The following is a 72,089-nucleotide window of genomic DNA, read 5'->3' as shown; positions in this document are numbered from 1 at the left end:
GCATTAATAGTTAAGCCAATGCTAAAGGCTCTCCTGACCCTATACCTCAGGTTGCAGGGTATTTTAAGTTACAAGCCTGATGATATATAGCAGTTTCTTGGATTCAATTAACTGGCAGTTTATCTGCATGTCACACATGGGTGCAGGAACATAAACATAATTAAAATACAAATACAATGTCATAGAAATAAATTAATAAATGCTTGTTAATTACATCTGGTCCCATGTCACATTGCTAGTAAATCTTGACAGGTTCAAGAGGAGCCACTTTGGCTGTCTCTTTTCTCTGGAGGCAGGTGTCTCTTCCAATACATCTTCTATGGTGAACCCTGAGCCATTAATTTTCTGGGACTTTATCTTATTATTTTCCATTTTTGCAGATTTATAGTGCTCAATTTCACTTTAACAACAAAGTGATCCAGTTGTACATGTATATACATACTCTTTTTTTTTTGTCACTGTGTCCTCCATTTTTTCCTCCATTGTTGACTAGGTATAATTCCCTGTGCTGTAGAGCAGGATTTCATTGCTAACATATACCAAGCACAGGAGTTTGAATCTATAACCCCCCAAGTCCCAGTCCTTCCCACATCTTCCATGAGTTTCTTTTATGTAGAAAGTTTCATTGGTTCCATTTGTTAGATTCCAGATAGAAGGAATATCCCTTGGTTTTGTCTTTCATGTTCTGACTTATTTCACTTAGTATGACAGTTTCTATTTCCATTTATGTGGCTGAGAATGACTTTTTTTGCTCTTTTTTATGTCTGAGTAGCATTCCATTGCCTATATGTACACTCATTTCCAATCCAATCATCTGTTGATGGACGTCGAGTTTGTTTCCATGTCTTTCTATTGTGAATAATGTTGCATGAACATGGCAGGGGTTTTTAATTTTTAAAAGAACATTTTCCAAAAGTATGACCAAGAGTGGGATTCCTGGGTCATAATGTCATTCTATATTTACTTTTTGGATTACCGCTATCCTGTGGTCCATAGCAGTTGTACCAATTTACAAAATCACCAATACTGTAGGAGGGCACCTTCTTCTCCACACCCATTTAGGGGTTTTTTACTTGTAGACTTACTAATTATGGCCATTTGGAGACTGGTGAGTAGGTAATTCAGTGATGTTTTGATTTGCATTTCTCTCCTAATGAGTGATAGTGATCATTTTTTCCCATGCTAATTGCCCTCTGTACATCTGCTTAGGGAACTGTCTATTCATGTCTTTTGTCCATTTTCAATTGGGTTGTTCGTTTTGATTTACTGTTGGGTGGTATCAGTTGTTGAGCTGATAATTTTGACCCCAAGCCTGACCTAGGCTTTGGGATCTGGATTATGTGCCTGCAGGTTGTGCATGGAAGGTGGTAAAATGGTGAAATTTTGGTGAGCAGATGTGTTAATCCCTATGCATTTTTTCTCATGAGGTTTTGTGAAACTCTGTCCTTTTTTTGGGAACCTCTTCAGTTCTCTCTATACATCTGGTATGAAAACCTGACCTAAAGTCAGGTCAGGTGAATTAAGGCTGGTAGATTGATTGATATAAAAATAGTTCTCACTGAGAATCCCCCAAGTTCCCTGGGTGAAAAATCTGTCTTTCTTCCTGTGGTGGGATTGCTCACCTCTGTGGTTTGAAAAACATTGATGTGTAGACAACTCATCCAAGCTAAGTTGGGGTCAATAAATTAAGAAGAATGAGGGAAAGAGAGAAAAAAAGGGAAATAAATAAATGAAGCAAGATTTTACTGTAGGAATGAAGGGGTCACACCCGGAAAATTATGAAATAGAAATCTTTACATACTCACCTATCTTCATAAATACATAATTGCAGGGATATATAAAAAGGAGAAGGCTGTCATGACACAATGTGTCAGGAGCTGAATATTTGAATGGTGTGGCAAGGTGTAGGTTGTCCTCAAGGCTTTGAAAGTCTTTGAGAGAGAAATACTCACTTGGATTGGAACTTCTTGGTATTTCAAGAAAGGGGAGGAAGGAAATCCCAGGAGAATATTGTTCACAGTCAATGTAGCCCTGAGGCTGCTGAGCCAGGGAGAGGAGGAAAACCTGAGAGTGGCTGTTAGAGCAGATGTCCACAAGAGGGCGGTAGAGTAACTTCTGTACCCTGGTGCAGCTCCAAGGCCGCAGGTGTAGGCTCACTGTTGGGGTTGATGTTGAGTTGAGTGGAATCTACAGCAAGCACCCAGAGGTTTTCTGTTTATTTCCTGGGCACCTGAGATTATCTGGTCTAATATGCCTCATGTCAGGCAGAGGACCCAGGTGTCCCTTCATCTGAGGTGGATTTGCATCCTGGTTGGTTGCGAGTGTGCTTACAATGCTTGAAGGATTCACAGGGTTTTGGTATGCCTTGTATTCATCCAGAGGCAGGAGCCAAGACTGACAGAGCATATGTTCTGTGTCATGAGCTGGCCATTTTCCAGTGCCTGAAAAATGTCATGTGTTTAGGTACATGGACATAAAGGCTGGTGCTGATGAAAGTGTGGGGGACCTTGGTGGCATTAGGTTGGGCAAGTGTGCTAATTCCTGTGCTTTTTTCCCTCATGAGACTTAGTGAAATTTCCTACTTGTCTTTCTAGATTAGCCTCACTTTTCAGTATGGCACCAGGGTATGGATGCCTGATTGAAACCAGGTCTGATGAATAAAGCAGGGTTGATTGGTATCATCAAGAAATCTCTCCGATTGTACCCTCCTGGCTTCCTGGCTTAAGAGTCTTTCTCTGTTGCTGCTGTGGGTGTGGTAATAGGTGCATTGAGAACACAAACTCTGGGCAGACAGCATCCCAATATCACAGTTGGCACCCAAATAATTTGATGAATATAAAAATATATTGAAAATAATGGGCTTAATTGATAAATATGTCAATGAATACTTACACATATTATTATACAGTAGCTAAGGGTGTTGATAGATAAGGCAATCCTAAAGGCTCTCCTGACCCAATACTTGGGTGTCAGTGTTTTAAGTATGAGCCTGTGGATGTAGATAAGTGTCTTGGATTCAATTCCTGGACAGCGTGTATCTGCATTCCACACATGGGTGCAGAAACTTAAATAGGTAAGTAAAAATAAATAAAATATTATTATAGAAATAATTTCATACAAGCTAGTTCAGTATATCTCATTAGATGTCACATTGATAGGAAATCTTGATAGGTTCAACGGAGACAGTTTGCTAGTGACCTTTCTCTAAAGGCAGGCATCTCAACACAGACTTATTCTCTGCTGAAACCTGAGCCAATGATTAGTGGGTTTTTTATCATTAATATTTTCAGTTATCACTTATGCATGGTGGTCAATTTCACTTTTTACAGCAAATTAATCTAATCATACATGTACATACTACACTTTTTCTACAGTGTCCTCCATTATGTTCCAAAAATGTGACTAGATATAGTTCCCTGCGCTATACAGTAGGATCAGAGTGCTTGCCCAATCCAAGGCCAAGTTTTTCAATTTATTACTCACAAAATCCTGGCCCTTCCCACACCCTCCCCTTCCAATCTGGCAACAAAATCTGTTTTGGATTCCATGAGTTTCTTTTCTGTAGAGAGTTGCATTTGTGCCTCTTGTTAGGTTCTGCATGGAGGGGGTATCCCACATTATTTGTCTTTCTCTTTTGAACATATGTCACTTACTATGATAATTTCTCTTTTCATCTCTGTGGCTGCAAATGGCATTTTTGTTCTATTGTATAGCTGAGTAGTTTTCCACTGTGTATATTTACATCCTCTTCCTAATACAATAATGTGTTGATGGACATTAAGGTTATTTCCATATCTTGCTATTGTGAATAGTGCTGCATGAACATAGCAGGGCTTTCAACTTTTGAAATTATACTTTCTGGATATATGGGCAAGAATGTGATTGCTGGTTTATATGGTCTTCTATGTTTGTTTTTCATATTACTTCGATCCTGTGGTCCATAGTTGTTGTATCTATTTACATAACCACCCACACTGTATGAGGGCACCTTCTTCTCCAAACCCTCTCCTGGGTTTGTTACTTGTAGACATACTAATGATGGCCATTTGTAGAAGGGTGAGGTGTTACCTCAGCATCATTTTTATTTGTATTTCTCTCCTAATTATTGATGGTGAACATTATTTCCTGTGCTTCTTGCCCTCTGTATATCTGGTTTAGGAAAATATATTTTTAAGTTTTTTCCCATTTTTCAATTTGGTTGTTAGTTTTATTTAGCTTTTGGGAGGTATCTTCTGTTGAGCTGGTAATTTTGAAACCCCAACATGACCTGGGCTTTGGGATCCAGATTATGTGCCTGTGGGTTGTGCATGGAAAGTTGTAAAAGGCTGATATTTTGGTGAGCAGTTGTGCAAATCCCTTTGATTTTTCTCTCAAGATGTCTCCTGAAACTCTGTCCTTCTATTTCCATGTGAGACTCTTCTGTTCTCTCTATACACCTTGTATGAAAACCCAACCTAAATACAAGTCAGGTGAATTAAGGCTGGTAGATCAGTTGATATCAAGAAAGCTCTCACCAAGATCCCTCCTAGCCCCTGGGTAAAATTTCTGTCTTTGTCACTGTGGTGGGTATGGTAACCGCTGTGGCTTGAAAAAAAATCAATGGGCAGACAACTCATTAATGTTTCAGGTGGGTCAATAAAGTTAGAATGATAGAGGAAAAAAGAGAATGAAAAAAGATAGAAAAGTGGCAAGACTTTATGAATTAAGGAATTACATTTGGAAAATTATGAAAAAATCAATCATTACATAGCTACACACCTATCTTCATAAATACATAAGTGCATGATTATATAAAAAGGAAGAATGGTGTCACAATACAATTCAATGGGTCGGGAACTGAAAGTCCAAACAGCGTGGCATAGTGTAGATTGGCTTCAAGGCTCTGAAAGCCTTTGAGAGAGAAATAGCCCACTTAGAAGGGCACTTCTTGGTATTTCAAGAAAATGGAGGAAGGACATCCAATGAGCATTTTATCCTAGGCAATGCATACCTGGGGACGGCTGAGCCAGCGAGGAGGAAAACCTGAGTGGCTGTTGGAGCAGATGTCCACATGAGGGTGCCAGAGTACCTTCTGGGCCCAGATGCAAGCTGCAAGTCTGCAGGTGCATGCGCAGGTGTGGGGTTGATGGAGTGTTGATAGGAACCTCAGCAAGCACCCAGAGGTTTTTAGGTTGTTTCCTGGGAAACTGTGACACTCTACTCCAAGATGCCTTTTTTTAAAGAACATTTCTAAGTGTTTTAAAATAATGTATTTCAGATATATACACAAGAGTGGGATTGCTGGGTCATAGGGTCTTTCCATATTTACTTTTGGATTACCTCAATCTTGGTGTCCATTGAATTTGTACCAATTTATCTGACCACCCACAACATAGGAGGGCATATTCTTATCCACACTCCCTCCAGGGTTTGTTGCTTGTAGACTCTAAATAATGGAAAAAGATATTTGAATATGGTACCACAGAATCATTTTGATTTGCATTTATCTCCTAATAAGTGATGGTGATCAATTTTTCCCATGATTGTTGACCTCTGTATTTCTGATTTAGAGAAATACCTATTCAGACCTTTTGCCTATTTTTCAATTGTGCATGGAATTTGATGGGCTTTTGGGTGGTATCAGTTGTTGAGCTGGTAATTTTGAAACCCAAGCCTGACCTGGGCTTCAGGATCTGTATAAAGTGCCTATGGGTTGTGCATGGAAGGTGGAAAAATGGTGATATTTTGCTTAGAAGCTGTGCCAATCCCTGTGATTTTTTTCTCAAGATGTTTCCTGAAACTCCATCCTTTTCTTTCTATGTGATCCTTTTCACAACTTTCTATACACCTGGTAGGAAAACCTGAGCTAAATCCAGATCTGGTGATTTAAGGCCCCTAGATTGAGATATAGAAAAAATTTCTCACCGAGATCTCTCCTGAAGGCCCTTGGTAAAACATATCTTTCCCACTGTGGTGGGAAACTCTGTGTCTTGAAAATCTTTGTGAAAATCTTTGATTATCAGATAGCTCATTCATTCTTCATGTGTGGTAAATAAAGGTAGAAAGAAAGAGGGAAAGAGAGAAAGAAAGAGAAAAAATAAGGAAGAAGCAATATTTTACTCTATGAATGAAGGAATCATTTCATACCTACATACCTATCTTCATCAATACATAAGTGCAGGGATATGTAAAAAAGGAAGACTACTTTCATGACATAATGGGATGGGGCTGAGTGTTTGAATGGAAAGGCATGGTGTAGGTTGGCCTCAGGGATCTGAGAGACTTTGAGAGGGAATTAGCCCACTGGGAAGAGCATATTTTAGTACTTCAAGAAATTAGAGGAAGAGAATCCAATGAGCATATTGCATACAGCCAATGCAGACTCTGGCACTGCTGAGCCAGAGAAAGGAGGAAAGCCTGAGAGTGTCATTAGAGCAGACGTCCACATAAGGGCACCGGAGTAGCTTCTGGTCCTATGTGCAGCTGCAAGGCTGCAGGTGCAGGCTTAGAGGAGGGTCGATGGTGTGTTGATGGGAACCCACAGCAAGCAAGTCCTTTTGGTTGTTTTCTGGGCACCAGGGACTCTCTGCTCAAAGATGTCTCATGTTAGGCAGAGGACACATGTGTCCCTTCAGAATCTTGAGCTGGATTTGCATCCTGGTTGGTTGAGAGGGTGCTTAAAATGCTTGAAGTATTCACTGGGCTTCAGAATGCCTTGTGTTCCTCCAGATGCAGGAGCTGAGGCCCTCATGGCATCTGTGTTGTATAGTCCCTGGCCATTTTGAAGCCTCTGACTATCAGTTGTTTAGGTAGGTGGAGAATGAGGCTGGTGTTGATGAATGAATATGGGACTTTCGTGGCATTATTTTGGGCAGCTGTGCTAATCCCTGTTGTTTTTCACTCAAAAGACTTAGTGAGATTTCCTTCTTGACTTTTGTGATTAGCCTCTCTTTTCAATACAGAGCCAGGGTATGGAGACCTGACTGAAACCAGGCCTGTTGAATTAAGCCAAGTTGATAGGTCTCATCAAGAAAACTCTCAGGGAGTTCTCTCTTGTCTGCCTGACTTAAGACTTTCCCTGTATCCCTGCTAAGACTGTGGTAAGAGCTGCATCAGGAGATTAAATTCTGGCCAGACAACATCCCAGTGTTGAAGGAGGCATCAAAATAAATTTATAATTAAAATAGATATTGAAAACAATGACCTTAATTGATAAAGAAGTCAATGAATATATATATATATTCCAACAGAGTAGCTAAGGGAATTGATAATTAAGGCAAACCTAAAGGCTCTCCTTACCCTATACCTCAAGTGGCAGAGTGTTGCAAGTATGAGCCTGGGGTTTTTACAGCAGTGGTGTGGATTCATTTCCTGGGCAGAGTGTATCTGCATGCCACACATGGGTGCAGGAACACAGATAAGTAAATAAAAAATGTATAATTTATTATAGAAATAAATTCATACACACTTGGCAATTAGGTCTGGTCAGATGTCACTTTGCTAGGAAATCTTGACAGGTTCAATGGAGTCTGTTTGCCTGTCTTTTTTCTCAGGAGACAATTGTCTTGACACAGACAAGATCTCTGGTGAGCACTGATAAGGTAATTTGGTGGGTTTTATTTATCATTCATTATTTTCCATTATTGCTGATTTATGCTGCTTAATTTCACTTTAACAACAAAGTGATCCAGTTGTACATGTATATACATATTCTTTTTCTCACATGATCATCCATTTTGTTCCAAAAATTGCCTAGTTACATTTTCCTGTGTTTTACAGCAGGTTCTCATTGCTTACCCACTCCAATGGCATGATTTTCAATCTTTTACCTCCCAAATCCCAGTCCTTCCCACACAGTACATCTCCAATCTGTCAGGCACAAATCTGTTTGCTAGTCCATGAATTTATCTTCTGTAGAAAGTTTCATTGGTGCCATTCATTAGATTCCAAATAGAATTGGTATCCCATGGTATATGTCTTTCTCTTTTGGATGTATTTCCCTTACTATGAGAGTTTCTCTTTCCATCTATGTGGTTGTGAATGACTTTTTTTTTGCTCTATTTTATGGCTGAGTAGATTTTCATTGCATATATGTAAATCCTCTTCCTAATCGAATATTCTGTCCATGGTCATAGAGTTGTTTCAAGGTCTTGCTATCGTGAATAGTGCTCCATGAACATAGCAGGGCATTTAACTTGTTCAAGAGTTGGATTTATGTGTCTTATTGTCTTCATATATTGATTTTTCAGATTACCATGATTACCATTGTGGTTATACCAATTTACATAATCACCCACACTGTATGAAGGCACCTTCGTCACCACATCTCTAGGTTTTTGTTTGTAGACTTACTAATTATGGTCATTTGGGAGGGGTAACCTAGTACCTCAGCGTCATTTTGATTTGCATATCTCTCCGAATAAATGATGGTGATCTTTTTTTTTTTTTTTCAGGTGCTTGTTGCCCTCTGTATATCTGGCTTAGGGAAATATCTATTCAGGTCTTTTGCCCAATTTCAATTGGGATCTTGGTGTTTTTTTGTTGTTGTTGGGTGGCACGAGTTGTTGAGCTGGTAATTTTGAAACCCCAGCCTGACCTGTGCTTTGGCATCTGGATAAAGCACCTGCAGGTTGTGCATGGAAGGTGATAATATGGTGATATTTTGCTTAGCTGCTAATTCCTGTGTTTTTTCTCTCAAGTGGTCTCATGAAACTTTATCCTTTTCTTTCTATGTGAGGCTCTTCTGTACTCTCTATTCACCTGGCATGAAGACCTGACCTAAAACCAGGTAAGGTTAATTAAGGCCTGTAGATTCAATGATATAAATAAATCTCTCACCAAGATCCCTCTAGGATCCCTGGGTAAAAGGTAAGTCTTTGTCTCTGTGGTGGGTTTGGTAACCTCTTTGGCTTGAAAAATATCAATGTGCATAAAACTCACGTATGCTTAAGGTGGAGTCAATAAAGTTAGAAAGATGGAAAGAGAGAAAAAGAAAGAAAACAAGACTTTGCTATAAGAATGAAGGACTCCTAGTTGTACAATTAAGAACAAAATCAATTGTTACATACCTATAACCTATCTTCATAAATACATATGTGCAGGGATCTATAACAAAGGAAGAAGGCTGTCATGACATGATGGGTCTAGAGCTAAGTGCTTGAAGTTAGTGGCATCTTCTAGGTTTGCTACAGGGCTCTGAATGCCTTTGAGAGAGAAATGGCCCAATTTGAATATCACTCCTTGGTTTTTCATAAAGCAGAGGAAGGAAATCCAAGAAGCATATTGTTCATGGCTAATGAAGCTACTTGGGCTGTTGAGCCTGATAGGGGAGGAAAACCTGAGAGCTGCTGTTAGAGCAGATGTCTACCATATGGCCTCAGAGTAAGTTCTGGACATAGGTGCAGCTCAGATTTGGAGTTGATGATGTGTTGAGTGGAATCCACATCAAGCGCCTTGATTTTGGGGTTTGCTTTCTAGATACCTGTGACTCTCTGGTCTAATATGCCTCATGTCAGGCAATGTCCTTTCAGCATTTTTAGGTGGATTGGCAGCCTGGTGAGGTGCCAGTGTTTTTAGAATACTTGAAGAATTCACTGGGTTTTGGAGTGCTTCTGTTCCTCCAGAAGCAAGTGCTAAGACACACACATGGTTTGTGTTGAATTGACCTGGCCATTTTCAAGCTCCTGATGGTTGGAGGTTTAAGTAAGTGAAGATAGCAGCTAGTGCTGATGAATGAATTATGTCTTCTGGGGCATTAGGAGGGGCAGCTGTGCTAATCCCTGTGCTTTTCTTTTCAGGAGGCCTAGGGAAATTTTCTTCTTGCCTTTGGAGTTGAGCATCTCTTTTCAGTACAGCACCAGGTTAAGGAGGCATGACTGAAACACTTTCTGATTAACTATGCAGGGTTGATTGGCATCATCAAAAAAACTCTCAGCATATTCCCATATGGCTGCCTCACTTAAGAGTCTCTCTCTTTCACTGATGTGGCTGTGGTCAAACCTTTGATGCATGATCAAATTCTGACCAGACAACATCCCAATATCACAGGTGGCACCCAAATATATGTACAAATAATACATATATTGAAAGGAATGTGCTCAATTTATAAAGTCAAAGAAAACATATATACATTCCTACAGTGTAGCTTAAGGGAATTTGTAGATAAGGCAATCCTAACAGCTCTCCCCTCACTATACCTTGGGTGGCAGATTTTTTTAAGTATGAGCCTGGGGTTGTACTGCAGTGGTGTGGTTTCAGTTCCTGGGCAGACTGTATATGTATGCTACAAAAGGGTGCAGAACCATAAATAGGTATAAATAGAAATAAATAAATAAAATGTTAATATAGAAAATCATAAACCTATGAAATTATTCCTTTTGGATGTCACATTGCTAAGAAATCTTGATAGGTTCAATAGAGACTGCCTGTTTTTATTTTATTTTATTTTATTATTTTTCTTGAGGGGTATTATTCTGGACTCAGACATCCTCTCTGGTGAATGCTGAGCCAGAAATTTTTGTGGGCTTTTTTAAATCATTTTTTTCTATTTCTATTAGAGCTGATTTATGGTTCTCAATATCTTTTTAGCAGCAAGTTGGTCAATTCATACCTGTATATACACATTCTTTTTTTTAAATTGTAGTGATTTTTTTTCCCACTATAGCTGGTTTACAGCGTTCTGTCAATTTTCTACTGTACAGCAAAATTATCCATTCACACATGCAAATATGCATTATTTTTTCTCGCATTATCATGCTCCATCATAAGTGACCATATATAATTCCCAGCTATACAGCAGGTTCTCATTGATTATCCATTCCAAAGGCAAAATTGCATCTATTAACCCCAAATTCCCAGCCCATCCCACTCCCACCCCCTCCTCCTTGGCAACCACAATTCCTTTCTCCAAGTCCATGATTTCCTTTGATGTGGAAATGTTCATTTGTGCTATATATCAGATTACAGATATAAATTATATCATATGGTATTTGTTTGTCTCTTTCTGACTTACTTCACTCAGTATGAGAGTCTCTAGTTGCATCCATATTGCTGCAAATGGCATTATTTTTGTTTTTCTATGGCTGAGTAGTATTCCATTGTGTATATATAGCATATTTTCTTAATCCATTTATCTGTCAATGGACATTAAAGTTGTTTCCATGTCTTGGCTAATGTGAACAGTGCTGTAGTGAACATACAGGTGCATGTGTATTTTTCAAGGGAAGTTTTGCCCAGATATATGAACTAGAGTGGGATGGCTTGGTCATATGATAGTTCTACATAGTTTTCTAAGGTACCTCCATTCTGTTTTCCATAGTGGTTGTACCAATTTATATTCCCACCAACAGAGCAGGAGGGTTTCCTTTACTTCACACCTTCTCCAGCATTTATTCTTTGTGGATTTATTAATGATGGCCATTTTGACTGGTTTGAGGTGGTATCTCATGGTAGTTCTGATGTGCATTTCTCTCATAATCAGTGATGTTGAGCATTTTTTTCATGTGCTTGATGGCCATCTGTATATCTTATTTGGAGAAATGTCTATTCAGGTCTTTTGCCCATTTTTCAATTGGGTTGTTGGCTTTTTTTGCTGTTGAGTTGTATAAGTTGTTTGTGTACTTTAGAGATTAAACCCTTGTCAGTTGTGTCATTTCAAAATGCTTGCTCCCATTGTGTAAGTTGTCTTTTTGATGTTTTTGGGTTTTTTTTATGGTTAAAGGCTTGTCAGTTTGTTTAAGTCCCATTGCTTTATTTTTGCTTTTATTTCTGTTGCCTTGGGAGACTGACATGAGAAAACATTTGTAAGGTTGATGTCAAAGATATTCATATTCCTTATCCTCCATCTTGTTTGAAAAAAGTGACTAGATATAGTTTCCAGTGATATACAGCAGGATCTCATTGCTCACCCACTCTAAGTGCAAGAGTTTTTACATATTACCCCAAAAATCCAAGTTCTTCCCTCACCCTCAGCCTCCAATTTGGCAACTAAAAATCTGTTTCCACTCTAAGAGTCTATTTTCTGTAGAAAGAGTCATTGGTGTCATAAGTTAGGTTCTGGATAGAAGGGGTACACTCTGGTATTTGTCTTTCCTTTTTGGAAACATTTCACTTAGTATGTGAGTTTCTAGTTCCATTTATGTGGGTAAAAACACCATTTTTTTGCTCTTTTTAAATTCTGAGTAGTATTCCATTGTGTATATATACATAAAACTCCTAATACTATAATGTGTTGATAGACACATTCAACTTGTTTCCATGTATTGCTATTGTGAATATTGATTCATAAACGTAGCTGGACATTTAAATTTTTTAAAGAATAATATCTGTTTATATGCCCAATAGTGGGATTGCTGGCTCATACAGTCTATCTATATTTATTATTTGGATTTGCCTCTATACTGTGGTCCACAGTTGTTGTACAAATTTACATACACACCCACACTGTAGGAGGGCACCATCTTCCTGACATCCTCTCCAGGATTTTTTATTGGTATATTTACAAATAATAGCCCTTCCAAGAGGGGTGTGGTGGTACATCAACATCATTTTTATTTGTATTTCTCTCCTACTCTGTGATGGTGATCATTTTCTCCTGTGGTCATTTCCCTCTGTATATTTGGTTTAGGGAAATATCTATTCAGGGCTTTTGTCCATTTTTCTATTTGTTTATGGGGTTTTTTTGCTGCTGGGTGGTATCAGTCATTGAGATGGTAATTTTGCAATTCCAGCCTGACCTAGGCTTTGAGAATGGGATAAAGTGCCTGCAGGTTATGCATGCAAGGTGGTAAAACTGTGATACTTTGGTGAGCAGCTTCACTAATCCCTGTGAAAATTCTCTCAAGAGTTCTCCTGAAACACTAATATTTTCATTCCATAAGAGTCTATTTTGTTCTCTTTATACACCTGGTATGAACACCGTATCAAAAGCTAGGTCGGGTGAATTAAGGCAAGTATATTAATTGATAAAAGAAAACTCTCACCAATATCACCCCAGCTTCTGGGGTAAAAGATTTGTCTCTGTCACTCTTGTGGGGTTGATAACCCCTGTGGCCTGAAAACAATTTGATGGTCAGGCAAATCACACATGCTTCATGTGGGGTCAATAAAGTAAGAAAAAAAGTGGGAAAGAGAGAATGAGAAAAAAATGAGAAAGGAAATAAGACTTTAATGTACAAATGAAGAAATAAGAGTTGGAACATAAAGAAAAATGAATCATTACATACATGCACACCTATCTTCATAAATAAAAAGTGCAGGGATATATAACAAAGAAAGAAGGCTGTCCTGACACAATGGGTGACACAATGCTTGAAAGAAGTGGCATGTGATAATTTGGACTCAGGCCTCTGTAAAATTTTGAGAGAGAAATAGCCCACCTGGAAAGGCACTTCTTGGTATTTCAAGGAAACATAGGAAACAAATCCAATGAGCATATTGCCCATGGCTGGTGCAGTCCAGGGGACTGCTGAGCCACAGAGAGGAGGAAAACCTAAGAATTGCAGTTAGAGCAGGTATCAACAACTGGGCTCCAGAGTACCTTCTGGATCCAGGTGCAGCTGCAAGGCTGCAGTTGCAGGCACAGAGCTGGGATTGATGGTTTGTTGAGGGGAACCCTCAGCAAGCACTCAGACATTTATGGTTGTTTTCTGTGCAACTAGGACACTCTGCTCCAAGATGCCTCATTTCAGGCAGAGGAATCAGGTGTCCCTTCAGCTTTTTTAAGGAGGATGGTAGCCTAGTTTGGTGGTAGTGTGTTTAGAATTCTTAAGGTATTCCCTGGTTTTGGGGTGCCTTGGGTTTCTTCAGAAGTAGGAGCCAAGACCCACACAGTTCATGTGTTGAATCACGAGATGGCTATTTCAGACAGTGGCTGCTGATGAATGAATGGGGACTTTGGTGGCATTATGTGTGGCAACTGTGGTAATCCCAGTGATATTTTCTTTCAAGAGATCTAGTGAAATTTCTTTCTTGCCATTTGAGATGAGCCTAACATTTCAGTAGTGCCAGGGTATAGAGGCCTGACTAAACCAGATTTGATAATTAAGCAGGGTTTATTGCTATCATCAAGAAAGCTCTTAGTGTTTTGTGTTTGTGGCTGCCTGGCTTAAGAATATCTATCACTGCTGTGGCTGTGGTAAGGGCTGTGTTGGGAGATCAGTCTCTGGCCAGACCACATCCCATTTTCACAGCAGAATCAAAATTCATTTGTAAGTAAAAATAGATATGGAAAAGAATGAGCTTAATTGATAAAGGAGTCAATGAATATATATGTATACTCCTAGAGTAGATAAGAAAATTGAATAAAATAAAAGAAAAGAAAAAGAAAATTGATAGATAAGGTGATGCTAAAGGCTCTCCTGACTCAATACCTTTGGTGGCAGAGGGATTTGTGTATGAGTCTGGGGGTGTACAACAGTGGTGTGTATTCAGATGGGATTAAGATGGTGGAATAGAAGGACTGGAGCTCAACTTCTCTCCTAAAAACAACAAAACTCACAACTAAAGCCTGAGCATTCTTTACCCAAATGGACCAGAAACCTTAAAAAAGGTATCCTACTCCAGAAGAAAAAGAGGAGGACACATCAAGAGGTAGGAGGGGTGATTTCACAATATAAATAACCCCATACCTCCTGGGTGGGAAGCCCCACAGACTGGAAACTAACTGGTCACAGAGACTCACCTACAGGAGTGAGAGTTCTGAGCCCCACATCAAATTCTCAGGTGTGAGGATCTGGGACTGGAAGATAGAGCCCCTGAAGGATCTGGCATTGAAGGCCAGTGGGCCTTGTGCACAGGAGCTCCACAGGACTGGGGAAAACAGAGACTCCATTCTTGAAAAGGTACATGCAGATTTTCACATGCACTGGGTCCCAGGGCAAAACAAAGTCTCCATAGGAATCTGGGTCAAACATGAATGCAGTTCTTGGTGTATCTTCTAGTAAAACAGCGGGTAAATGTGGCTATTTGTGGGGGAAGGGCAATGGAAGCAAAGCTCTCAGGAATATTCATGAGTGTGCATTTCTCTGGAGGTGGCCATTTTGGGAAAATATGGCACCGCCCATCAGTCAGGGCTGAGAAGCCCCAGGGCAAACAACAACACAGGAGGGATCACAGCCCTGCCTCTCAGTAAACAGCCTGCCAAAATAAGCTCCAGGCAAAAAGCTGCCTTTGATCTCACCCAGAGTCAAAGCCTCAACCAAAAGAAGCATAGGAATCAGCCCCACATACCAGGGGCAGGCACCAGTCCCTCCCATCAGGAAGCCAACAGCAAGCCCCCATACCCACTTCAGCCACATGGGGGGCATACACCAGAAGTAAGAGAGGCTACAACTCTATTATCTGTAAAAAGGTCACCACACCAAAAACCTATAAAAATGAAAAGACAGAGAACTATACCTCAGATGAGGGAGAGAGAAAGGAAAAACCCCAGAAAATCAGCTAAGTGATCAGGAGATTCTCAGCCTCCAGGAAAAAGACTTTAGCCTGTTGATGCTGAAGATGATGCAAAACATTGGAAATAAACTGGAGGCAAAGATGGATAATTTACAGGGAACACTGAGCAAAGAAATACAAGACATAAAGCTTAAGCAAGAAGAGATGCAAAATACAATAACTGAAATAAAAAATTCACTAGAAGCAGCTAACAGCAGAAAACCGGAGGCAGAAGAATGAGTAAGTGAGGTGGAGGACAGCTTAGTGGAAATTATGGGTGCAGAACAGAATATAGATGAAAGATTGAAAAGAAGTGACGAGAGTCTCAGAGAACTCTGGGACAATGTTAAATGCACCAACATCCATATTATAGGGGTGCCAGAAGGAGAAGAGAGAGAGAGAAAGGGACAGAAAAAATATTCCAAGAGATAATAGCCGAAAACTTCCCTGACATGGGAAAGGAACCACTCACTCAAATCCAGGAAGCACAACAAGTACCATCTACAATAAACCCAAGGAGGAATACACTGAGACACATATGAATCAAACTAACCAAAATTAAAGACAAAGATAAAATATTGAAAGCAGTTTCTAGGGAAAAAAGAAAAAAAAAACAAATAACATACAAGGGAACCCTGATAAGGTTATTGGCAGATTTTTCAGTAGAAACTCGGCAGGCCAGAAGGGCATGGCATGATATACTTAACGTGATGAAAGGAAAAAACCTTCAACAGAGATTATTTTACCCAGCAAGGCTCTCATTCAGATGTGAAGGAGAAATCTTTGTTTCTATTACATTGATTTCTGCTCTGATCTTTAAGATTTCTTTCCTTCTACCAACTTTAGGTCTTGTCTGTCCTTCTCTCTCTAGCTACTTAAGGTGTAAAGTTAGCTTCTTTATTTGAGCTTTTTCTTATTTCCTGAGGTGAGCTTGTATTGCTATATACTTTCCTCTTAGAATGGCTTTTGCTTCATCCCATAGGTTTTGGAGTGTTATATCTTTGTTGTCATTTGCTTCTAGGTATTTTTTAATTTCCTCTTTGATTTCTTCAGTGATCCATTGGTTGCTTAGTATCATGTTGTTTAGTCTCCAACTGTTTGTGTTTTCTGCAGTTTTTTTTTTCCTTGTTGTTGATTTCCAGTTGTAGAGCATTGTGGTTGGAAAATATATGACTTCAATTTTCTTAAAGTTACCAAGATTGGATTTGTAGCCCAGGATGTGATCAATCTTAGAGAATGGTCCATGTGCACTTGAGCAGAACGTGTATTCTGTTGCTTTTGGATGGAATGTCCTATAAATATCTATTAAGTCCATCTGGTTTAATGCTTCATTCAGGGCCTGTGTTCCCTTATTGATTTTCTGTCTGGTTGATCTGTCCATTGCTGTAAGTGGGATGTTAAAGTCCCCCACTATTATTGTGTTATTGTCAACTTCTCCTTTTAAGGTTGCTAGCAGTAGCCTTATTGTGGTGATCCTATGTTGGGTGCATAAATATTTAAACTTTTTATATTTTCCTCTTGGATTGATCTTTTAATCATTATATATTGTCCTTCCTTGTCTCTTGAAATATTCTTCATTTGAAGGTCATTTTTTCTGATATGAGTATTGCTACTCCAGCTTTATTTTGATTCCCATTTGCATGGAATATTTTCTTCCATCCTCTCACTTTCAATTTGTATGTGTCCCTAGAATTGAAGTGGGTCTCTTGAAGACAGCATATATATGGAGCTTGTTTTTGTATACATTCAGCCAGTCAATGTCTTTTGGTTGGGGCGTTTAGTCCATTCACATTTAAGGTAATTATTGATATGTATATTCTTATTGCCATTTTATTAAATGCTTTGGATTTGTTTTTGTTGCTCTTTTCTCGTCCCTTCTTCTCTTGTTCTCTGCTCTTGTGGTTTGATGACTATCTTTAGTGTTGTATTTTAGTTGATTTTTCTTTGTTTGTGTATCAATTGTAGATTTTTGTATTGCAGTTATTCTGAAGTTTTGATATGAGACTATATGTATATGAGATTGTTTTAAGTTGCTTTCTTGATGGCAAATTCATCTTCAGTGTCCTGCTTTTGTACCACCTCTTCTCATGATTTCTGATTTTGGTTGTATAATTGTGCATGGATGATTTCATATCTTTACTGTATAAAAGCGTTTACCACTGAACCTTGTCATTTGTGGAATTTTTGTTTCCTGTTGCTGTCTTTTCTTTTCTTCCTGGAGAAGTTCCATTAGTATTTGTTGTAAGGGTGGTTTACTGTGGTTGAATTCTCTTAGCTTTTGCTTATCTGTAAATCTTTTGATTTCTCCTTCACATCTGAATGAGAGACTTGCTAGGTAAAATAATCTCTGTTGAAGGTTTTCTCCTTTCATCACGTTAAGTATATCATGCCATGCCCTTCTGGCCTGCCGAGTTTCTACTGAAAAATCTGCCAATAACCTTATCAGGGTTCCCTTGTATGTTATTTCTTTTTCTACTTTTTTCCCTAGAAATTGCTTTCAATATTTTATCTTTGTCTTTAATTTTGGTTAGTTTGATCATATGTGTCTCAGTGTATTCCTCCTTGGGTTTATTTTATTTTATTTTATTTTATTTTTTTAATATTTTTTTTTCTTTTCCCACTGTACAGCAAGGGGGTCAGGTTATCCTTACATGTATACATTACAATTACATTTTCCCCCCACCCTTTCTTCTGTTGCAACATGATTATCTAGACAAAGTTCTCAATGCTACTCAGCAGGATCTCCTTGTAAATCTATTCTAGGTTGTGTCTGATAAGCCCAAGCTCCCGATCCCTCCCACTCCCTCCCCCTCCCATCAGGCAGCCACAAGTCTCTTCTCCAAGTCCATGATTTTCTTTTCTGAGGAGATGTTCATTTGTGCTGGATATTAGATTCCAGTTATAAGTGATATCATATGGTATTTGTCTTTGTCTTTCTGGCTCATTTCACTCAGGATGAGAGTCTCTAGTTCCATCCATGTTGCTGCAAATGGCATTATGTCATTCTTTTTTATGGCTGAGTAGGATTCCATTGTGGATATATATATATACCACCTCTTCCGAATCCAATCATCTGTCAATGGACATTTGGGTTGTTTCCATGTCCTGGCTATTGTGAATAGGGCAGCAATGAACATGCGGGTATATGTGTTCTTTTAAGTAGAGTTTTGTCCGGATAGATGCCCAAGAGTGGGATTGTGGGTCATATGGAAGTTCTATGTATAGATTTCTAAGGTATCTCCAAACTGTTCTCCATAGTGGCTGTACCAGTTTACATTCCCACCAACAGGGCAGGAGGGTTCCCTTTTCTCCACAGCCCCTCCAGCACTTGTTATTTGTGGACTTATTAATGATGGCCATTCTGACTGGTGTGAGGTGGTATCTCATGGTAGTTTTGATTTGCATTTCTCTTATAATCAGCGATGTTGAGCATTTTTTCATGTGTTTGTTGGCCATCTGTATATCTTCTTTGGAGAACAGTCTATTCAGGTCTTTTGCCCATTTTTCCATTGATTGGTGATTTTGCTGTTGGGTTATGTAAGTTGTTTATATATTCTAGAGATTAAGCCCTTGTCGGATGTGTCATTTGAAACTATTTTTTCCCATTCTGAAAGTTGTCTTTTTGTTTACTTTTGGGTTTCCTTTGCTGTGCAAAAGCTTTTCAGTTTGATGAGGTCCCATGGGTTTATTTTTGCTCTAATTTCGATTGCATTGGGAGACTGACCTGAGAAAATATTCATGATGTTGATGTCAGAGAGTGTTTTGCCTGTGTGTTCTTCTAGGAGTTTGATGGTGTCCTGTCGTATATTTAAGTCTTTCAGCCATTTGGAGTTTATTTTTGTGCATGGTGTGAGGGTGTGTTCTAGTTTCATTGTTTTGCATGCAGCTGTCCAGGTTTCTCAGAAATGCTTGCTGAATAGACTTTCTTTTTCCCATTTTATGTTCTTGCCTCCCTTGTCAAAGATTAACTGAGCATAGGTGTCAGGGTTTATTTCCAGATTCTCTATTCTGTTCCATTGGTCTGTCTGTCTGTTTTGGTACCAGTACCACACTGTTTTGATGACTGTGACTTTGTAGTATTTCTTGAAGTCTGGGAGAGTTATGCCTCCTGCTTGGTTTTTGTTCCTCAGGATTGCTTTGGCGATTCTGGGTCTTTTGTGGTTCCATATAAATGTTTGGATTGTTTGTTCTAGTTCTGTGAAAAATGTCCTGGGTAATTTGATAGGGATTGCATTGAATCTGTAGATTGCTTTGGGTAGTATGGCCATTTTTACAATATTGATTTTCCCAATCCAGGAACATGGAATATCTTTCCATGTCTTTACATCTTCTTTGATTTCTTTGATTAAAGTTTTATAGTTCTTGGCATATAGGTCCTTTACCTCCTTGGTCAGGTGTATTCCGAGGTATTTGTTTTTGTGAGGTACAATTTTAAAAGGTATTGTATTTTTGTAATCCTTTTCTAATGTTTCATTGCTGGTATACAGAAGTGCAACTGACTTCTGAATGTTAATCTTATATCCTGCTACTTTGCTGAATTTATTAATCAGTTCAAGTAGTTTTGGGATTGAGTCCTTAGGGTTTTCTAGGTATAGTATCATGTCATCTGCATACAGTGACAGTTTTATCTCTTCTCTTCCCATGTGGATGCCATTTATTTCTTTTGTTTGTCGAATTGCTGTGGCTAGGACTTCCAAAACTATGTTGAAGAGCAGTGGTGAGAGTGGGCATCCCTATCTTGTTCCAGATTTGAGTGAGAAGACTTTCAGTTTTTCCCCATGGAGTATTATATTTGCTGTGGGTTTATCATAAAGGGCTTTGATTATATTCAGGAATGTTCCCTCTATACCCACTTTGGCGAGGGTCTTGATCATGAATGGATGTTGGACTTTGTCAAATGCTTTTTCTGCGTCTATGGAGATGATCATATGATTTTTGACTTTTCTTTTGTTAACGTGGTGTATGATGATTGATCTGCGTATGTTGAACCACCCGTATGAACCTGGGATGAACCCAACCTGGTCATGGTGTATAATTTTTTTGGTATGTTGTTGGATTCGGTTGGCTAAGATTTTGTTGAGAATTTTTGCATCTATATTCATCAATGATATTGGGCGATAGTTTTCTTTCTTGGTGGTATCTCTGTCTGGTTTTGGAATGAGGGTGATGGTGGCCTCATAGAATGTCTTTGGGAGTATTCCTTCTTCTTCAACCGTTTGAAAGAGTTTAAGGAGGATGGGCACCAGTTCCTCTTTATATGTTTGATAGAATTCACTTGTGAAGCCATCTGGTCCTGGACTTTTATTTGTAGGGAGTGATTTTATGACCTCTTCAATTTCATTTCTAGTGATGGTCTGTTCAGTTGGTCTGTTTCTTCTTGATTCACTTTCAAGCAGGCTGTAAGATTCTAGAAAATTGTCCATTTCTTCCAGATTGTCAAACTTGTTGCCGTATAGTTGTTCATAGTGTTCTCTTATGGTTTTTTCTATTTCTGCTGTATCCGTTGTGATTGCTCCTTTTTCATTTATAATTTTGGTTATTTGGGTTCTTTCTCTCCTCTTTTTAGTGAGTCTGGCCAGGGGTTTGTCAATTTTGTTCACCTTTTCAAAGAACCAGCTCTTGGTTTTATTAATTTTCTCTATTGTTTTTTGAGTCTCTATTTTATTGATTTCTTCTTTGATCTTTATAATTTCCTTCCTCCTGCTGACTTTAGGACTTTTTTGTTCTTCTTTTTCTAATTCATTTAGGTGGAGGGTTAAGTTGTCAATTTGGGATCTTTCTTCTTTTTTGAGAAAGGCCTGTATTGCTATAAATTTCCCTCTGAGCACTGCTTTCGCAGCATCCCATAGATTGTGAGAGGTTGTGTCTTCATTATCATTTGTTTCAAGGTAGTTTTTAATTTCCTTCTTGATTTCCTCATTGACCCATTGGTTTTTTAGTAGCATGTTGTTTAGTCTCCATGGAGTAGGTTTTTTCTCTTTCCTTTTCCCATGGTTGATTTCTAATTTCATGGCATTGTGGTCAGAGAAGACACTTGAGATAATTTCTATGCTCCTAAATTTATTGAGGTTAGCTTTGTGTCCCAATATGTGGTCGATTCTTGAGAAGGTTCCATGAGCATTTGAGAAGAATGTGTATTCTGCTTTTTTTGGATGTAGTGTCCTGAAGATATCAGTTAAGTCTAACTTTTCTATTGTTTCCTTTAGGATCTCTGTTGCTTTATTGGTTTTCTGTCCAGAGGATCTGTCCATTGATGTGAGGGGAGTATTAAGGTCTCCTACTATGATTGTATTCTCATCAATATCTCCCTTTATGTCTGTTAATATTTGTTGTATGTATCTGGGTGCTCCTATATTTGGGGCATATATGTTGATGATAGTAACATCCTCTCCTTGGATGGATCCCTTAATCATTAGATAGTGTCCTTCTTTGTCTTTCTTTATGTCTTTTGTTTTAAAGTCTATTTTGTCTGATATGAGCGTTGCGACTCCTGCTTTTCTGTCATGTCTATTGGCGTGAAATATTTTTCCCCACCCTTTCACTTTCAATCTATATGTATCTTTTGTCCTAAGGTGAGTTTCTCGTAGGGAGCATATTGAAGGTTTTTGCCTTTTTATCCACTCAGCCACTCTGTGTCTTTTGATTGGAGCATTCAGTCCATTGACATTTAAGGTGATAATTGATAGATGATTATTTATTGCCATTTGAACCTCGTGTTCCAGTTGATTCTATGGTTCTCCATTCTTCCTTTCTTTTTTTTTTTTTTTTTTTTTGGTTGGATGGTCTCCTGTTATTTTCTGCTTGAGTGTTTTTTTTTTCTTTTTTTTTGCAAATGCAATATTTGGTTTTGGCTTGTGGTTGCCCTGTTTTTTAAGTATGCTAACCCCTTCCCATAATTGTGTGTTTTAGCCTGATGGTCCTGTAAGTTCAAACACTTCATTACTATATTAAAGTTAAAAAGAGAAACATACAAAAAGGGAGAAGCAAACAAAAAGGGTTATTTACTTCCTAACATCCCTTGCCCACATTTTATGGTTTTGATGACTCTTTTTTATTTTTTTTCTTTTAAATTTTATTTTGTTTGAAGCATGTTCATGATTAAATCTGTATGCTGGCTTATTTGAGTGACTGCTTTCTGATTGCGGTTTCCTCAGTCCTAGTTCTTCCTCTTCTTCTTCTTTTTTTTTTTTTCTTTTTTCTTCCCTTTCCTTCCTTTCTTTTTGGTTTAGAGAATCCCTTTCAATATTTCCTTTAACCTGGGCTTTGTGTTGCTGTATTCTTTAAGTTTTTGTTTGTTGGAAAAAATTTTTATTTCCCCTTCTATTTTAAATGATATTCTTGCTGGATAGAGTATTCTAGGTTGCATATTTTTTTTCCTTTTAGCACTTTAAATATCTCTTGCCATTCCCTCCTGGCCTGTAGTGTTTCTGTAGAGAAATCAGCTGATATTCTTATGGGGGTTCCCTTGTAGGTAACATTCTGTTTTTCTCTTGCTGCCTTTAGGATCCTCTCTTTATCACTAACTTTTGCCATTTTTATTATGATGTGTCTTGGTGTGGGTCTGTTTGGGTTCAGTTTGTTTGGGGCCCTCTGTGCTTCTTGTATCTTGAACCCAGTATCCTTTAGATTTGGGAAGTTTCCATCGATAATTTCTTCAAATATATTTTCCATCCCCTTATCTTTTTCTATTCCTTCTGGAATTCCTATTATGCGTAGATTGGCCCGTTTTATATTATCCCATAGGTCTCTTATATTGCTTTCCAGTTTTTTGATTCGGTTTTCTGTCTGTTGACTGGATTGAGTGATTTCCATTATTCTATCTTCCATATCACTGATTCATTCTTCTGCATTATTCATTCTGGTTTTTACTGCCCCTAGTTCAGTTTGCATCTCTGCAAATGAACTAGTTTTTCTTGGCTCCTCCTTATATTTTCTAGCTCCTTTCTGAGGGTATCTGCATTACTGTTCAAATCTTCTCTTAATTCCTTCAGTATTTTCTCTATTTCTCTTTTGAACTCCAGGTCTGTCAGACTGCAGAGATCTGTTTCATTGTTGACTGTTTTAGGTGAGTTCTCCTGTTGGTTTGACTGGGGGTGGTTTCTCAGCTTCTTCATCTTGCTTGTTTTCTTTCTCCTGAGGGAGTTGTACTCTCCATGATCAGGCAGTGTTAGCCTTGTGACTGCCGTGGAATATTTCCTGAGGGCTGGCATTGCTGGTCAATCTTTTTTGAGGCAGTGTGGCTTTTCTGGAGTGTTGATGGGGCTAACAGTGTTTCTTTGAAGCAAAGGAGGGCTTCCTGAGGGCAGACAGGACTGGGAGGTCCACACCACAATGGTAGCAGATTTCACTTGGTCATGCAGAGCTTGCTCTGATGTTTTTAGGCTGTGGGGTTCTTGCAGGGGGTTGGCGGTGTTGGGCAGCTGTTCCTCAGGAGTGCAGCACCCCCTGGGGGCTGGAGCAGCTATCTGGGTCACTGAGAACCTAAGAGGCTCTTCCCTAGGGCAGCCCAACTCAGAAGGATGGCCTGAGAATGTAGGCGGATCTTTTCAGTCTGGCCGAGCTTGTTGCAGCTTTTCTGGGCTGCAGGGGCTCTTCCAGGGGGCTGGTGGTGCTGAGCAGCTATTCCACAGGAGTGGGGCACCCCCTGGGGGCTTGGGCGTGTAGCAGGGCCATTGGAAATCCAAGAGGCTCCTCCCCAGGGCAGCCTGACTCAGAAAAACCATCTGAGATCTTTTCCTGACTCGGCCAGGCTTGTTGCAGCTTTTCTGAGCTGCAGGGAGTCCTGCCTGGAGCTGGCAGTCCTATGCAGCTGATCCACTAGGGCACCCCCTGGGGGCTTGGGTGGGTAGCAGGGCCGTTGGAGATCCAAGAGGCTCCTCCCCGGGGCAGCCCGATTCAGAAAAACCGCCGAGAATTAGGCTGATCTATTCACAGCCTGGCTAGTCTTGTTCTAGCTTTTCTGGGCTGCAGACCTTTTCTCGGGGGCTGGTGGTGTTTGGTGCTGCTCTGCGGAAGTGTTGCCCCTCCAAAGGGCAAGCAGGCCTGTGCAGGGACAGCCCCTGTGGTGGTAGGCTTCAGGCAATTGTTGAGGCCAGCCCTCCTGGATGGCAGGCAGCCCCAGGTCTGGTGAGAGCATAGGGGGTGGTGGGGGTGGGGGGAGGGGATGCACTGGGAAGCACAGCTTTCTGCTAGCTAGCAAGCCTGTAAGCTTGCTATGGCGTTGGGGGTATTCTATGGGGACCCACCCCTTCTTCTCTCCCCTCCCCAGCACGGGCGCAGACCAGGCTCTTCTCCCAGGTTCCCTCTGATGTGGCTTTCCACTTCCCCGCCCCTAGAGTATTGTTCCCTTCCTCTGTGACAGCTTTGTTTTCTAGTCTCCCAGGCAGTCTCTGCCCCGTCAAATGGTTTCTAGACCTCCCAAGCAGTTTCTGCTCTGCCCCGCCCCCCCCAGCCCATTCTCAGGGTCTAACCTCTGGAGCCAAGATCTCGGTGTCCAGCCCCCATCCAGGCATCCCTCGTCCCTTTCCTGGGGACTAACCTCTGGAGCCAAGGTCTCGGTGCCCAGCCCCCACCCAGGCGTTGCCTGGCCCTTTCTTGGGGACTAACCTTTGGAGGCGAGGTCTCGGTGCCCAGCCCCTACCCAGGCATCCCCCAGCCCTTTCTCGGGGACTAACCTTCAGAGGCGAGGTCTCGGTGCCCAGCCCCCACCCAGGTGTCTCAATTTTTGGTGACTGTGCTGGTACTTCAGCTGGTCCGTTCGGTTCTTGATAGGCTTTTCCATACTCCAACTTACTGCTACACTCTTTTCTGCATCTGGAGATTCCTCTGGTTTGTTTGATCTTTCCCCCGGTAGGTGACTTTCCAGGGTGCGGGATCCCTTTCTCCTCAGCAGTTCCCTTTTGGGAGCACCCGTCCCACTCGGATTCACCTTCTCTCACTCTCCTCTTTTCTCCCGTTCTGCCCAGTAATGTCACGAACTTCTTGCCGTTATTGGAGTTTAGGTTCCTCTGCCAGCGATTGGTTGCTGTTCTGTGCGAGTCATTTATTCTGTAGATGTGCTTTTTTTGTTGTGTTTGTGGGAGAGGGCGAGCGTGTCCCCCTACTCCTCCGCCATCTTGTCCTCCCTTGGGTTTATTGTAGATGGTACTTGTTGTGCTTCCTGGATTTGAGTGAGTGGTTCCTTTCCCATGTCAGGGAAGTTTTCGGCTATTATCTCTTGGAATATTTTTTCTGTCCCTTTCTCTCTCTCTCTTCTCCTTCTGGCACCCCTATAATATGGATGTTGGTGCATTTAACATTGTCCCAGAGTTCTCTGAGACTCTCGTCACTTCTTTTCAATCTTTCATCTATATTCTGTTCTGCACCCATAATTTCCACTAAGCTGTCCTCCACCTCACTTACTCATTCTTCTGCCTCCGGTTTTCTGCTGTTAGCTGCTTCTAGTGAATTTTTTATTTCAGTTATTGTATTTTGCATCTCTTCTTGCTTAAGCTTTATGTCTTGTATTTCTTTGCTCAGTGTTCCCTGTAAATTATCCATCTTTGCCTCCAGTTTATTTCCAATGTTTTGCATCATCTTCAGCATCAACAGGCTAAAGTCTTTTTCCTGGAGGCTGAGAATCTCCTGATCACTTAGCTGATTTTCTGGGGTTTTTCCTTTCTCTCTCCCTCATCTGAGGTATAGTTCTCTGTCTTTTCATTTTTATAGGTTTTTGGTGTGGTGACCTTTTTACAGATAATAGAGTTGTAGCCTCTCTTACTTCTGGTGTATGCCCCCCATGTGGCTGAAGTGGGTATGGGGGCTTGCTGTTGGCTTCCTGATGGGAGGGACTGGTGCCTGCCCCTGGTATATGGGGCTGATTCCTATGCTTCTTTTGGTTGAGGCTTTGACTCTGGGTGAGATCAAAGGCAGCTTTTTGCCTGGAGCTTATTTTGGCAGGCTGTTTACTGAGAGGCAGGGCTGTGATCCCTCCTGTGTTGTTGTTTGCCCTGGGGCTTCTCAGCCCTGACTGATGGGCGGTGCCATATTTTCCCAAAATGGCCACCTCCAGAGAAATGCACACTCATGAATATTCCTGAGAGCTTTGCTTCCAATGCCCTTCCCCCACAAATAGCCACATTTACCTGCTGTTTTACTAGAAGATACACCAAGAACTGCATTCATGTCTGACCCAGATTCCTATGGAGATTTTGCTTTGCCCAGTGCACATGAAAGTCTGTTTTCCCCAGACCTGTGGAGCTCCTGCACAAAAGCCCCACTAGCTTTCAATGCCAGATTTTCCGGGGGCTCTTTCTCCCATTGCTAGATCCCCACAGATCTCTCACTCCTGTAGGTGAGTCTCTGTGATACAGTTAATTTCCAGTCCAGGGGTCTTCCCAACTGGGATGTATGGGGTTGCTTAAATTGCCTAATTGCCCCTCCTCCCTCTTTATGTGGCCTCCTATTTGTCTTCTGGAGTAGGATGTCTTTGTGAAAGTCTCCAGACCATGAATGTCACACAGCATTTGGTTGTAATTTTTTTTTTATTTTCATCAGAGAAGTGAGCTCCAGTCCTTCTATTCCTCCATCTTAATCCTATCTTGAGCTGGTAATTTTGGATCCCCATCCTTTTGGATCAGGATAAAGTGACTGTGAATTGTGCATGGAAGGTGGTCAAATGGTGGTATTTTGGTGAGCAGATGCACTGTTCCTGTGATTTTTCTCTCAAGAGGTCTCCTGAAAACTCTGTCCTTTTCTTTCCATGTGAGACTATTTTGTCCCTCTACACCTGCTATGAATACCTGATCTAAAGAAAGATTGGTTAATTAAGGCTGGTAGATTGATCAATATTGAGAAAGCTCTCACTTAGATTCATCCTGGCACCCTCAGTAAACAATATGTCTTTGTTGCTGTGGTGTATTAGGTAAACTCTGTGGCTTGAAACCAACTATGGGCACACAACTCTTGCACACTTCATGTGGGATCGCTAAGTTAAGAAACAAATAGGTAAAGAGAGAAAGAAAAAGCAAGATTTTAATGTATGAATGAAGGAATAACATTTGGAACATTAAGAAAAAATCAGTCATTACATACATACACACTTATCTTCATAAATACAGAAGTGCAGGGATAGATAAAAAAGGAAGAAGGCTGTCTTGACATGACACTTTTCTGTCTGAGTAGTACTGCATTCTGCATATGTACATCCTCTTCCTAATCCAATTATATGTCAATGGACATTGAATATGTTTCCATGTCTTGTTCTTGTGAATAGTCCTGCATGAACATAGTGGGACATTTAAATTTTTAAAAGAACACTTTCCAGTTATATGCCCAGGAGTGGGATTGCTGGGTCATATGGTCATTCTATAATTATTTTTTTGTATTACTTCAATCCTCTGTTCCATAGTGGTTGTACCAATTTACGTAATCACCCAAAATTAAAGAGGGCAACTTCTCCACACCTTCTTAGGGTTTTTTATTTGTAGACTATTGATGATGGCCATTTGGAGAGGGGTGAGGTGATACCTCAGCATCATTTTGATTTGCATTTATCTCCTAATGAGTGATGGTGATCATTATTTTTGGTGCTAGTTGCCCTCTGTTTATCTGGTTTTGGGAAAATAATGTTCAGGTCTTCTGCCAGTTTTTCAAATGTGTTTTGTTTTTGTTTTGCTCTTGGGTGGTATCAGATATTGTACTGGTAAATTTGAAACTGCATACTAACCTGGGGATGTGGATAAGTTCCTGCATGTTGTGCATGGAAGGTGGTAAAACTGTCATATTTTGGTGAGCAGCTGTGCTGATCCCTGTGCTTTTTCTCTCAAGAGGTCTACTGAAACTCCATCATTTTCTTTCCATATAAATCTGTTCTTTCTATACACCTTGTATGAAGACCTGACCTAATGCCAGGTCAGGTGAATTAAGGCTGGTAAAATTTTGATATAAGGAATGCTTGTGCTGAGATCACTACTGGTTCTCTGGGTAAAATATTTGTCTTTGTCTGGACTTTACTGTACAAATGAAGGAATAACATTTGGAACATCAAGAAAAAATCAATCACTTTATACCTCCACACCGACCTTCTTAAATATATATGTGCACAGATATATAAAAAAGGAAGAATGCTATCATGACATGATGGGTAGGGAACTGATGGTTTAAACAGAGTGACATCTGTTAAGTTGGTCTCAGGTATCTGAAAGACTTTGATTTAGAAACAGCCCACTTGGAATGGCATTTCTCGGTATTTATACAAAGTGGAGGAAACAAATCCAGCCAGCATAATGCCCACAGCCAATGCAGCCATGATGGGCTGCTGAACCACAAAGAGGAGGAAAAACTGAGCATTGGTGTTACAAAAGATGTCCACATGATGGCGCCAGAGTACCTTCTGGACCCAGGTATAGGTCCAAGTCTGCAGGTTCAGTCTCAAATTTTGGGATGATGGTGTCATAGGTGGAACCCAGACCAAGCACCCAGAGGTTAGGGTTACTTTCACAGCATCTAGGACTCTCTGCTCAAAGATGCCTCATGTCAGGCAAAGGACACAGGTGTCCCTTCAGCATTTTTAGGTGAATGTTTAGACTATTGTTGGAGCAGCATTTTTTAAAGACTTGAGGGATTCACTGGGTTTCAGAATGCCTTGTGTTCCTCCCTGGGCTGGAGCCAAGATGCAAAACATCATATGTTTTGAATCTTGAGATGTCCATTTATAAGCCCCAGACTCTTGGGTGATTCAGTATGTGGAAAAAGAGTGTGTTGCTGAGGAATTAGTAGGGGACTTCAGTGTCATTATGGTGGGTAGCTGTGCTAATTGCTATATATTTTTCACTCAAGGGACCTAGTGAAATTTCTTTCTTGCCTTTTGAGATGGGCTTCTCTTTCCAGTACAGCAGCAGGGTATAGAGGCCTGACTGAAATCTGGTCTGATAAATTAAGCAGGGTTGATTGGTATCATCAAAAAATTCTCAGGGAGTTCCCTCATGCAACCTGAAACCAAATTAATTTATAAATAAAAACAGTTATTGAAAAGAATGAGCTCAATTGATAAGAAGTCTCTCTCTCCTCTCTCTACATATATATATATATGATAGATAGATATAGGTATATATCTATATAGAGAGATAGATATAGATATTACTTTTCCTACTGGCTGATATCAACTTCCAAAAGACACTGTGAATAAGCTGTGAAAAGGAGACAAACTTTCAGGATTTCAGAACTTCTATTTCAATTTCTTTATGTATTAATCCCAACATTTTCTTTTGGCAAAATAGAGTTAAGGGTTTATGGCTTCTCCCACTCTAGAATGATTACAAAATAAAATGTCTAGTCAGGGTATGAATGTATAAATTTCATATCTGGATTTAACATACAGTAAAATAATATAAGCATTTTGGCACAGAGCTAATAGTTTTTGAATAAATACAGATTAAGAGCATATTGAACAACTTGGGAACAACTAATTATCAGTACAATTCCTTCTGGGATAATCATATCCTTAAATTACCTCTGATTTTGTATTTACTTGTCTCACCACCACAAGTTGAAAAACACCAAAATGAAGTCTAGCAGAATAGTGAGAACTCATATATTTGAGACACTGCCCAAATTCTAAATGTCAGTTATAAGTTGACCTATCTAAGGAGCTAGTTATACAAATGAATCAAAGCCATAAAACAGAACTTCAAAGGAAATCAAATATTCATTTCTTAGGACATGTTGAGAAATAGGTTCAGAAATGAACATTACTGTTGTAATATAAAAAAGAATTACAAATAGAATTTCACTCACTTTTTTTTTTTTTTTGTTCTACCCAGTTATGTCAAGTGTTTCCTACCATTTTTGGATGTTTTAAATTCCACTGCCAGCATTCAGTTGATTTTCATGCCAGTTGTTTTACATGTAGATGTGTTTTTTTTTTTTTATTTGTTTGTGGGAGAATGTGAGCTCAACCTCTTATTCCTCTGCCATCTTGCTTCCAATTTAGTATTTCAGACTTTCTTTTATGACTTTAATTAGGTGTTATTCAAAGTAACAAATACTTTCATAAACACTAAAGCCTATAATATCAAATCAGTAGCAATGAATAGTTCCTTTCATAGTCTCTCTATAAATAATCAATGAACCAAGTGTGTTTTCCATATTCTGAAAAGCCAAAGAGTCAATGTAATTGATTTCAAATTTAGAATTAAAAAAAATTCAGGAATTCCCATCATGGCTTAGTGGAAATGTATCTGACCAGTAACCAGGAACAAGTAGTTTCTATCCCTGGTCTCACTCAGTGAGTTAAAGATCTGGGGTTGCCATGAGGTGTGGTGTAAGTCAAAGATATGGCTCAAATCTGACCTTTCTGTGGCTGTGGTGTAGGCTGGCAACTGTAGCTCAGATTTGACCCCTAGTCTTGGAACCTCCATGTGCCTTGGGTGTGGACCTAAAAAGAAAACAAAAATTCACTCAAGTAAATACAAAGTAATTTTAATGCCTTTGGAAACTTATAGGAATATAAAAGGATAATTTTAAACCCTTGCACATTTTACTATTTAGGCAGTTCTAAGACATTAAAGAGTTTTTTTTTTAACTCAGGAAAGAATAATTATGTACAGAAAAATATGACACTATCTTGTTATGCAAGGAAATAATTATATTTCAGCCTGGAATTGCTTTGGAATTGATGTTATTTTTCCTCTAAAGAGAAACACAGGAAGAGAATCCTGTGGAACTAGTAAACCATTGTGCTTTCAGACAATTCCTTTTCATACAGGAACTTCTAAGCAATCACACTAGTATGTGGGTGGGTATTTCTTCCTTCGCTCTTTTTCTTTTGGCAGATCTGGTGAAGTTGGATAGAGATATGTCTTTGAAAGCAAAGGACAAAGAAACATGGAAGAAATGCTATCCAGCAGAACAATTTACTCATACTTCATTTCTTCTTATAGCCAATTATGAAAATGTTCAGGGTTTTTCAGTTGAAAGCAACTTTATATGTTTCTACATTTCAATATAAACACAGGAAGTGTATTTCCTTAGAAGTCTGAATTAATGCTCCTAAAGAGTTTTGTTTTGTCTTTATGGATGTACTTGTGGCATATGGAAGTTCGCAGGCCAGGGTTTAAATCCAAGCTGCAGCTGTGACTGACCCCACAGCTGAGGCAATGCCAGATCCTTTATCCCACTGCACCTGGCAGTAGATCAAACCTGCAACTCTGCAGTGACTTGAGCTGCTGCAGTCAGATACTTAACCCACTGAACCACAGCAGGAACTCCTAAAAAGATTTTTATATTAAATTAGTATGAATAAGGATTTGAATGAATAAGGATTTTAATGACAAAGAAAAATTTAAGAAATTTATTACAGATAACTTGCTGTAATAGATACAAAAATATAAATGTTGTAATGCATTCTTTAGAATAAAATAAAACCTTCTTTATAAATGAAGGAACATGAAAGTTATATGCAAAGAATCATATACTTATAGAATAAATGTTTGAAATTAAATATACCATGATTCACAACACTTGAGGGAAATAGATTTTTTTTTTCTTTTTTAGGACACATCTTCAATGTATGGAAGTTCCTGGGCTAAGGGTTGAATCAGAACTGCATCTTCTGGCTTAAGCCACAGCAATATAGATTCAAGCCACATGTGTGAGTTAAACTACAGCTTGTGTCAGTGCCAGATCCTTAACCCAATGAGTGAGGCCAGGGAACAAATCCACATCCTCAGGGACACTGTATCGGGTACTTTTTCTTTTTAGGGCCACACCCCAGGCATAAAGATTTACTCAGAAATGTGCACAGCCTTTCATAGGACCCAAAAGCAGTGGCAGTTCCTGTTGTGGCTCACAGGAAATGAATCTGACCAGTATCCATGAGGACTCGGGTTCAATCCCTGGCTCGCTCAGTGGGCTAAAGATTCATCATTGACCTACACCATAGCTCACCGACCCGGCTCAGATCCCGTGTTGCTGTGGCTGTGGTGTAGGCCAGCAGCTACAGCTCTAATTCCAAACTTAGACTAGGAACCTCCATATGCCTGGGCACAGCCCTAAAAAATCCCCCCAAAAAGAACAGCCAGTAGATACAGGTTCTCATAGGTCAAGACCAGGATTCTGGCTCTCCATGTGGATGTGAGAGATAATCCTCAGTGGTGAAGGCAGACACAGGGAGGACAAAGGAACACAAGATTTAGGCAGCAGATGTCACTCTAAGACAGTGACAGAAATAAGCCCATGTTTCTCAAAAATCAGTGCCAATGAAGCAGATCTTCCCAAAGCATATTGTAAGGTTCCTGTGTCATCTGCTTTATCCATGCACACATACCTGGGTGTATGGCTACTGTCTCCATTCCCTTCACATCCCAAGGATCTTTTTTTGCTCCAACAAGGGAACCAGGTCTGGCTTAGAGATAACATATTCTGTTCATGTGAAAGGAAAACAGAAGCTTTCCTGTTCATCTGAAAGGAAAACAGAAGCTTTCCTGGAGATTCACCAATATCCAATCTAGGATTGGACTCAGGTGAAAGAGATGGCATTTGGGAATGTTAGAACATTCTAGGTATTAATTTCCCCAAACATTGTCTTTTGAAAGCACATTTAAGACCCTAAGTGATAGGTAAAATCAGTTCCTCTGTTCCCCATCTAAGTACTAGTGAGTCAAAAGTAAAGGGTACAAATATGACTTTAAGATACAGGCAGCACTCTTTTATATATATGAACTTGCAGAATTATAAATACTCTAAGGTTAAGGAAGCAGATTTCCTCAGGTAGGAGTTCAGTTAGAATGACGATGCATCATTATGAAGCCTTTGTAACTGTACCCACAAACTCTCAATTATTCCTAAAATGTTGGGGTCTGAAAATCTATTGTATCAAGAAGACTGCAGGAGACATTCTGCAAATGGAAGAACCAACACCCAATGAGGAGAAAAGGAATTCAGGAAGGAAAGTGTTCTCACCCAAGGAAACCAGATACCTACAGATCTCTAACATCACATCTCTGTACAATTCCCATTGACTGAGGTCCAAACATTTGCACTCCTCTGAAGAGAAATCAATGGCCGCATTCTCGATTGTCAGAAGTCCCTGAAATGGAAAGGGCACATGCTATCTGCCAAAGCTGAGTTCATTATGTGACTCAAGATGAAAACAGCAAGTCAAAAGAAAAGTTTTATTTTTTTAATGTCTTGCAACATTCAGTAATATATATATGAAACAGTAGTATTCTCTACCATGTTTCTAACTCACTGAAAGGGTCTGACACGGGATCTATAACACTGCTATAACAAAGTGAACTTCCATAGAATAGTAATTAGAAAATGATGATATCTGCACAGACACAAGCTTTTTTGAGTGTCTATACTAGACAAAGTGTGTGTATTTCTCAGAGGGAAAATCCACAGTGAGTAGATATAGAACTTTTAATTACCAGGGAGTAAGTACACCGGAGATACTGTCAAAACTAATTCTCATTCAGGCATTCTGGGATGGGGCTTATAGTTCTACTTTTTAACAAGCTCATGTTTAGCTAATGATGCTAGTCTCTGATTAAGAGCCACAACTTGAATACCACAGAGACAGGAAGAAAAGGTAAGAATTCATGGTTAACTTGGAAATGAAATTGTTTATGGATCTGACACATTTAATAAAATAATAGGCATAACAGTACCAATCATTTTATCTATTTACTATGTACCGTATATTTAACATTTTTTAAAAAGTAGTGAACACATCACAAAAATAATTAAGAAAAATATTACTATTCCACTTGTTTGAGATATTTTGCAAAATTGTCATTAAATATTAGAGTTTGTGTTTGACTCAAACTAAAATTCATCTAAAGAGAACATTGAAAAACACATAAAAACAACCTTCATTGGGAGTTCCCATAGGGGCTCAGTGGTTAACGAATCTGACTAGGAACCATGACATTGCAGGTTTGATCCCTGGCCTCACTCAGTGGGTTAAGGATCCGGCATTGCTGTGAGCTGTGGTGTAGGTCCCAGACATGGCTCGGATCCCATGTAGCTGTGGCTGTGGTGCAGGTCCAAGGCTACAGTTCCCATTGGACCTGTAGCCTGGGAACCCCCATATGCCACATATGCCACATATACCACATATGCCACATAGGCCCTAGAAAAATACAAAAAATAAAAAGACAACCCTCATTAATGCTTACAGCACTTTCTTTAACTAGGAAGAATAATGTAATCAAGAAAATGTGGATCAAATATTGTTGACATTTCACGCACACAGACATATATTCAATGGGCACTTAGTACATATTAAAAGAGATCCAGAGGAAAATACTCATGTCAGTGTCATCAAGATCATATGTGAGTAAATTGATAAATTGATTTTCTAAATGATATCTAATAATACCCTAGGTTGAGAACATAAACAATGATATGTAATAGTATTATTGATTTTGAATCATTTATTTCTTTAAAAATCTTTATCATTTGTGCTGAGCTATGTGTTAGGAATTGAACACCGCTGAATATGCCTTACTAGTAGGATTCTTTGGAGCAAAACAAGTGATGAAGATTCCATCTGTAATGTGTGTGTGTGAAGTATAATGACAACTATCAGGACCTAGGCTTGACTGATGAAAACCTCCACTTATACAAGGCAAATCTCTACTCAACACAGTTGAGAGTTCATAGTTCAAAACCAGCAACAAGAAAAGAGAAACAAAAAAGATAAGGCATTTCCACATTGACTGAGATGGCTTCTCCATATCACTTAATAAATATTTCCAAGACCCTTTTGAAGTGGAAAATTATATGAAAATTTTAGTGCTGGAATCTCAAAGAAACCACCCAAAGGAATAAAGATCAGGTATTAATAGGATAAATACATAGCACACAAAAAAAGGACATATTATCATTGCTTGGGCACTTTTGGTAAAAAGAAGGAAATCATAATCTGAGCCTATCATGAAAAATGTTAGTTTTATACAAATTTCAATCTATAAACTTCCCATATTCTGTAAACCTCCCACAATCTGTATTCCTGCTACTTCATTTAAGAGTCAGCCTTTCTTAACATGGAGAACAGTCTCATCTACTTTTTTGGGGGGGGGATCTTATGAGGGATTCAAGCCTACTAAGGTCATCCAGTTTATTTGTGCATTTTCTTAATTCTATTCTAAATAGAATAAGTTGCATCCAGATGTAAACTAATCACTACATTTGCACTGGCCTCCCTCAAACCCCAACATGGAACACATTCCAATGGGAATCTTGGCTACCAATGCCTTCCCATGTTGATGTCTCACAAAGGGAATAGTTTAAATACTTGAAAGTTCATGATTCATGGTGACAATTCATGCTCCACAGGGAGCCTGGATGCAGACAATGGTGAAAAGGCTCTGGGGCAGAGTGAGAGTATTTTTAACAGCCGATCATGACTATCCTGAGTGTACAAGAAAAAGGTATTTGAGAACAACCTCACTAGGCAAGAATATCAGGAGAGAATTAATGATTCCTACATTCTCAATTCATGGCATTTCAAGAGGAAAATAGAAACAGACTCTGATGATAGGATGTTTACCTGAGAAGCTGTCATTTCCCCCACTTCTTCCTCCAGCTCTGGGTCACTTTCTCATCAATACTGTGTTGAGGAATCACATCAGCATCTTGAGAATACACCATCAAAGGTAAAAGCTCTTTCCCCTGTGCCCACACCCACAAGCTATGCATCCAAGGCCAACTTTGGAATGCTGAAAAGGCCAAACTCTCCAGACTTTGTGTCATAAAAGATTCAGGAACAATCACTTGCTACATGGAGAACAAAGTGAGTTTGTTCCTGGTTGGCTACATGTGTTCATCCCCATACAGATGTCCCAACATTCTACTCACAAAGGATATGGGGGCCCCCACTGACTTTTCCTTTCCAAACCCCTGTGGAGCAGACTCTGTTGCCTCTCTTTGGGCTAAAGTTTGGTCTGAATTCCCAGAAACACATGCAGGAGCTCACGTGCTCACATCCTTGGCTTTAGCTTAGAATCATATGGAGCTCTTAATAAAACAACACTGACGCTCCCTTTGGACCAAGAGATAGAGTATCTGGGAACACACATGTGATGCTATTTCTTAACACTGGTCATGGGAGGGCATCAGAGTTGTATGAGGTTTTGCTCTAAGAATTCTTCCAAAATGACCCTGAGTCCTTAGGTCTTTTCATCCCCTTCCTTCCCAGGGCCACAGGAATCCACACAATTATTTGCTGCATGACTGACCACCTGTTTGCAGGTAAGGGAGCCTTCATCTTCAGAGACCAGGAGCTTGAAGCTGTTTCCATCATAAAGCAAATCTTTCCATTCTTTGTGTGGAACCCAAAAGAGCCAAAGGGATCCTCAGAGAGGAGAATAGGCTAGATGCATCTCACAACCTGACTTCACACTATATTGTGAAGCTTCAGTCACCAACACAAGGTGGCACTGGCAGAAAAACAAGTGCCCAGACCAGAGGAACACCAGAGAGCCAGAACTAAACCCTCATGGTGGGGGTCAGTTAACTTGAGACAAGGGGACAAGGTCACACCATGGGGGAAGGACAGTCTCCACTGGAAACTGTGCTGGGAAACCTGGCCTCCACCTACCACATGCTGTCTCTACCACACACAAATCCAACCAAAAACCCAGTTTTCCACATGGAGCTCATCTTGTGTCCTCTGAAGACAGACACCCTCAGCAGTCAGCCCCACCCAGGAAGCTTCTCCCCACATTTCCTCAGTTCTCCTGATGTCCTCCCAGGGTCACCTCAGTCATCATGAAACTCAGCTCCTATTTGTGCAGACACAGCCCCCTGATGTCCTGAAGCCAAAACCCCCATGAATCCAAAGATGACAGAGCTTTGATAGCAGAGAGGGGGCCCTCCAGTCCCAGCTGAAGTCCAGGGGGTGCCAAAGTAGACACAACCCCTCCCAGCTGCATGCAGAGCCATGCCTGTCAGGCCCCTGCAGCCACCCTGAGTCACACAAGGTGGATTGCCCCCTCCCCACCCCCGACCCCACCTCCCCTCTGTGGGAAGTGTAGGCCATGACCCTTCCTAACAGTCACTGGATACAAGCATCCGCTCTTGGAAGAATGCCTGAATGCCCTCCGTTTCCATTGAGGCACACTGCAATGGAGATAATATCCCACAACTTCTCCAAAAAGAGTTAAGGAATGATTCCTTGGCAACCATTTGGCATGAAATGAACACAGGCACAACTTTACAACTTACACCCAATTCACTCACAATTACTCATAGACAAACTGTAAAGGCAAAACTATTAAAATCATACTATACAGAAGAAAATCAACACAAGCTTGGGTTTGGACATGTTGCTTATGAGCTATCAGTTTTCACACGCAACACAAAAAGGCAGACCAGAAAGCAAAACAAGGAACACTGTGGATTTTTTAATATTAAAGATTTCTACTCGGTTGAAAGACCTTCATTTAGAAAGCCAAAAGACAAGTATCACTCAACTATACTGCCTACTACCTTCATACACCCAGTGCATTCTATCCTTCCCTCTGCTTCCATCTCAAAATACTTTCAATTTGTCATATTTGATAGGTTCACATTTATACACATTTGATGACATAGTCAAAAATATTTAAGGTAAAAACAAGGGCTTATTCACTTCAGCATTAGTGACTTTTGTCAGTGAGAACAGACAAAACACATTCTGAGAGGTAGCAATACCTGAAGAACTAGGTCTGCATCCAAGTGGATCACTTAACTAGCTAGATGTTCTTGCCAAATTAACTTCTGAGATTCAGTTCTCAAGAATGAAAGGCACATGTCCTAGCACCTGGCATTTAACACACTGACAATAAAAAGTAAAACTATCTCATAAAACTTCAAAAGCTGGAGTTCCCTGGTGGCCTAGTATCCGCATTGTCACTCCTATGGCTCACTGCTATGGCGCAGGTTCCATTCCTGGCCTGAGAACTCACACATGCCTAAACAAAACAAAAAACCCTCAAACACTCTTTGGGAGGAAAAAAAAGCACTGATATTTAACCTAAAAGCTACTGTCTGGTAAAAGCTGCCTAAATCCTCAGTGACAAGCAAAAGGCACTAACTTACATAGTTCTTTCCAAGCCAATCTCCCTACCCACCAACACTACTTGTTATAAGAACTAAGGTCTAAGGCTTCATGGACTTCCAAACCTTAATACTTTCAAATGGGTACCTGTGAGTAGGCTAAGGAAGATGGGGAATAAATGGGACTTGGAGGGAGGTTGCAGAGAGTGGTCAGAGATTAGAAAATGAAGGCTGATAGAAGTTTTTAGAATCTTGCCCTGGGAGGTCCCATGGTGTCACAGTAGAAATGAATCTGACTAGGAACCATGAGGTTTCAGGTATAATCCTTGGCCTCACTCAGTGGGTTAAGGATCTGGCATTGCTGTGAGCTGAGTCTTGTGATCCCAGACTCAGCTCAGATCCTGAGTTGCTTTGGCTGTGGCTTAGGCCAGCAGCTATAGCACCGATTTGAACCCTAGCCTCAGAACCTCCATATGCTGCAGGTGTGGCACTCAAAAGCAAAATAAATTTATAAATAAATAAAATATAAATATAAATATAAATATTATATATAAATCTTGCCTTTGAGTTCCCATTCTGGCTCAGTGGTAACAAAGCCAACTAGTATCCATGAGGATATGGACTCTGTCCTTGGCCTCCCTCAGTGGGTTAAGGATTCGGCATTGCCATGAGCTATGATGCAGGTTGCAGAAGATCTGTTGCTGTGGCTGTGGTTCAGGATGTCAGCTCAATTTGGATTTGATGGCTAGGCTAGGAACTTCCATATACTGTGGATGTAGCCCCAAAAAGAAAAAAAAAAGAGTCTCGGCCAATTTCACACAACTAGTAAATGGCAGAGCATAACAAGAAGAAAAAAAGTAATACTTTTAAGAAAGGCTGTATTAGTTTGTTGTTGTTGTCATTGTTTTTCAGGGCTGCACCAGTAGCACAGGGAGGTTCCCAGGCTAGGGAGGTAGCCACTGACCTTTGCCATAGGCACAGCAATGCTGAATCCTTAACCCACTGTACAAGGCCACAGATGGAACCGGAAATCTCATGGATACTAGTAGGGGTCATTAATCGCTCAGCCAAGACAGCATCTCCAGAACAGATGTATTTAAAAAGGATTCTAGTACAATGCAAGGAAACTAACAAGGCACTCAAGCATTCCAGGTGTTACTGTGCCCCCTTTTCCTGAGCATACAAGGAAACCAGTCTGCCCAACGTGTAAGAACCAAGTCACTAAGTAAACAAAACAGGAATTGCACAGAACCAGCTTTGCAGGCACTGCTACCACCCCAATTCAAGCTACCCACTCTCTCCCTGTATTAAAAGCATTTTTTACTACAATTATCTTCCAACTTAAAAACCTTCTATTGGTCCTTCATTACTTTCAGAAGATAACTCTCCAACCTCGTCTTGCTTCCTAAAAACCGCAAGGCCACATGCTCGGTTTCCTAGTTCCCAGTTGACATGGCAGGCCTGGGGCCCATGGTCTAAGGAAAACAAGGCTTAACAGGCCAAACAAAGCAGGCAGTGTAAGATCTCCTGGCCAGCCTCCACTCCCCCCTTTCCTTACACGGAACAGTGATTCCCAAACTGTGAATCACATCATTATCTGTCTCACCTAAGGCAAATACCCACCCCGGGACCCACCCCAGGACCCACCCCGGGTCTCTGGGGAGACCCAGGGAAATGCTGCGTGGCCCCGGTCAGCCAAACCCCAGGCCCTTCCTCCAGACACCCGCTCACCTGTAGCAGCTCAACTCCCAGGCCCAGGGCGAGGAGCCACAAGGGCCAGAGGGACTAATACCTGGCGCCTGAGCGGAGATTCCAGGATGCACTGCGAGGTCTTCTTTCAGTGATTGGCGGTTCTCCCTCCAGCTGGACATGGGCAGGGAGAGCCTATGCTCTCAGGGACAGAGGTGGGGCAGGAAGAGAGCCTGAGCCTGAGCCAGAGGGTGGGGAGGAGGCATACCTGAAGTGGTAGGAGTTATGTAGGCTTCTGCAGATCATCCAATTCCAGAGTAAAATTTCCCTGTTATTACTGCTTTGAGTCCCTGAGTAAATTGGGGCTCCAAGTAAGGTCGTGTCCCTGAGAAAAGCGTCACCATCGCCTCCTCCTTGTAACGACTTCCGGGTCATGTGAGCAGAGTGGGAGGGGCTGTTCAGTGCCCCAACCGACTGGGATCAGTTCCCTCCTGGGGGCGATGAGTGGGTGAGTCTGCCCCGACCTATGCGTTCTGGCCCTGCCATAAGCTCCCCAGACCACTTCTGAGGAAGTGACAGAGGTAAAGGGGGTCCAGGAAACCAGCGAGGAGGCCCCGTGGCTGAGGAACTTGGCACCTGAGGGACAAGGACCTTGATGTGGCCCTGGGGAAGCAAGCAGATGCAAGAAGCAGAAGAGGTGAAGAAGGCCTTGTTGAGGCTTAGTTGACTGGCCGGTAGCTGCTGCTTCAAGATCTTTTAAGGCAGAGGTTAGGGTTTGGGCTTTTTCACTGCAAAGGACATCCAGTAAAGCATTTTTAACTAATGATTGAGTATGTCATGTTATATAATATTTGAATTTTGAAAGGGTGAGAGGCAAGCGATGAGGACCTGTTGTATAGCACAAGTAGCTATATCCAATCACTTATGATGGAACATGGTGGAGGATAATATGAGAAAATGAATGTATATACATACGTGTGTGTGTGTGTGTGTGTGTGTGTGTGTGGCTGGGTCACTTTGCTCTATGGCAAAAAATAACAACATTGTCAATCAACTATAGTTTAATTTAAAACATGAAAAAAAAATGAAAGGATGACTGCCTACAATTCAGGAGATAGTCTTTTGGTGCCTTTAAGAGGGCCAAGGAGTTGTGCCTCATGGGCAGGCAAATACAGGTGTGAGTGAGAGAATCCTTAGCAGGTATGTTAGAGCCGTGTTCCTAAGCCTTCTGAATTGCTGATGGCAGCAGCTTCCCTTCTTTGTGTTTGTTCTTTTACTGTGGGGTGAGTGTGTGGTTTTAATTTGTATATACTCCATGGTACAAAATAGGCATCCCTATCAGAGTTTGGATGTACAAAACTCCTTAAGACAGCAGCCCAATCCCTGTGACACTGAATCTGGAATATCTGGCCCTGCTGTGCAGGGTACAGCAGAATTGAGCAGGATGGAGCCAGCCTACTTGCTGTGTCATTATCTTGCAGTGAATTCTTCCTCTGGACCCATTGCTTTTAAGAATTACTTTTGTCTTCCCTACAAGACAACTTCAGGAGTTATCTTGCTTTCATCCCTACACCTCTGTAAGAACTGAAAGTGTTCTACATTTATCATCAATTTAATTTCTCAGCAATGGAATATTTTTATGCATGTTGCTCTGAGATGCTTTATAGTCTTGAGCTCTGGCTGGTCCAACTTGTTTTAGCACGTTGCTCATCCTCTCCTTCCCCTTTGTGCATATATGGAAAGACCTGAAATGACATTCAACAAACCTTTACTATGTAGTGTGAAACGTGTATATGTGTAGGTACACACAGGCGTGTCTCTGTGCTTATATATATATGGAAATTTATGATATCTAACAATGCCTATTTCTGTATCCCACAGAAATGAGATGGAGAGGGAACAGGACTAAATATCCCACTTTGTTTTGTAGCATTTGTAAAGCTTAAAAACAAACAAACAAACAGAAACCTAAAATGTATGGACTTTTTGCCACCAGAAAATAAATTTTTAAATAGAAAAAGCTGGAGTTCCCATCGTGGCACAGTGGTTAACGAATCCGACTAGGAACCATGAGGTTTCGGGTTCGGTCCCTGCTCTTGCTCAGTGGGTTAACGATCCGGCGTTGCCGTGAGCTGTGGTGTAGGTTGCAGACACGGCTCGGATCCCGCGTTGCTGTGGCCCTGGTGTAGGCTGGTGGCTACAGCTCCGATTCAGCCCCTAGCCTGGGAACTTCCATATGCCGCGGGAGCGGCCCAAGAAATAGCAACAACAACAACAACAAAAAAAAGACAAAAAGACAAAAAAAAAAAAAAAAAAAAAAAAAAAAGCTGAGGTTTTTTGATCCAGTTATTTTTAGAATAGTTAAAACATGCTGCTTCAATATGATGATAAACAAAAGAAAGAATTTTATTGTATGCAGGTAATTTTCTCTCTTTAAAAAAATTAGTAAACAGTCCTTTTCAAAAGTCCTTGGAAGGAGATGAGAGAAACTTGGGAGGGAATGAATCCAAACTTTGTTGAATTGAGTGTGAGTTGTACATACAGAGAAATACAAAGTTTTCTGGTTAAGTAAGCTGAAGTGGGGATCTATATGCTGCCTCCAAGAGGAGATGTCAACAGAATACACAGTGAGGCCAAACAACTGAAACATTGCAGTTTGGAGCAGAAAAAGTTTTATTGCAGGGCCAAGCAAGGAGAATGAGTTTCTGGCACTCAAAAACCCCAAACTCCTCAATGGTTTGGGGGGATAAGTTTGTTGTTTTTTGTTTTTTCTTTTTTCTTTTTTAGGGCCTCACCTGTGGCATATGGAGAGTCCCAGGCTAGGGGTCAAATTGGAGCTGTTGCTGCCAGCTTATACCACAGCCACAGCAAAGTGGGATCTGAGCTTCATCTGCAGCCTACACCATGAGCAGGGCCAGGGATCAAACACAAACCTCATAGTTACTAGTCTGATTCATTAACAACTGAGCCACAACAGGAACTCCTCTAAAGGTCAATTTTAAGTTGGCATTTATACAAATTAATCAAGTGCCATGACAGGAACTCCCGAGTGGGGGGGGATTTTTTTATAGGCAAAAGACAGGGTGAGTGTTGTAGGGTGTATGGCTTTTTTCTGATCTGTTGGTAAAAAACTTCCAGGGAAATCTTTGGCACATCCTGAAGTTACCATCCTCCATGTGGGTGGGGACCTTAGTTCCTGCAGAAGAGCTGGAAGATATTCAGCTATGTATATTCCTTGATCAGGAACCATGACCCTATCTCAAGGCTGCACTATTGTTTCTCAACTGCAAGGAGTCCTGAAACAATAGTATCAGCATTCCCTCTATTCCCTGATTAGCAAAACCCATTGAGCAGAAACTTTTCTTCACGTATTCATTTGCAGATCACAAAAATATTTTTTTTGCCATTAAAAAATATATGGCTTCACTAAGGAGTTTATATCTCCTATTGCACACTGTCCTTAAGAACACATTTTGGAAGGCACTTAGATTTGTATTCCAACTGTATTTACATAGTTGTAGGATTTTAGATTTCTCTCATTTTCTTAATTCCTGTTTCCTGATCTAAAACTGGGTAAAATGATACTTAATTTCATAAAGTTCTTGGGAAAAAACTTTGCAGAGGTAGAACTTCTTTCCTCCCTCCTTCTCTTCCTTTCTAACAGGCGTACTTTTGTTTTGTTGTTGCCTTTTTTTAGGGCCACACCCACTACATATGGAACTTCCCAGGCCAGGGGTTGAATTGGAGCTGCAGCAGCTGGCCTACACCATAGCCACAGCAACACCAGATAAAGGCCACCTCTGCAACCTACACCACAGCGCACAGCTGCACCAGATCCTTAACCCAGAGAGCGAGGCCAGAGATTGAACCTGCATCCTCACGGATAGTAGTTGGGGTCATTACTGCTGAGCCATGATGGAAATTCCCTAACAGGTATACTTTTAAAATAGAATTAAACATAAAGAATAAAAAAGAAGGTGGCTCAGACACTCTAGAAACACAACTCCAAAAATGACAATATGATTAATAGTCATGCACTATCTTATTATAGAAAAGTGTTTAACAGAAAACACTATTTTTAAAAATCAGATTGCAAGTTTAGAACTTTTTTATTTTTCAAAGCTAATCTTATTAAAACATTTGTTCCAAATGCTGAAGAATTGGAATTATTTTTGTTTTGGTTTACTTGTAGTAGTTGGACTTTTCATGGCATGGCTCAGTTTATATGTTTTATTTAATTAGTAATAACAGAGTTGTGAAACACAAAACTTTTTTGTGTAATGCACTGGAAAGAAGAAAATAGTGTGCAAACTGACATACTAACACATTCTCATAGGAAATGTTACACTAAAAGTAGAAAAAAATGAGAAATGGCTGTATACCAAAATATTCTTTGCTCTTACTTAATACTGAGTTCAAAACTTTAAAGAATATTATATGGCTGCTTGCATAGAAAGTGCCACAAAATAGTTTACATATGATATTATGAGAACTTGCAAAAAAATAGAGTATTGTAATAATCTTAAAAGTGTTAAGTCAGGAGATGTTGTAGTTAGTTCTTGTGGATTCTTAGTGTACAATCAGATGACATCCTTCTGAAGGACACTGACAGGACTTTTCTGCAGAGCAGTTGACAGGGGCCAGAGCCTCCAATTCTCAACCCCACTGTCTCTTACCAAGAATTCTTGGGATACAGTTGTATTATTTTATAGTAGGATGAGAATTGATATAATAAAGGATCTATGGCTAGAATCCAGTGTTCTTTCCAGGATCACTCTGGCCAGATGGAAGCCTGGAATGGAAGATGAGATCTTGATCTGGAGTTTAGGGAGGGAAGGCATGTGGTGAAGTGAGAACAAAGGGAAGAAACAGAGGACTGAATTCAGGCTAGGCTACGAGGTGCTAAAACAAGGATCTAGTTATTGACAGAACTAGAATTCCTAATTTTTTCTTTGGCCTCAGGCTCTGACATAGCTCAGCTCAGCCTGTATTTATCTAAAATTTGCTATTTTGTTCATCATGCATTACTTTGATGTGTCATTTGTTTTCCAAAAATAGTATTAAGGAATTTCCATGTGGCATAAGGGGTTAACAATCAGTATTGTCACTGCTGTGGGCCCAGGAACTTCCCCATGCCACTGGTGTAGCAAAAAAAAAACCAAAAAACAAAAAACAAAAAAACACATTAACATCGTTGTTACTTTGGGCATAGTCTTTAATTTTGTGCCGTCATATTCTAGTCCTGGCTCTGGGAAGGAGAGTGAAGATGGTGAAGGTGATGCAGGTGCCTCATACCCCTGAGAGAAGAGTTATATTCCTTCCCATTCTTTTTGAAATTGAACAGCTTAGAGTCCTTCCTTGTCCTTTTTAGGGACTTAGATACACCCTAAACACAATCACCCCTAAGCCTAAGATTAGGCACCCTGAGCATAATAGCCTGTGGCTTAAAGGTGATTAGCACATGATGTTTTTCAGGAACTTTCCTAGTTTGTCCTAATCTCTGATCAATGTGCCCTTTTCACAAGTACTGTTATTCTAGACAACAATCAAGAAGACCACCATCATGATCAGGCTGAGATCACCTGACTCCAGCTTTGATGATTAAGATTCCCCCAAAGAAAGAGAACGAATGTCTGTACCAATACTGATTCCTATCTGAAAAACTGCTTTTCTCCTTTTTACTATAAAATGCCTTGTAATTCTTTCTAAGTGGGAGCACAGTCTTTAAGGCATTAGCATGCTGTGACCCTCCTTTGCCTGGCAAAGCAGTAAAGCTATTTTTTTTGTTTTGTTTTTTTTACTCCTTTACCTAAAACTCTGTCCCTGCATTTCAATTTCACACCAGCAGACAGAGGATGAATTGTAGCAATGAAAGGACCAAAGCCTTCACCCAACTCATAGTTTGGAAAGGACCGATCCCAGAAAGAACCAATCAATTTGCACATTTTCTTTGGTCTACTTCTCTCTACCTGCTCCATGGGCTCAAACTGGGGTGATACCATCACTTCTGATGCCCTTCACCATTTCTCTTTTTGTTTCTTTTTTTGGTGAATTTAGGGCCATACCTGTGGCATAGGGATGTTCCCAGGCTAGGGGACTTGGAGTTGCAGTGCTGGCCTACACCACAGTCATAGCAATGCCAGATCTGAGCTGTGTATGTGACCAATCCCACAGCTCATGGCAATGCCAGATACTTAGCCTGCTGAGAGAGGCCAGGAATGGACCCACATCCTCGTGGATACTAGTCAGGTTCCAACTCCCGCCCTTCACCACTTGATTAAACTCTATAATATTTCTTTTCCTTTGTGTCCTAAACATGTTAGAAAATGCAAAGAACTTTTATTAGAAAAATAATAAAACTGTCACTAAATCACTGAGAAGTTAAAGTTCAAAAGACTCATAATTTGACACTCTTGGTCTCGCCCTTGACCCTGCCAGTGAATCAAATGGGGCATCACTGTCATGGCCTTGTTCCAATATGCCACTTTTAGCATACATGCCACTGGTTGTTGAGTTTTTATACTTTTGAGAGTATTGCTGTCTTTCCTCTGGCAATCTTGTGTTAAGTAAATGAATGGCAGTGACAAGGTGTATATCAAGGCTGATGCATCTTAAATGCCCCAATAAAGATGAGTACCATGCTGTGTTCAATAGTCAGAACCTTTGCTATGCAACCAAGGACAATTAGACATTCAAGTCACTGGGTGTTTTACTGAAAAATTACTGAAGTTGTTTGAGGAGAAATTCATAACCATTTAATTACCTGGTGACAGTATGGCTGGTTATTAATTTTTTCTGTGACTGTGACAATCTTGAATATATGAGTTCTCACTACTCTGCCAGACTTCCTTTTGGTGTTATTCATCTGGTTGTGGTGAGACAAGTAAATACAAAATCAGCAGAATTTGAAGATATGATTATCCCAGAAGGAATTGTAGTGATAATTAGTTAGTTCTTCCCAAGTTTTTCAATATGCTCTTAAGCTCTAATTATTCAAAAACTGTTAGCTCAGTGCTGAAAAGCTTTTATTATTTTACTGTATGTTAGTTCAGATATGAAATTTATACATTTATTCTAAATGTCAATTATAATTTGGCCTTTCTAAGAAGCTATTTATACAAATAGCTTGGATAAAAGGCATAAAACAGAACTTCAAAGGAAATCAAACTTTCTTTTCTTAGGACTGCATGTTGGGAAATACATTCAGAAATGAACATTTCAGTAGTAACATAAAGAGAACAACAATTAGTATTTCAGATTTTCTTGTATGACTTTAATTAGGTGTTATTCAAAGAAAATGTGATACAGATATACAAAGGAATATTATTCAGCCGTAAAATACAAGGCAATTTCAAGCAACATGGATGGACATAAAAATGATCCAAGTAGATGAAGCCAGACAGAAAATGACAAATATCATATGAGATAACAAATATATGGAAATGTATAGAAATGATACACTAGAACTTACAAAAAAGAAACTACACAATGATTCTAATCTGGATTTTGTTTATTTCTTTTCCTTATCTAGTCACCCTAAATAGAATCTCCAGTACAATATTTTTGTTTGTTTGTTTGTTTTTATTTTTTATCATGTATATATATAACAGCTAAGAAAATTATTTGGATCAGGTCAAAAACAGATATCAGAACCAAAATCTACACCATGCACAAAAAATAAACTCAAAATGGCTTAAAGACTTAAATGTAAGACAAGACACCATCAAATTTCTAGAAGATAACATAAGTAAAATATTCTCTGATATGAACCTTACAAATGTTTTCTCAGGTCAGTCTCCCAAAGCAACAGAAACAGAAGCAAAAATAAACCAATGGAACCTAATCAAACTGACAAGATTTACATGGCAAAGGAAACCATAAAAAAAAAAAAGACAACTTATAAAATAGGAGAGAATAATTTCAAACAACATAACTGACAAGGGCTTAATCTCTCTAAAATATAAAAACAACTTATACAATTCCACAGCAAAAAAGCCAAAAACCCAATGGAAAAAAATGGGCAAAAGACCTGAATAGACATTTCTCCAAAGAAGATATACAGATGGCCAACAAGCACATGTAAACATGCTCAACATCCCTGCTTATTAGAGAAATGCAAATCAAAACTACTATGAGGTACCACCTCACACCAGTCAGAATGGCCATCATTAATAAGTCCACAAATAACAAATGCTGGAGAGGGTGTGGAGAAAAGGGGACCCTCCTGCACTGTTGGTGGGAATGCAAATTGGTATGACCACTATGGAAAACAGCATGGTGGTACCTTAGAAATCTATACATAGAACTACCATATGACCCAGCAATCCCACTCTTGGGCATATACCCGGACAAAACTTTCCTTGAAAAAGACACATGCACCTGCTTGTTCACTGCAGCTCTATTCACAATAGCCAAGATATGGAAACAACCTAAATGTCCACCTAGAGATGGTTTGGATTAAGAAGATGTTGTATACATATACACAATGGAATACTACTCATCTATAAAAAAGAACAAAATATTGCCATTTGCAGCAACATGGATAGAACTAGAGACTCTCATACTAAGTGAAGTCAGGAAGAGAAAGACTATATGATTTCACTTACATCTGGAATATAATCTATGGCACAAATGAACCTTTCCACAGAATAGAAACTCATGGACATGGAGAAGAGACTTGTGGTTGCCAAGAGGGAGGATGAGGGAGTGGGAGGGACTGAGAATTTGGGGTTAATAGATGCAAACTATAGCCTTTGGAATGGATAAGCAATGGGATCCTGCTGTATAGCACTGGGAACTATGTCTGGTCACTTTAGATGGAGCATGATAATGTGAGAAAGAAGACTGTATACATGTATGTGTGACTGGGTCTCCTTACTGTGCAGCGGAAAATTGAGAGAACACTGTAAATCAGCTATAATGGAAAAAATAACAATCACTATTTAAAAAAGAACCAAAATCTTAATTTGGTATATTTCATTAAACCAATAAAATGGCCCCTAAGAAAGACAAATACTATATCATATCCCTTAAGTGTGGAATCTAAAAAATACAACAGCACAGGGAGCCGAGAAGATAAAAGGAGCCAAGGAAGGGAGTTGCCTGAATGGTGCAGTTCTGAAGGCAGGCTCCTAATCAGAAAAAGAGGCCCGCCTGAATGGTGCAGTTCCGAGAACAAGCTCCTAATCAGATAAAGGGGCCTGTCTGAACGGTGCAATTCCGAGGGCAGGTTCCTAAACAAGGGGATCCCTGCCTGCACAGCGCAATTCTGAGGACAAGCCCCAGAAGACAATAAGGTTCATCTGCTGACATTGGTGGGGAATTAAATTTTCCAGGAAGCAATTTCCATTTTACATTGCTGAGTGGGTGTTATTCCATGGATGACTTAGTGTTTTCTGTTATTCACTTGTTATTCAGTTTTCCTCACTCTTTCCTGATTATTTACTTATTATTCTTATTTTCCATTCTTATTTTTCTGTGGTGATTTGTGATTTAACAAAGTTACAACAATAATATAATAAGAATTTCATCCTGAAGGACTTTTCCCTATTTAAATCCAACTTAATTAAAACATAGTGTTTATCTACTAACTAGTAATGTAGTAAACTTTAGAGTTAGGATTTTAATAAGGTTCATAGAAGTTAGACATATATTATTCATGACCAAAAGACACCTAACTATGAGTTATAGAAGCTTTTAAGTGATAGCTAGTTAAGTTGGTTTATATTTTCTTACACTGTCTCCCTGCCATAACACTTTAAAGATAAGCACTAGTCTAAAAACAAGATTTGTTATGTCTGTGACCACTTCAACTTGTGGAGACTGACTGGCTATGGGATGATTTGTACTGAGTCTCCTCCTTTCCACATGATGTATTGTACCTAATTGCCCTTAAATTGCACTCACTAAATTTAGTTAAGATAATGATCTTAAAACGTGATATATAGCTGCTGTACCATGTAAAAGTTAACTGATGTACTTTTAACACTATGGTGTAATCTGTAGTTAGAAACTGTCTATACAATCAACCACTTATGCCAATAAAATTTGAGCAGTCCAGCGCCCTGAAAGAAGGGACAAAGAGGCTGCCTCCATATGTACATTCTGCCAACGCTGTCCCTCTCCTATTGGGAAAAAGTGTACACTCCCTGGCCGCTGGAGCTGGACTCTGGCATAACAGGAGTTCCCGTCGTGGCTGAGTGGTTAACAAATCCAACTAGGAGCCATGAGATTGTGGGTTCTATCCCTGGCCTTGCTCAGTGGGTTCAGGATCTGGCATTGCAGTGAGCTGTGGTGTAGGTCACAGATCCAGTGTTGCTGTGGCTCTGACATAGGCTGGTGATGACAGCTCCGATTATACCCCTAGCCTGGGAACCTCCATATGCTGCAGGTGCAGCCATAGAAAATGCAAAAAGACAAAAATAAATGAATACATAAATAAACATAAATAAAAAATTAAAAATACAACAAACTAGTGAATAGAACAGAAAGAGACTCACAGATATACAGCACAAACTAGTGGTTAACAGTAGAGAGGGGAAATGGAGAAGGGCAGTGTAGAGGCAGGAAACTAATAGGTACAAATTACTGTGTATAAAATAAATTATAAGGACATATTGTGCAACTCAGGATATATAGGCAATATTTTATAATAACTATAAAAGGAGTATAAACTTTAAAAATTGTGAATCACCATATTGTACACCTGTAGCCTATATAATATTGTCTATCAAATATACTGCAGTTAAAAAAAAGTCCCTAGGAATCTTTTAATATTATGAGTCTATTTAATAATTAATACTTAGTCATATATTTCAAATATATGGTAGGGCAAACTATAGCTAATTTTCACTTAAGAGTAAAATGGGGAGTTCCCAGTCTGGCTCAGCAGTTAAGGAGCCTAAATTGCATCCATGAGGACACAGGTTCAATCCCTGTGTGTTGAGGATCTGGCATTCAGTGTGTTGAGGATCTGGCATTGCCATGAGCTGTGGTGTAGGTCACAGACACAGCTCAGATCCTGTGTGGCTGTTGTTGTGGCTGTGGCCAGCATGTAGCTCTGATTGGACCCCTAGCCTGGGAAGCTCCATATGCCATGGGTGTGGCCCTAAAAAAAAAAAAAAAAAAAAAGAGGAAACTGGATCTTTTATAGCAAGAGAATTATTGGCTCCAGGGTTTCCCTATGCAGTTTTTTAAAGTTTTCAAAAAATTCCTTCCAAGCTTTAATAGAGATATCATTTACATATAGCAGTATTTTGTAAGTTTAAGGGGAAAAAATGGTGATCTGATATGATTATACATTGCAAAATGATCACCACCATCACTTTAACTAACACCTAGTTCAAGTTACATAATTAAAGTGTCTTTGTTGCTGTGAGAACATTTAAGATCTACTCTCTTATCAACTTTCAAGTATCTAACACAGTTATAAATTATAATCACTATGTTGTATGTACCCAGAACTTATCAACTTCAAATATTAATTTATCAGGTATATAACAGTGATTTGATTTTTTACAATAAAAAATTAGGAGTTCCCTTTGTGCCTCTGTGGGTTATGAACTCAACTAGTGTCCATGAGGATGAAAGTTTGATTCCTGGCCTCTCTCAGTGGGTTAAGGATCCAGAATTGCCATGATCTGTGCTATAAGTTGCAGATGTGCCTTGCATCTGGTGTTGCTGTGGTTGTGGTGTAGGCCTGCAGCTGAAGCTCCCATTCGACCCCTATCCAGGAACTTCCATATGCTACAGTTGTAACCCTAAAAAGAAAAAAAAAAGTGATCAGAAGTCTGGTTATCAACTGTCACCACACAACATCAATACATTCTAGATATTGTTCACTGCCTTACTTAACATTTCATACAGATGACTCATTTTTTTTAAGGTTTTGTTAGTTTGTTTGGCTGCCCTGCATGCAGATGTTAATTCTTCTTTAACTGTTTGGTAAAAATCACATCTAAAACTCTCTGGTCCTAGGCTTTTGGCTGTTGGGAGGTATTTAATTACTGATAATCTTCATTACTGGTAATCAATCTGTTCATATTTTCTATTTTTTCCTGATTCAGTCTTAGGAGATACTTCTAGGTACCTATGCATGTCTTCTAGGTTCTCCATTTTATTGAAGCATAATTGTTCATGCTAATGTCTTATGATTCCTTGTATTTCTGTGATATTGGTTGTAACTCTGTCTCATTTCTAATTTTATTTATTTGGGCCCTGTCCCTTTTGTTTTGATGAGTCTGGCAAAATGCTCATAAATTTTATTGATCTTTTCAAAGGACCATATCTTGGTTTCATTGATATTTTCTATTTCATGTTTTCTATTTTGGGGGCTTGGGTTGGAAATACTATAAAATTTGGTTGTGATGATTTTTGTGCAACTATAAATGTAATTGAGTAATAAAAATGCCATAAAAATAAATAACCAGAGCCCCAGAAGACATGAAGCAAAAATAACAAAATTGAGATGAGAAATAGATGATTTAACATCTGAATGATATTGGAAATCAATAGCAAGTAATTTTGAGAAATTCACAGATTTCCTAGAAAAACAGAAACTGCCAAGACTGGCTCAAGAAAAACAGAAAACTCTGCATATGCCTTCGACAAATAAAAAGATTGAATTAGCAATTTAAAATCTTCTGACAAAGAAAAGACCTAGGCAAATAGCTTCACTGGTGAATGCTACCAAACATTTAAATAAAGAGTATCAATCCTTCACAAACACTTCCAAAATAGAGATGAGGAGGAAGCACTTCCCAAGTCATTCTATAAGATCAGTGTTACCCTGATACCCAAACCAGAAAAGGACACTAAAGAAAACTACTCTATACCAATATCGATGTAGATGCATACATCCTCAGCAAAATACTAGCACACTGAATCCAGCAATATATAAAAGTCATACCTAGTGGGATTTATCCCAGGAATGCAGGATTGGTATAATATCCCCAAATCTCTCCCCAAATCTAGATGATTTCAAAGGAATAAAGGACAAAAATGCATGATAACCTCAATAGATAGAGAAAAAAAGTTGGTAAAACTCAACCCTTGGTTTATGATAAAAGTCATCAACAGACTGAAGCCTGATATGGGACATCTACAGAGATCCACAACAAATATCACACTTATGGTGAAAGATTGAATGCTTTCCATCTAAGATCAGGAATAAAAAAAAGATGTCTGTTCTCACTTCATCTTTTCAACATTGTACTGAATACATTCTTTTTTCTCACATTACATGTTCCATCATAAGTGACTAGACAGAGTTCCCAGTGGGTCACCATGCCATACAATAGAAAAAAAAAATATATATATATACATGATAAAAAATAAAAATAAACAAACAAAAATATTGTACTGGAGATTCTATTTAGGGTGACTAGATAAGGAAAAGAAATAAAAGAAATCCAGATTAGAATCATTGTGTAATTTCTTTTTTGTAAGTTCTAGTGTATCATTTCTATACAATTCCATACATTTGTTATCTCATATGATATTTGTCATTTTCTGTCTGGCTTCATCTAGTTGGATCATTTTTATGTCCATCCATGTTGCTTGAAATTGCCTTGTATTTTACGGCTGAATAATATTCCTTTGTATCACATTTTCTTTATCCATTCTTCTGTTGATGAACATTTAATTTGCTTCCATGTCTTACCTACTGTAAAGAGTGCTGCCAAGAAATTTAGGGTGCATATAAGTTTTCAAGTTACAGTTTTCTCCAGATAGATGCCCAGAACTGGAATTGCTAGATCATATGGTAATTCTATATTCAGTTTTTGAAGGAACCTCCATAATAGTCTCCATAGTGGTTGCACTAGCTTACATTCCCTGTAAGAGTGTAGAAGCTTTCCCTCTTTTCCAAACCTATTCCAGCATTTACTCTTTGTAGACTCTTTGATGATGGCCATTCTGACTGCTATGAGGCAATAAGTCATGGGATTTTTATTTTTTTTAAATTTTGACTGCTATGTTTGCAACATATGGAAGTGTCTGGACTAGATGCTGAAGTGGAGCTGCATCTGTGGCCTATACCACAACTGCAGTACAACTGCAGCACTGGATCTGAGCCACATTTGTGACCTATGGTGCAGCTTACATATAACTGGATCCTTAAATAACTTTCTTAAGCTGGGACTCAAACCAGCATCTTCAGGGAGACAACTATGTGAGTCCTTAAGCCACTGAGCCAAACAGGAACTTCTCTTGTAATTTTGACTTGCATTTCTCTCATCATTCATGGTGTTGACCACCTTTTTATTTGCTTTTTGCCCATCTGTCTGACTTTGGAGAACTTTTGTTTAGAATCGAGTTCCATTTTCTAATTATGTTTTTTTGTTTTTTGGTATAAATCTATATGAGATGTTTAAATATTTTGGAAACCTCTTTTTTGTTGGTTGTGTCATTGGCAAGGGTTTTCTCCCAGTCTGTTGGTTGCCTTTTCATTTTGAGTATGTTTTCCTTTGCTGTACAAAAGCTTTGTAGCTGACGTAGGTCCCATTTCTGTATTTTTGTTTTTACTTTCAGTCCTCTAGGAGGTGGGTCAAAAAGTTTATTGCTGCAATTTACATCAAAGGTTTATCTGCCTACATTTTCCTCTAAGAGTTTTATAGTATGTGGTCTTATGTTAAGGTGTTTAATATATTTTGAGTGCATTTTGGTGGATGGTATTAGAGTGTACTAATATCATTTTTTTTTTACATGTAGTTGTCCAATGTTGCCAGCATCATTTATTGAATGTACTATATTTTATCAATTGTATACTATTGTCTCTTTATGTTGTGGATTAGTTGGACATAGGTGCATATGGGTTCTGTTCCACTGACCTATACTTCTGTTTTTGTGCCAATACCATCCCATTTTAATTACTGTAGCTTTGTAGTAAAGTCTGAAGTCAGGGAGCCTGATTCCTCCAGCTTAATTTTCCTTTCTCTAGATTGCTTTGGTTATTCAGATTTTTTTGTATTGCCATATACACATTGAAACATTTTGTTCTATTTCTAAGAAAAATTACATTGTTAATTTAATAGGGAAGGTGCCGAATCTGTAAATCTTGGGTAGTACAGTCCTTTGGAAAATATTGATTCTTGCAATCAAAAGGGGGGTAGAGCTTTCAATCCATTTGTGTTATCTTTGATTTCCTTCATCAGTATCTTGTAGTTTTCAGAGTATAGCTATTTTGCCTTTTTAGGTAGATGTATTTCTAGGTTTTTTTTCTCTTTGATGGGATGGCAAATGCAATTGTTTCCCTAATATCTCTCTGATCTTTCACTGTAAGTATATAGGAATGAAAGCTGTTTCTGTGTATTATTTTTGTATCCTATATCATTACAAAATTAATGGATCAGCTATAACAGTTTTCTGGTATGTGTTGAATTTTCTATGTATCACATCATCTGCACAGTGATATTTTTCCTTCTTTTCTAATTCATACTCTCATTATTTCTTTTTTTGAGTCACAGTGGAGAGACTGGACATCCTTGTCACATTCCCAGTCTTAGTGGAATTGCTTTCATCTTTTCACCATGGAGAATGATGTTAGCTATGTGTTTGACATATATGTCTTTTATGATGTAGATGTAACTTCCTTCTATGCCCACATTCTAGAGAGTTTTTATCAAAACTTCATATTGAAGTTTGTCAAAAAGCTTTTTCAGCATCTACTGACTTGATCAAAGAGTTTTTATTCTTCACTTGCTTTATGTGGTTTATATCACTGATTTATTTTCATAGACTGAAGAATCCTTGCATACTGTAGATGAATCCCACTTTATCATGTTGTATTATCTTTTAAATGTATCTGCCAATATTTTGATGAGGAGTTTTATATCTATGTTCCCCTGTGATACCGGCCTGTCATTTTCTTTATGGTGGTATCTTTGACTGGTTTTGGTATCAGGGTGACAGTGGCCTCAATAGAATGAGGTTGGGAGTGTTCCTTCCTCTGCAATTTTTTTGGAAGAGTTTCAGAAGGATATGTGTTACCTCCTCTCTGAATATTTGGCCTCTAATAGAGTTGGCCTGTGAAGCCATCTGGTCCTAGCCTTTTGTCTGTTGGAATTTTTGTAATCACAGTACTGTGACTTCAATGTCAGAACTCATGATTGTTCAGTCCATCTTTTCTGTTTTCTTCCTGGTTCAGTCTTGGAAGGGTGTGGCTTTCTAAGTATTTGTCCATTTTTTTCTAGGTTGTCCATTTTATTGGCATATAGTGACCTTTAGTAATCTTTTAGGATCATTTGTCTTTTTGTCATGTCCTTCATAAATCCCCTCTTATTTCTGATTTTATTGATTGGAACCATTTCCTTTTTTTTTTTTGATAAGTCTGGCTAAAGTTTTATCAATTTTTTTTTATCTTTTCAAAGAATCAGCCTATAGTTTCATTTACTGCTTCTGTTTTCTTTTTCTCCTTGATTTCTGCTCTGATCTTTCTGATTTCTTTCCTTCACTAACTGTGTTTTTTTGTTTGTTTGTTTGGTTGGTTGGTTGGTTGGTTGGTTCTTCTTTCTCTAGTAGCTTTAAGTGTAAGATGAGGTTGTAAAATTGGAATTTTTCTTGTGTGTTGAGGTAGGATTGTATTGCTTTAACCTTCCCTCCCAGAACTGCTTTTGCTGTGTTTCCATAGCTTTTAGATGGTTGTGTCTTCATTGTCATTGTGTCCAGGTATATTTTGTTTCTTCAGTGATCCTTTTTTTTAGCCTTCACATTTTTAAGTTTTGTTTTGTTTTTTGTTTGTTTGTTTTGCAGTGTTTGCCTTTTGGTCAATTTCTAGCCTCATCACATAGTAGTCAAATAAAATACTTGATATGATATCAGTTTTCTTGAATTTACTGAGACTTTATTTGTAGCCCAAGGAATGATCTCTCCTGCACAATGTTTCCTGGGTACTTGAGAAGAAAGTGTATTCATGTGCTTTCAGATGAAATGTTCTATAGGTATAAATTAAGATTAACTTGTCTATGGTATCATTTAATACATGTATTTCTTTATTGATTTTTTTGTCTGGATGATCTGTCCAATTCTGAAAGTAGGGCATTGAAATTATCTGCTATTATTTTATTTTTTATTTCTCACTTTATGGCTGTTAACATTTGCCTTATATATTGCAGTGCCCCTGTGTTGGGTGCATATATATTTAGAATAGCTACATCTTCTTCATGGATTTGTCCCTTGATCATTAGGTAGTGTCCTTCTTGTCTCTCATATCATTCTTAATTTTTAAGTCTTTTTTGTCTTATTTAAATACTGCTCCTCCTGATTTATTTTGATTTTGCTTTGCATATAATGTCTTCTTTCATTCTGTATGTGTCCCTAAATCTGAAGTTGGTCTTTTATAGATAGCACATAGGTAGGTCTTGTTTTTGTATCCATTCTGCCAGTCTATATCTTTTGGTTGGAGCATTTCATCCAATTTTTTTTTCAGGAGAATATTGATGTGTATGTACTTTTTGCCATTTTATCAACTATTTTGGATTTGGAGGTGTTTTTTTTTTTGGTCTTTTTTTTTCTCTTATCTTGTTCCTTTCTCTCATAATTTGCTGATTTTTAGCATTGTATTTGAATTGCTTTTTCTTATGAGTGTGTCTATTGTAGGTTTTTGTTTGTTGTTCTCATGGGTTTTTTTTTTTTTTTTTTTTTTTGCATTTTAGGGCTGCACTGGTGGCCTAGGGATCTCCCCAGGCCAGTGGTCCAATCAAGCAAAGGCACCAGGCCTCTCAGGTGGGCCAAGGCTTTTTCCTGATCACCCTTGATTATGATGCATTCTACCCTAGCTATCTCAGTTTGATGTCTCACAACCAACCCCAGTCATCTCTCTGGATCTGGCTTCAGGAGGCTCAGTCTCAGGACCCTGCTCTGGTTCACTCACAAGCTCAGCAAATCTGGCTGTGGTGTGCTGGGCAGCAGTACCAAGGAACCAAACAGGTCTTTCTCCAGTTTGCCTTCTATCAACTGGTTGCTCCACTCTCCTGAGATTCCAAAGCTCCTTCTCTGTCCCAGCTGGTCTCTTGCAGTGAGGGGCCTTGTCTGTGTGCAGAAAACTTTCCTCTTTCACAGCTCCCCCCAACACCTATGGGGCTCTACTCCCATCATGAGGCTTTTCTCTCTCTCTTTTTCTTTTTGCAGACCCAGGTCTGTGGAGATTTTTGTGCCCTTTGGAGAATCTGGGATCTTCTGACATCATTCAGTAGATTTTTTTATGATCACTGTGAAGATAATCATGACATATTTTTGATACATTTGTCAGAGAACATGTGTTTCATGGCCTACATCTCCACCATCTTGCCCCCAACCTCCAGCTTTCCAGTTTTTTTTGTTTGTTTGTTTTGTTTTGCTTTGTCTTTTTAGGGCCACACCTGAGTCATATGGAGGTTCTCAGGCTAGGGGTCTAATTGGAGATGTAGCTGCTGGCCTACAGTACAGCCACAGAAATGCCAGATCTTTAACCCAGTGAGTGAGGCCAGGGATCGAACCTGCAACCTGCAGCTAGTCAGTTTCCTTAACCACTGAGCCATGATGGGAACTCCCAGCTTCCCAGTTTTGAATCAGGCAGCTTATTTTAATTTTTCCTGATATGTATGCAATCACATCCTATGAATCAAAACCTCATTTATCAAGATGGAATTTCTTAGTAACCCTGCAGTCTATCATCCACTTTCTCCTCTTCAGAAATAGAAGAGCTAGAAGTCCTCATTCCACAGAAATGGTGATTATAAGTTGTGACTATGCAACCAAGTCTTTTATACTCTATTGGAATGACTGTTTAAAATTTCACTTCAAGCTTGTACTTTCCCCTGCTGCCCTCCATGACGATGGGTAGATTTATATTATAAAGGAAAAATTTAATTTTATCAACATTTTCAATGGGATACACTTCCTCTCCTCTGCTTTCCCAAGAGAAGACTTGCAAATGTTTATCATTTTTTAAAATGGTTTGCTTTGCTTTGCAAAGGCTTGTAAGTTTGACTAGGTCTTGTTTTTGCTGTTACTGTTTTTATTTCTATTTCCTTGGAAGACTGACATAAGAAAACATTGTATGCTGCAACTTTGCCAAGTTCATTGGTGAGTTCTGACAGATTTCTAGTAGCGCCTTTAGGATTTTGTAGGTATATTTCATCATCTGCACACCATGCTAGTTTTACTTCTTTTTCAGTTTTGGATTCTGTTTATTTCTTTTTCTTCTCTGACTGCCATTGCTAGGACTTCCAAAACTATATTGAACAGTAATAGTGAAAGTGAACAACCTTGTCTTCTTCTTGATCTTAGTGGAAAGGCTTTCAGTATTTCACCATTATGAGTGATGTCAGCCTCGGCTTTGTCATATGTGTCTTTTATTATGTTGAGTTAGGATCACTATATGCCCAATTTCTGGAGTGCTTTTATCAGAAATGAGTGTTGGATTTTGTCAAAGCTTTTTCTGCATCTATTGAGAGGATCATAGAGTGTTTATTTTTCAGTTTGTTGATGTGGTGTATCACACTTATTTCTGGGTATTGAAGACTCCTTGATATATCACACTTGATCATGGTGTACAATCTTTGAAATATATGTGGATGTGGTTTGTCAATATTTTGTTGAGAATTTTTGCATCTATGTTCATCAGGAATAGTGAACCATAATTTTCTTTTTTGTGGTATATTGTTCTGGTTTTGGTATCAGGGTGATGGTGGCCTCATAGAATGATCTTGGGAATGTTCCTTCCTCTGCTATTTTTTGGAAGAGTTTCAGAAGAATACCTATTAACTATTCTCTGAATGTTTGATAGAATTCACCTCTGTAGCCATCAGGTTCTGATTTTTGCTTTTTAGAATTTTTTTTATCACATTTTCAATTTTAGGGCTTGTGATTGGTTTATTCTTCTTTTCTATATCTTCCTGGTTTGGTCTTGCTCAGTTGTATCTTTGTAAGAATTTCTAACAAATTTTCCCTTTCTTCTAGATTGTCCATTTTGTGTGCTTGTAGTTGCTCAGAGTAGTCACTTATTGTTTTTATTTCTGTTGTGTGGATAAAAACTTCTCCTTTTACATTACTAATTCTATTGCTTTGAACCTTCTACCTTTTCATGATGAACCTGGCTAAAATTTTATCAATTTTGTTGATCCTTTCAAATAACCACTTTTTGGTTTCATCAATTTCTGTTGTTTTCTTTGTCTTGGTTTCGTTTATTCCTGCTCTGATTTTTATGATTTTATTCCTTCTACTAATTTTGGGCTTTGTCTGTTGTTTCTTCTCTAGTTGCTTTAGGTGTAAAATTAGGTTGTATATGAGCTTTTTTTTTTGTTTCCTGAGATAATATTGTATTTCTGTAAACTTCCCTTTAAGCACTGCTTTTTCTGTGTCCAAATAAGAATCAGCCTATTGCATTTTCATTGTCATTTGTCTCTAAGTATCTTTGTATTTTCCTCAGAGGTTCATTGGTTGTTCATAGCACATAGAAGTTGATTGAATTTCTGTGTTCTAACAGTAAAAGAGCAGATGGAGAAATTAGAGAAACCATCCCATTTCCCATTGCACCAAAAAGCATAAAATACCTAGGAATAAACTTAACTAAAGAGACAAGAGACCTATACTGCAAAAACTATAAGACACTGATGAAAGGAATAAGAGATGACAGATATGAAGATACAACATGTTCTTGAATTGGAAGAATCAATACTATCAAATGACCATCCTAATCAAAGCAGTCTACAGATTCAGTGCAATCCTTATCAAATTACCAAGAAAATTCTTCAAGAGCTAGAACAAGATATTTTAATATGTGCATGGAAACACAAAAGACTTCAAATTTCCAAAACAATATTGAAAAAAAAAAAGAAAACAGAAGTGGAGGAATCAAGTTCCCAGACTTCTGACTATACTAGGAAGGTACAGTTATCAAAAGAGTATGGTACTGGCACCAAAACAGAAATATAGATCAATGGAATAGGATAGAAAGTGTGGAAATAAACAGAAGCACCTATGGTTCACTAATCTATGACAAAGGAGGCTAGAACATAGAGTGGAATAAAAATACTCTCTTCAATAAGTGGTGCTGGGATAACTGGACAGCTCCATGGAAAACAATAAAATTAGAACACTCTCTAAAACCACATAAAAACATAAACACTATGTATTAAAGTCCTAAATATAAGCCCAGGTACTGTAAAAGTCCTAGGGGAAAACATGCAGTGCACTCTTTGCTCTTTGACTTGTATCGCAGCAAGACTGTGTTTGATTCATCTCCTAGAATAAGGTCAATAGAAACAAAAATAAAATAGTAGGACCTAATTAAACTGAAAATCTTTTGCACAGGGAAGGAAACCATTTTAAAAAATGAAAAGACAAACCACAGTATGGGAGAAAGTCTTTGCAAATGATGCAAGAGACAAGGGCCTAACCTTTAAAATAGACAAACAACACCATAAAACAAACAACTAAATTGAAAAATGGGCCTAATAGACATTTCTGCAGTGAAAACACATGGTTGGCAAGTAGGCCTATGAAAAGATGCTCAACATCACTGATTAGTAGAGAAATCAAAACCACGATGAGGTACCACCTCACACCAGTCAGAATGGCCATCATTAACAAACCTACAAGTAGTGAATTCTGGAGATGGTGTGGAGAAAATGGAACCTTCCTTCACTGTTGATGGCTATGCACATTGATACAATCACTATGGTAAACAGTGCAGAGGTTCCTCAGAAAACTATGTATAGAATGACCATATGATCCAGCAATCCCACTCCTGAGCATATATCCAGACAAAACTTTCATTGAAAAAATACATCCACCCCTATGTTAATTGCAGCACTATTTATAATATCTAAGACATGGAAACAATCTAAATGTTCATTGACTGGTGAATATGTGAGGAAGAAGAGTTACATATATATGGTGGAATACTACTCAGCCATAAAAAGCACCAAAAAATGCCATTTGGTGCCACATACTTGCAACTAGAGATTCTGAGACTAAGCAAAGTAAGTCAGAGAAAGACAAATACCATGTAACATCATTTATATGTGGGATCTAAAATATGGCACAGAGGATCCTGTCTGTAGGTCAGAAACAGATAATGGACCTGGAGAACAGGCTTGTGCTTTGAGGGGAAAGAGTGGGATGGATGAGGAGTTTGGGGCTGGTAGATGCAGACTGTTACATTTGGAATGGATGGGTGATGGGGTCTTACTGTACAATGTGGGGAACTGTGTCCAGTCACTTGTGTTAGAACATGATGAAAGAGAGTATGAAAAAAAAAAGAATGTACATATATGAGTGACTGGGTCACTTTGCTCTACAACAGAAATTGAAGGAATATTGTGAATTGATGAGACCTGCTCATCAACCCAGGTGGCAAAGTCAGTGGTTCTGCAGAATTAAGAAAGAAGAGACAAAGAAATAGGGTGGGGATCAGGGAGCTACTGCCTTTGAGAGGCAATAGCAACCCTCTGAGCCAAGTCATGATTTTTATTTGCTATTTTCTACTTTCTTGTACATACAGGATCACATATGGCATTTAAAATGTTACTGATCAAGGCTACAGATATGCAAGACACAGACCCCTTGTATTCATAGAAGCTATAAATGATTAACCCTCCAGAGAAAGATTATATTTTTTATGATTAAGGCTATTACACCCTTTCCTCCAACTCTCTTAAGGTTCTGGTCATGAGAACAAGAAAGTCAATGGCTTTCCATTGACAACATCTGGAGTATTTGGCAACTTGCTTTCAAGCAGCCACTCATATGATGTACATTTCCCATCTCACTCCCTTTCCCCCAGAGGTCAGGATATATTTTGCAGGCCTAGATTAGTGTCATTCTTCAAACAACATCTAGTTTCTTTGATTCATTGTGGCCTGTATACATGCATAACTGGCAAGCCTCCAACAGTGAATCAACTATACAAATAGTAAAAAATTATATGATTTATGTCAAAGCAATATTTTATCTATAATTTCTTCTAGGAGTTTGGTGATGTCTTGCATTTAAGGTTTTAAGCCATTTTGACGGCTTTTTTTGTGCATGGTTTGTGGATGTTTTTAACCTCATTGATTTACATGCAGCTGTCCAAATTTCACAGCACTACTTGTTGGAGATACATGCTTCTCCCCATTGGATATTTTTCCCTTGTCAAAGATTCATTTGCCATAAGTGTGCAGGTTTATTTCTGGGCTCCATTCTGCTCCATTGGTCTGTATGACTGTTTGTGTGCTAATACCACACTATTTTGATGACCATAAGTTTTGTTTTTTTCTAAAGTCTGTGAGGGTAAGGCCTCCAAATTTATTGTTTTCCTTCAGGATTGTTTTGGCAATCCAGGGTCTTTTATGATTGCCTTTAAATTTTAGGACTATTTGTTCTATTTCCATGAAAATGTCATGGGCAATTCAATAGCAATCACATTAAATCTATAGATTGCTTTGAGTTGTTTTCCCATTTTAATTTTGTGAATTCTTCCCATCCAAAATATGGGATAACTTTCCCTTTCTTTGAATCATTTTTCATTTCCTTTATTATTTTTTATGGTTTTCACCCTATAGGCTTTTCTCTTCTTTGCTCAGGTTTACTAGTAAGTATTTTATTTGAGGGGCTGTACAATTTTTTCGAGGTATTGTTTGTTTGCATTCCCTTTTGGATAATTAATTCTTAGTGTAAAGAAATGAACCTGAATTCATTATAATAATTTTGTATCCTGCTACCTTGCTGAATTCATTTATCACTTCTAGTAGCTTTTGTGATGTCTTTAGAATTTCCTCTGTATAATATCATTGTCATCTCCATATAGTGACAGTTTTCCATCTTCCTATCCAATTTTTATACTTTTATTTCTTTGTGTTGTCTGACTGCTGTGCCTAGGAATTCAAATACTATATTGAGGAGAATTGGTGAGATTGGAAATTCTTGTCTTGAACCCTATTATGTGGGAATGCTTTCAGTTTTTCATGGTTGAATATTGTATTGGCTATGACTTTGTCCTCAATAAGTTTTATTAGGTTCTGTTCCTCTATACCTACCATGGTAAAAGAGGTTCTCATGAATGTTTGTTGAACATTGTCAAGTGCTTTTTCTGCATGTATTTTGATGGCCATGTGTTTTTTGTCTTTTACCTTTGCAGTGTATCCTGTACATTGATTTGTGTACATTAAACCACCCTTGTGGATTTGAGATGAGTCCCTCTTGGTTGTGGTATGTGGTCTTTTTACTTGCCATTGGATTTTCTTTCCTAGTATTTTGTGGAGGATTTTTGCATCTATTCATCAAATATATTGACCTGTAATTTTCATTTACTGTGGTATCATAGTCTGGTTTTGGTATCAAGGTTACGGTGAGTTTAGAGACTGTCTTTGGATGTGATCCCTCCTCATCAATTTTTTGGAAGTGTTTGAGAAAAATTAGTATAAGTTCTTCTCTATATGTTTGGTAGAATTTTCTTGTGAAGGCATCTGTTTCTGGACTTTTCTTTGTAGGGAGTTTTTATTTTTGTTTTGTTTTTTACAGATATTTTTTCACATCTACTGATTGGTGTGTTCAGATTATCTGTTTCTTTTTGATTCAATTTTGGTGGTCTCTAGGCTTCTAGAAAATTGTCCATTTCTTCTAGGTTGTTGAATTTATTGGCATATAATTGTTCATAGTGTTTTCTTATGATTTTTTAAATGTACATGATTATTAGTTAATATTTCCTCTTTTCACTCTTATGTGGATTCTGTCTTCATGAGCATGGCCAGAGGATTGTCAATTTTGTTTACCCTTTCAAAGAACTGTAACTTGGTTTTATTAATTTTTAAAATTTTTTATTTAATTTAATAAAAAATTTACATTTCCACTGGTAGCATATGGAAGTTTCTGGAATAGGGGTCAAATTGGAGCTGCAGCTGCCAGCCTATACCACAGCCATAGCCATGCCTGATCCAAGCTGTATGTGCCCCCTAAACTGTGGCTTTTGGCATTGTCAGATCCTTAACCCACTTACTGAGGCCAGGGATTGAATCCACATCCTCATGGAGACTCTATCAGGTTCTTTACCCGCTGACCCACCATGGGAGCTCCTATTTTTTAACTCTTTTAGTTATTTCCTCTCTGATCTTTGTTATGTCCTTTGATGACTTTAGGTTTTCTTTGTTTTTCTAATTCATGGAGGTAGTAGTTTAGCTTGTTTATTTGATAGTTTCCCTGTTTTTGAGAAAGGCCTGTATTGCTCTGGACTTCCATTTAAGATGAATCTACTGGAGTTCCCATCGTGGCACAGTGGTTAACGAATCTGACTAGGAACCACGAGGTTGTGGGTTCGGTCCCTGCCCTTGCTCAGTGGGTTAACGATCCGGTGTTGCCGTGAGCTGTGGTGTAGGTTGCAGACGCGGCTCGGATCCTGCGTTGCTGTGGCTCTGGCGTAGGCCAGTGGCTACAGCTCCGATTAGACCCCTAGCCTGGGAACCTCCATATGCCGTGGGAGCGGCCCAAAGAAATAGCAAAAAGACAAAAAAAAAAAAAAAGATGAATCTACTGCTTTGATTGACTGAGGCTTCACTTTCATATCTAAGAAATTATTGCCCAATCAAATTCCATAAAACTTTTATATTTTCTTCTGGGATATTTATAATTATCTCTCTATATATGGCTTCAATACTATTTGAGTTACAATTGCAGGTAGTATTAGGCAGCGGTCTACTGTCCTTGTTTCACTTGTGAACATCTATCTTTTCCAACACCATTTGTTTTGAGACAATCCAATTTCCATTGTATGGTGTATGTCCCTTTGTTAAAGATCATTTGACCATAAATATTAGAGCTTTTATGTCTGCTCTCCATGTCGATGCACAGTTCTTTTTCTGTCTGCATGTTGTACTCTATTGATACCTCTGATTACTATGTGTTTGTAGTGGGTTTTAAAATCAGAAAGTTTCATGCCTCCAATGACCCACTTTCTTTCCCAGGATATTTAGGATATTTAGTGGTTTTTGATACTCAAGATACATTTTAGAAGGAGCTTTTCTATTTTCATCAAAGTTGTTTGGATTTTGAAAAGGTTTCTTTGAATCTTGAAAAGTTTCTTTGCATCTATTGATCAACCTGGGTAGTGATGACAATTAATGATGTTAAGTATTCCCATTTAGGAACATGGAATATGTGGTGTTAATTTTTAAAATGTAGCGTTTTTCAGCAATATTTTATGATTTTAATCATAAAAATATTTCACTACCTTTATTATGTAAACACTATTTTATAGTCTTGGATACTAATATGAAAGAAAACATATTTTCAGAATTTTTTATTATTATTTCCTGTTAGTAGTGTATAGAAATTTTTCTTTTATTTTTCATTTTGAATTAGTTTTTTTTATAATCTCTGTTTAATATTTTTCTTTTTTAATGTGAATGTCCTTGTCATATGTGAACAGAGGTCATTACTCCACATTTCCTGATTTAGATGGCTATTTCTTTGCCTGCTCATCTTGGTTAAAAAAAAATCAAGCATTAATTTTAATCAAAACTATGAGAGTGTTCATTCTTAAAATTTTCATATATAGAGAGACTTTAGGTCTTCCAGTATTGATCATAATGAGAACTATGTGTTTTTCTCACATGATCTTCATTACATTGCAGTAGTTACTGTCAATCCCTGATTTGAGTATAGCAATCTTGAAAGGGTCCATATTATTTCTACTTATCTATTTCATTTGATACAATTCTGTAGTATGATCTTAACATATTATTTCTACTTATCTAGCTCATTTGATATAATACTGTAGTATGATCTTAACTGTGTATGTGCACTTAATTTTTTAAATTACTAATCAACACCCTTGCTTTCATAAATAATTCTCAATTATTTTTGCTGTATAATTCTTTTAATGAATTTTGAATTCACATTTCTACTTTATTTTCAGCACTATTAAATCAGTATTTATTAAAATATTGGCTTGTAATTTTATGGTTTTTTCTTTTGTTAAATTTTAATTTCAAAGTTCCTGTCATGGTTCAGTGGTTAACAAATTTGACTGGGAACCATGAGGTTGCAGGTTTGATCCCTAGCCTCACTTAATGGTTTAAGGATCCAGCTTTCCCAGGAGCTGTGGAGTAGGTCATAGATGAGCCTTGGATCCAGTGTTGCTGTGATTCTGGCATATGCCAGTGGTTACAGCTCTGATTGGACCCCTACCCTTCAAACCTCCATATGATGTGTGTGGCCATAGAAAAGACAAAAAGACAAAAGGACAAAAAGAAAATTATTAATTTCTAATGTCTTTGCTTACTTTTCATATTGCTTAAAATTGTCCTCTTAAAAAGTCTTTAGATAATTTTACTCCTATTCAAACTTTGGATGTATTTGTGGAGAATTCATAGTGTTTTGTTTTTTTTTTCTTTTCTAAGTTGGAATTATCCTGTTGAGTTATCTAATCCAGATATTTTCTCTTTTGGAAATTCTTTGCAATTAATATTTTAGTCTACTTAATAGTTTAAGGTTTGTTATGTTTCTTTATCCCTTCATGCTGAAATCTAAATAGGTTTTATCTCACTGAAAATTCACACTTTTTTTGAAGTGTCCAATTTTTTTGGTATACACTTATTCATAGCAGCTTCCTACACAGACCTTTATTTCTGTGTTGTCATTTATAGGATCTCTGCTTCGACTTCTGATTTTAGTTGATAATCTCTGTTTTGTTTTTAATCTAGTTAAGAGATTATACATTGTATAAGAAATTATTAAGTGTGTTCAATGAAAACATTAATTGGATAATTTGTTATCTTTCAGCCCTGTCTTCTCATGACACCCAGGGTTTGATACCACAAAACCCAGGTATGGAACTTTTCTTGCAAACAATGCTGCTGGGAAAATATGAAAGCTATCCTGTTGGCACTTTTGATGTAATTATAGGCAGGGCAGGTAAGGGGGCATGTGAAAGACAGGAAGGTTGTTATGATGAATATACTCATACTGGGACTTTTATCCATAAGGAAAATGTTACTACTAAAAGAGATCAAGGATATAAATCAAACTGTGAAAAGTTCAACTTTAAGTCAATATCATTGGCAGAAAAATATATTTTTGTAAGCAAAGACCCACGTTATTTATTGAAACATGCATCTTCACTGAAAGTAAATTTGGAAAATCAGGATCATCATATATATTGCACTGAAAATGATGATGCAAAACATGAATATATGCTTGGATTAAACATTCATTCAAACATTTGTGAACACCAGAGGTTTACAAATGGAGGGAAAACCCCCCAATATGATCGCTTCAGGAGATCTAATAGCAAGGGTTCATTAATCTTCAACCAACAAATATTCCCTCATTGTTCCAACATCCCTAATGTTGATACTAATGGGAGTGTCTTGATCCAACCATCATTATTCAATAGGTGTGATAACATAGTTAATATAGACCAAAATACCATGTGTACTAAAAGGAGTAAAGCCTTAAGCAAGAGCTGTGTCTTCAGTAATTATAAGAGTATACATATTGGAACAAGAAGTGATTCCTGCATTGAATCTCAGACAAACATTGACCCAGACTCAAATCTCATGAAACACTAGGAAACTTAATTTTCAGAGAACCAATCAATAAGATATAAGCATAAGAACATCATATCTCAAAGCTCAGATCTCACTACATATTTGTATTGGAGAGAAAGCTTTCCATTTTAGTGAGTGTGGCAAAGTTTTTAACTTGGCTTCAGGACGTATTCAACATCAGCATCATCATATTAGGAAGGAATGATGGAAGTGTGAAAAATGTGAGAAAGTCTCTAATCAGTCATTAAATCTACAAAGAGATAGGCAAAAACATACTGGAGGGAAAGCTGACAATGTGAAGATTCTACACGGTATTCAGCCTTTACTAGACATCATCTAATTCATACTGCAGAGAAGCTGTACAAATGTACAGAATGTGGCAAAGCCTTTAGACATCGTTCACATCTTTCTGAGCATCAGAGAATTCATACTGGAGAGAAGTCTTACAAATGTACAGGATGTGGAAAAGCCTTTCAGTGGCCTATAGACCTTAGTCTGCATCAGATAATTCATACTGGAGAGAAGCCTCACAAATATACAAAATGTTGCAAAGCCTTTATTTGTCAGTCTCAGCTTACTAAGCATCTGAGATCTCATAACAGAGAAAGGCCTTACAAATATACACAGTGTTGAGAAGATTTTAGATGGCATTGTTCTCTTACTCAGCATCTGAGATCTCATACTGGAGAAAAGGCTTACAAATGTACAGAATGTGGGAAAGCCTTCAATTGGCATTCTCATCTTACTGAGCATGTGAAATCTCATACTGGTGAGAAGCTTTACAGATGTACAGAACAAAGCAAAGCCTTTAATCAGCATTCTCATGAAACTCAGCATCTGAGATCTTATAATGGAGAGAAGCCTTACAAATGTGCACAATGTGGCAAAGATTTTAGTCGGCATTCATCTCTTACTTGGTATCAGAGATCTCATTCTGGAGAGAAGTCTTAAAAATGTATACAGTTTGGGAGTACCTGTTGTGGTGCAGCGGTTAACGAACCTGACTAGGAACCATGAGGTTGTGGGTTTAATCCCTGCCCTTGCTCAGTGGGTTAAAGATCCAGCGTTGCCGTAAGCAGTGGTGTCAGATGCAGATAGGACTCAGATCCTGCATTGCTGCAGCTCTGGCATAGGCCGGTGGCTACAGCTCTAATTAGACCCTTAGCCTGGGAACCTCCATATGCCATGGGAGTGCCCCCAAGTAATGGCAAAAAGACTTAAAAAAATGTGCACAATTTGGCAAAGTCTTTAGTCAGCAGTCAGGTTTTAATCAGCATTGGTGACTTCACACTGGAGAGAAGCCTTACAAAATGTACTGAATGTGACAAAGCTTTTAAGTGGCATGCAATCTTGACACAACATCAGGGAATCCATCCTGTGCAAAAACCATAAAAATGTAATCAGTGTGGCAAAGCCTTTACCTATCACTCAAATCTCATGCAGCATCAGAGAGTTAATACTACAAGGAAATTTTACAAGTATAAAAAAATGTGACAAATCCTATAAACAGCATTCAGTACATTCTAGAAATCAGAAAATGCATACTGGGGAAAAACTTCATGGATGTAGAGAATGTGACGAAGCCCTTCATCAGAGTTATCACCTGCCTTAACATCAGAAAATGTGTAATGGAGGGAAATCTTGCCAGTGTAATATGTGATCAATGATGTTTATATTAAATACACACTTCGGAGAACACCAGAGAATTCATATATGGAAGAAACATTAATGTAAAAATTGTAGGGGAGAGGTTAGTCAAAATCAAATTTCACTACATACAGGGAATGCATAGGAGAATTAATTCAGTCAATCACTCTTCCAAGATTGCTCTAACTCAGAACTTCAGAAAATAAGCCACAGTTGAAACACTAAAAACCTCATATGCACAAGAGGATTAAGGGGAGGAACATTTGGCATGGTATAATTTTCATCAGTGTATCTCTATAGACATTATCTGGCTTGTTTGATAAAAATGTAATTCAACTCTCAAATTATGAAATGCTATGAGTTTTATTCCTACTATGTATATGAATTTTGTTTTTCATTGTTGCATCTTCAAAGACAAGAGGAGCCCTTCCACATTAGGTGTGGAATATTTCTACTTAATACTCCAAGGAAATTTAAGGACTCTGTAATATAAATGTGCAAGAAAATCTAAATGCAGATGATATGTGCAATTGATTTAAAATCACCATTTTTTAGTGTTTTGGAAATCATTCTTTGTAATTATGTAAGAAGATCACTCTACCATTTAAATATCTGTTCCGATGGCTTTTTCATGATAAAAATATGTCAGTTTGTTCAAAACCTAATGTATCTTCATAAAAGCAATAGAACTGATGCATCACAGTTGACATGTTTGAAATAAAGATATTGTCACAGTTATTCAAGAAAAATGTAGTTAACTCTTTGCTTAATAGTTATAAAACTCATGTACATCCATGTTCACTAAAGAATTAGCCTCTATTTGGTAGACCATAGAAATCAAAATCCTCAGAGCAATGTATTTGAAGAACAAGAATGCTTCTGACTTCTGATAATCTGTATTTTGATCTAGGATCATACAGTGCATTGTGAAAAGTTTCATTTACATTATTTGTGAAATCAGTATATTTTATTTAATAAAACTGAATGCTTTTTAACATGGTAAGTTGATGTGTAATTAATGAAGTGTTATCACACCACTAGGATGAAACCATCCCTCATTATTAAAGGTTTTAGGCAACAGATGGTAACAATAACCTATTTGACCAAAAAACACGGTGGCATCTGTAATTATTCCTTTTCCTACTGGCCTCAAATCTCAAGTAATTTTTTTTTATTTTTCATGAGTTCCTTATGGCATCAGTTTCTTTTTTTTTAAGGACTGGCATGTTATGGTGGTTACAGCAAGTATTATCAGGAGGATTGTTGAAAACATACCTAAGCTATGTCCTGCTATTGCTTCATCAGCAGTCATTTGGTGTACCTAGGCAGCCTGCAGGTAACATGAACTGACACCAGCCATTCCCTGTGAGCATATGCACTAGACAAAAGGCTGCAAACTCAGAAGCTAATGCAAGTTCTTGCTCTGTCTCCCTAGCAGCCCTTGTGATCCAGTCTTCCAGACAAATTCTGGTTCCTCTTTTCATGGACACCCTCACTAAGACTCTTCAGAGTATGAAAATCCTACTCATTTGAGTTTTCATTCAACAATATGCACTTATACCAGGAAGCCCCTCACATTTCAGTCATTGCCACTGATAAACACATGCACTGAATTACTGCCACTATCTCTCCCTGCATCTTGCTTTGGGCTTCAGGCATGGGCCAGCTATTTAATATTTAAGGAAATGTGAGTCCTAAACTTATCTACTTTCATTTCCTTTTCTTTTATTGAATGTGTACTCACCACACATTTCTGGGTATTCATTTTAAATGTTAGTTTGGCAAAGTCACAAGAATAATGAACATCCATAC

The sequence above is a fragment of the Sus scrofa genome, chromosome 8 (assembly GCF_000003025.6).
Source record: "Sus scrofa isolate TJ Tabasco breed Duroc chromosome 8, Sscrofa11.1, whole genome shotgun sequence".
Taxonomy (NCBI): Eukaryota; Metazoa; Chordata; class Mammalia; order Artiodactyla; family Suidae; genus Sus; species Sus scrofa.
This window is presented reverse-complemented; position numbering follows the sequence as displayed.